The following is a 70,696-nucleotide window of genomic DNA, read 5'->3' on the forward strand; positions in this document are numbered from 1 at the left end:
TTTTTTTGTCTCAGAGACTTGAAGACACAGAGACAGAGACAGAGAGGGCAGAGGGATGGATGGAGAGAGGGAGGGGGAAGAAAAGAGGAAGAGAGAGAGACAGAGAGAGGAGAGGAAGGGATGGAGAGAGGGAGAGAGGGACAAAATGGGGGAGAGAGAGAGATTTCAATCTCAAGAAAATTGCACACAATGGTGGAGGCTTGAGTCAGGGTTGGGAACACAATCCAGGCTTTCCACATAGGTGGTTATTTAAGGCACCATTGCTGCCTCCTAGGGTCTGCATTGGCCGAAAGCTGGAGTCAGGAGCCAGAGCTGGTTCTTGAGTCAAAGCGCACTGATGTGGGCTGCAGTCATCCTCCTAGGCCAAGTGCATGCCCCCTAGATGCATTTTGACTTAAGATCTTTTCAATTTATGATGAGTTTGTGGGGATATAGCTGCATCCCAAGTTGAGGAACATCTGCAGATACAGAAAAAGTTGATTACAGTAAAAAAAAGCAATGTTAGGTATTCCAGATATTTAGTTTAAATGGATGTCTTACACAGCTGTACTTTTATAAACATGTGAAACATGTTTATTTTAATAAACAAGTGAAACATTCCACTTCAGAAGTGCATTTATTAGTTAAACGTCAGATGCAGTTAGAATTTTCTTTTTCTGGAATACTCACTATCATGCATGCATTCAGAACTTTGTAGCTCTTCTCAGCAACCCAGAAACAATAGTCACCTTGACCACCGATTCATTTGTATGGAAAAACACAACAGTATTTTCTTAATATATTTGGTATTTTCCATCTACTTAGTACCTCGGGGTGGGTTGTTTATAAACAGAAAACAATAAGGGACATGTTAAATATCTCCAGCAGTATTCTCTGCATATAATTAGGATTAGGAATAAGGAAAATGGTTTGCATTTTAAGCAGTAAGCCAACTACCTACTAAACTGTCATTAAGTACAAGGAAACCAGCTAGAATAACCTGTTATCCCTGCAAAATAATTCTGTCTGCAGCTTCATACCCTGGAGAAATTAATGACTGCTTTTAGCATCAATCAGAAATGTGTATAGAGGGCAATATGGAAATAGACACTATAATTTTGCTTTCAATGTTAATAAAAATAATATTACTAAAAGTATTTCACCCTTTGTGTTAAATGTGTCAATTATGCCCATCTCCCACCTTGCAACACACTCCCAATTTAGTACAAGTATGATTTACTGGGATCAATACAGAAATCAGCCACCCATCAGGAAGCATCCGGCTCAAGGGACCTGTAATGGGTTGCGAGTATCTGATGTTTCACACCAGGATGAGGTTGCCATCTGGTGGTGACTAACGCCGGTAACATTCATAGACATAAGCAAAACAGGTGGGAAAAGCCTGCACATTTTAGTAATCATAAAGTCATTTTTATATGTTTATTGTCCATTTTATGATTCTTTTTGAATGGGTTTCTGTTCTTTGTAAATGAAGTATGAGAAAAAAAAACAGAAAAGTCAGTATACTAGTTTCATATTTAAAAGATAACATATTGAGTACTTTAAAATGTTTATCAAGTTTTTGCTAAATTAACATTTGTTACATAAATATTAAAAATATCTAGAGGGGCTGGTGTTGTGGTGCAGTGTATGAAGCTGCTGCCTGAAATACCTGTATCCCATATCAGAGTGCTGATTTGACTCTGGTTGCTCTACATTCAATCCAGCTCCCTGCTGATGTGGCTGGGAAAATAGCAGAAGACAGCCCAAGTGCTTGGGCCCCTGTCACCCATGTGGGAGACCTAAATGGAGTTTCAGGCTCCTGGCTTTGGCCTAGACAAGCTCTAGCAATTGTAGTCATTTGGAGAGTAAAACAGTGGATTGAAGAGCATTCTCTGTGTGTCTCTCTGTCTCTTGCTATCACTCTGCCTTTCAAATAAAATAAAATAAAATAAATTTTAAAAAGTAAAAATATCTAAAAGTCTATGACATCACATTGGTTCTGTGTTAAATGTTAAATTAGTTTTTGTATATCTTTACCTGATGGCTTTGTCGTGGGGATTCAGGATGAAATATATGCAAGTAGCACAAATGGTTCAACCTCTAATCTACTGTAATGCAGAATGACTAATGATTCACATATCACCATCCACATTTTCCAGTTTGTTTATGTTTTTGGCTTCACACTGTCTTCCTTATCCTTTTGGATACGAGCCATTATCCTCATGGATAATTTTTTTGTTTTTGTTTTTCATTCATCAACAGCAGCACATTTGACAGAGTATAACCTAAGATAGAAAAACATCTCACTTCTTAAATTTCATTCCAGTTTGTACCAGCCAAAACCCACAAATGAAAAGTTGGTCCACAAAGGGAAAGAAAGTTTTTAAGTGAGAATATAATTTTACTCATGGGCATTGTCTACCTTAGAAAAACTACTACAGAACATGCCTGTGACTATAGACTTGTAGTTCAGGCCACCGAAGATTAGAGATGGGACACGGGCACTCCCTTGACTTGCATCCTCTGGTCTGCTTTAACAAAAATCAGGAGGAAAAGAAAGCTAGGCATCAGAAGCAATGGGTGGCAGGCCTATTAATGGCTGATCTGTACAGTGATCTGCCCTCAAGGAGACCCAACAGGCCAGTCTACTGCAGTGGCTTTCAATGTGGTAAGCCTGGGCTTCAGCAGAAGTCAACTTGTGAAGAGCCCTGGCAGCTCTGCCAAGAGTTGGATCACTGGAAATGGACCTGCCCTGGAGTCGAAGGATGCCCAGGTCAGAGCCACAGATCTTACTGGCTCTAAGCTGAAAAGCCCTTCACTCGGCCCAGCTTCCAAAGTGACCACTGCAGCTGAGGGGACGGCCAAGTAGCGTCAGCAACATTGCAGGCAGAACTGTAAATTTCTTGTTAGAGATGCCACCTGCCTTTACCTGGCCAGCTCTCCTCCCAGACCAGCTAAGTAATGAAAGTCAACAGAGTGCCTTCCCCTAGGAGGTTCACACCTCCCTTAGGATGTACCCCATGTGAAGAGATAGATAGGTCTGGGCCTCTTAACTTACAAGGCCTAAAGCCCAACAGATTATTATCAAGCCCCTTCTGTCAGGTTCTATTTGCCTCTCAATCAGAAAACTTAATTGTAGCTCAGACAGCACCTTTCTTAGCTCCTCTAATAATGACTCTGTCCTTTGTTCTAGACCCTATCTAGTGCACTTGGGCCTCATTCATTCGTAATCATAACCTCTACTCTACCTCCAATGGCTCTACTCTCAACCTGTGTGTACTGATGGTCCTCTTCCCCACTTAATGCTGTATCATTGTTCAGACCTGGTTAATGCCACTCTTAGGATCACTGGTTACTATCCTCACCCTGTCTTTTATGACCTTGTCTAAATATGATCAGAGTCGGCGAATTTGGAAGGCTTCCATAGCCTTGGCAACTCATGACGAGAGTCTAGGGTGGTTACTGGCACCATAAACTAGAGTGTCAATTTGTTGGGTCACCAACAGGAGTCACTGTGCACTTGCTCCTCATGTGGGATCTCTGTCCTGAATGTGCTGTACATTTTGATTTAATGCTATAATTAGTACTCAAACAGTATGTTTCACTTTGTGTTTCTATGTGGGTGCAAACTATTGAAATCTTTACTTAATATATACTAAATTGATCTTCTGTATATAAAGAGAATTGAAAATGAATCTTGATGTGAATGGAAGGGGAAAGGGAGCGGGAGAGGGGAGGGTTGCAGGTGGGAGGGAAGTTATGGGAGGGGGAAGCCATTCTAATCCATAAGCTGTACATTGGAAATTTATATTCATTAAATAAAAGTTAAAAAAATTTCAAAAAACTTTTAAAAATTTTAAAAAAAGAATAAAACACTGAAAAGCAAAAAAAAAATAACAAGAATACCAAAGATTCTTCCAAAACCATGAACTTGCACAAAGGCCACCATAATCTTGCACACACAAATCCTTCTATCGAGATTTAGCAGGATTCATGTTTCAAGACACCTAGACCTCTTAACAGGAAGTAGGCTTCTTTTATGCCAACATAAGGCCCACAAGGAATTTCTTATCCAAAATCCTGAGCCCTGAACAAAGGCTTATATATGGGTTTAGCCTCTTTGTCTCCCTTATGTGTGTCACCTGCATACATTTGATTGATATTCTAATGATACATGGTGGCCACAGGCTTGATGCAATACTACATGTGCAAATGTAGATACAGAAGACTTTTTTTTTACACACATGCTGAGCCCTAAGCTGACTGGCAAGGGTTAACATTATTGCTCTGTGCTAACAAGCAGAACCTGACATGCTTTACATAGAAGCAGATAGTAACTACAGTTGAAGCATCATAGGCAAACAGATAACAACTACATTTCATGCCCAGAACAGATTCTTCCCTTTTTCTTCTTCTGACCTTGAGAAGCCTCTACCACAACTTTAATCATGTCAGTTAGAAATAATTTAATTAAAAGACAAAGGCACCTTACCCTGCCTGTTCAACCTTGGGTGAACCATCTTTGTAAACCAAGGATGCTTGATTCAACAACTTACGTAACCTTGCTCATTTTATCCTGTAAAAACTCCTGCCTCCTTTGCCTCACTGGATATCCCTATGGTCTACCACTGCACACATATCCAATTGCAAGCCTCTGTAATTCCAAATAAGATCTTCGGAGAGCCAGTCTCTCTGCTATGTATGTTAGATTGATGAGAGTCACCAATTTAACCCTATTCAGGCCAGTTCTCCAAAACAATTTTGTAACACAGATACAGAGAATGGAGTAGATGCAGGGGTAACCAAGAGTATAGGGTTTAAGAGTGTGGGGCGGAGGGGGAGTGTCAAGGAGAGAAGCACAAGAACAGGGATGGAGAATCAAAGTTCCCTCCCCTGAGCTTGTTTTTCAGATGTTCCAGAAGAGCTTATCTTGAAACATTGTATTCAGAGGGGATTAGACCACCACACATAAGAAAAGCTGCAAGAAACCAGTGTGAGTCAGATTTTTTTTAATATACAAGGTATAAAGATGTATGCTGCTTGAACAGGAAGGGTCCACCTGCACCCCTCCCCCCTTTTCTTAATCCTGGCAGTACACTGCCAGAGGAAGGACCTGTTGTACCTGAGGGAGAGCAGAAGAGCACCATAAATTGATACAATTTGACAAAATTTGACCTTCATCCAGGGGCCAGCGCTGTGGCATAGTGGGTTAACACCCAGGCCTGAAGCACTGGCATCCTATATGGGCACTGGTTCGAGACCCAGCTGCTCCACTTCCGATCCAGCTCTCTGCTATGGCCTGGGAAAGCAGTAGAGGATGGCCCAAGTCCTTAGGCCCCTGCACCCACATGGGAGACCTGGAAGAAGCTCCTGGTTCCTGGCTTCGGATCGGCGCAGCTCCAGCTGTTGCGGCCAACTGGTGAGTGAACCAGCAGATAGAAGACCTCTCTCTCTCTCTCTCTCTGCTTCTCCTCTCTCTGTGTAACTCTGACTTTCAAATATATAAATAAATCTTTAAAAAAAACTCTCCACCTCAAAGCTCAAAGCAACAGGGTTTATAAAGGCAAAACCACAAGGAACAGAGGGAGAATACATGGTTGCTAGGATCAGGGGGACTACTTGGTTATGCAAGACTAGTATCAATTACAATCTTGGCAATGCCAATGGCAATCTTAACAATTCCAATTATAATTGTAACATGAATCCAGGTGCAGCCTACCTGCTTTAAGCTTGAGCAATCATGCTAGAGAGTTTCTATGCTCTGCCAAGTGGGAACCAGTTATTGTTATTGTCTAAGTTTTAAAACATAGTTTCAGAACAGAGTCTCATGGTGGAGGGTGCTTTCTCAAGATGGAGTCTCAGGTGATCTAAAATGGAGCCTCTACTAACAAGGTGTTACTTCAGACCCTCCCTCTTCCCCTTTCCTACATCCTGGATGCTCCCCTAATCCTTGCTATTAAAGAAAAAGAAAAAAAAAACTGCTTCCCAAGGAGGCAGTTTCAGAAATTATGCTTTCCCAATATCTGTTTAATTTACCACAATAAAGCTTCCCTCTGAATAACTCCCACTTGAGGTTGATTATTTGGTGACACCCCAAATAAACATACCTTTGTGTCCACTAACACAGGTACAGGGTCAAAGGAGCAAGGTAGGAGGTTTCTCAATCATTTGAAGAATTGGCCATTCAACAAATCTGATGTTGACATTGGTACCTGCTTTCAGTGACAGACAACCCAGAATCTACAAGTTGGGCACAAGGTCCTGTTAGAAAGGAGATAGAAAGGTGGTACACGTGAAATAAAGGGTGGTGGGGCTGTGCTGTGGCATAGCGGGTAAAGCCACCGCCTGCAGTGCCACCATCCCATATGGGCGCTGGTTCCAGTCCCGGCTGCTCCACTTTTGATCCAGCTCTCTGCTACGGTCTGGGAAAGCAGTAGAAGATGGCCCAAGTCCTTGAGCCACTGCACCCGTGTTGGAGACCCAGAGGAAGCTCCTGGCTCCTGGCTCCAGATTGGTGGCGTAGCTCCATGAGTGAAATAAGTAAATAAATATTTAAATAAATAAATAAAGGGGTGTCTTTCTTGGATGAGGTTACTCCATTTTTATAATTTGAAGCTTAAGAAATTTTAAAGTTGAGAGTTCCTGGGACTAGGGTGAGATCTGGGAGAAGGGACCAACAAGAAGATGGGAAAACAGGACTTACCACGAGGTGGCGATAAGCCATTGAACTTGAAGTTTGTCTTTCCTCTTCAGGTCTTGGTTGGGTATGTCACACACAGGCTGATCTCATGTCAAAGGCGTGGGTGTGGTAGCCCGGCTTTCTGGAAAAGTGAGCAAACTGCAGAGCCAGCCTCAGGCCACACCAGAGCAGCGTTGCTACAACACTGGGGCAGCTTTCCTCGATTACTCGAGGGGAAGAGGGCTCTCTGGTGCCTGATCACTGGACTGAGGTTCCAAGCTCAGAGCAGGGTTTTCTCATCGCGGGACCCCTGCTTCCTGTGCCCCTCCAAGCTTCCATTTGGCAGAGACTTAGCCTCAGGGGTCCCCCTTCTCTGAGCCGTTCTAACAGGGGCTCCTTCTTCAGACAGGCGAAGGAGGCTCCTCGTGCACTCTCCCTGGAGTGCACCATCCTCCCACGGCTTCCTCCCCTTCATTCAAACGTTTATTCGAGGCCTTCTACATGCCAGCAACGACTCTACGGTTACTGTAATCAACAAAACAGGCACACAAAATAGAACACGGGTCAATTGTTAAATTAACAATAACACAGGTTAACGTGCAAGAACAAAACATGTAACACAAATCAAGGTGTTGTAACAAAATATGGTCGCACACAGGTTAACGAAGTGGTGAGCCAGGGCGCGGGGTGACAGATCTGAGGATGCGCTGGAGTACTGCAGCCTCTCCGGCCCCTACTACGCCCGGACCCCGCACAGACGGGCCAGCAGCCCCCGGGCCCCTGTCCTCTCCAGGTCCTGTTTACTTGACTCTGGCCTGTGGAAGGAACAGGTCCCCTTTTATCCGACAATCCCCACCTGACACCTGCCTAGAACACTCTCAGTAAATGTTGGGGATGCCAGAATAAAAGGAAGAATGGATGATGAAGACACGCGGGCTTACACACCCGCAAGCAGCACCCCGCGGATCACGGAACAGGTTCCCTAATGCAGCTTCTGGGGGCTCGGGGTCGGGGCTAGGGGGCAGGGGGCGGAGTCGAAGCGCCGGACCGCCCCACCTCCATTCTCGGCTGGTGCCGCGAATCCTTCTGGGAAGGGCACACCGCGCTTGCGCAGTCACAGCTGCCGAAGTCCCGGGCTCCGGGCGGAAGCGGGACCACCCCTCCAGGGATGCGAAGCGCTGGGGGCGGGCTCGGCGAGGTTCGGGGCGGGTCCGGCTGCGCCTCCCCTGCCCCTCCCTTGAGGCCAGAGCTCCCTAACCCGCCCTCCCCGCGCCGAGCCGGGCCACCGCCGCTGGGTGTCCCGGCGCAGCCTGCGGGCTTGGAGCGGGCGAAGGCGTCTGGGCCCGCACCGGAAACTGGGTCAGCCGAAGAGCCTCCGGGAGACTGAGTCCCGCCATGGCGCGCCAGGTAAGGCGAGCCGGGGAGGTCGCGCTGATGGAAGGACGCCTCGACCCGTCTGATCTGCGCAGTGCGGCCCCCTGGGACGACGGGGGCGGGAAAGAGCCGGGACCCACCAACTCTGGGATCCGCTGTGCCCAGCCAGGCCGGGCTGATGCTTTGGGCTTGGTACTAAGAAGTCCAGTCCTCGGGCCACCCCCTCCCCCACTGCCCGCTTTCCCCGCCCCCTCCCAGGACACGCAGACCTCGAGTGCCCCCTTCCCACCGGGGAAACGCCTTCCTTTGGGTTAAGGATCGCTCCGTCTCTGTGTGTCCTCTTCCTTACAAGTTTTCCTGAGAGACTTGTGCAAGAGGCCTCAGGAGAAGGGGTAAATCGACTACTTTTATTCATGGTCAGAACCTGGATCCGAGGGAAACCGACGTGGAAATGGGGAGAAATAGAAGCTAAAACAGGTCCAGCTTTGGTCCTGGTGAGGTGTGTACATCTGAATGCTAGAGGGAGAGCCCATCTGCTGTCATAGCCTGGGCACAGTGTGCGCTGAGTTGTGTGTGGGCTGTGAAGATGCCAGGAATACTGGTGATGGTGCCCACCGGCAGCTGCTGTGTGTTCTGAGTGGGCACCTGGAGCCAGTTCTCCAGCTGTGGTGTGTGTGAACTTTGGCCAGCCTCAGGCATCTGTGGATGCTCTGGCTGGTGGGCAGTGTGTGGCCAGGCAGAGCAGACATTGTGACAGAACCTTGGAGTCGTGAGTGCCCCACAGGCATCCTGGGAGAAGGCAGAAACCAGGATAGCTGGATGTTGCTGGGCAGAGACAGTCACCTTTGCAGCTCCAGTTGTACAGCCAAGCAACCCAGGGACACCCTGCTCAGATATGCCCACTGGCCCCATCCTAAGACCTGCTTATACCATGGCTTCCTGTTCTGTAACCAAGGGGACTGCCCACCCCCCATCTGCCAGATGTGACCCTCAGAGATGGCTGCATCCTCACACCATGTAGCTTCATGGTGGCCAGGAGTGGCAAAGCAGTCAGATGGAGAGGAGCAGAGAGGATCTCCATTCCACTGTCACTGTGACGCCTGGCAGCCTGCAGGTGAGGGCAGCATGCTGCACTGGGAGTGTGGGTCTAGACTTGGAGGACCCTGAGAGATGGATGGGCCTGTGGTCACTGAGTGTTTTAGGAGGCTGCCAGGCTAGAATAGTCTTGGGGCAGTCCAGAAAGCTTGTCTCCTGTTGATTGGAGGTAGCAAGGCCAAGGAAAGCCTGAGAAGGATGGTGGGTGTGAATGGTGAGTCGTTGCTTACTTTCCTCCTCCTAAGGATAGATGCTTGCACACTCACACTTGGTGCTACACACCCTCACACACACACACTCACTCTCCCTGCACCTTTTCTGGTAGAGGAGGCCACTGACAGAAGCATTTACCCTGGCCAATCATTGCCCATTGGCATTTCATGAGAACTTTGTCACAGAAAAGTTTGTCTGCAGGCTGAGATGGTGAGAGGCCTAGAAAGCATCTCTTCCAGATGTCTAAAAGAGCTGGATATATTTAGCCTGGAGATAAAGAGGCCCTGGGGGCCAGGAGCACTGTGTGTGTGTGTGGGGGGGGGTCTTTTAAGAGCTAGCTGGCTGGGGTGATACTAAGCATAGCCATTTTATACGTCCCAGCATTGGTTCCAAGCCCTTTTTCTGTATTAATTCATTTCACCTTCACAACATTCCTGTGAAGTTGGTTGTTAGGATCCCAACACTGTTGCTCAGGTCCGAGTAGGTTGAGTAGTTTGGTCCCATAACTAATATGAAACAAAACTGAGGTTAGAATTCTGGCCACCTGGCACCTGAGTTGAAGCCATAAACCACCAGTGCTGCAACCCCATCTGTGTGTCCGGGGCATCTTAACTGCTGTGGTGGTAGCAGTCATTGTGCTCTTCCCTAGAGGACCTTCCTTTTCTACCCTGTGCTAAGCTGCCAGGAGGCAAGGGAGAGATGAGCCTGCAGTGCCCGCCTGGTGTGTGTCATCTTACTGGTCTCGTTGGGGTGTGTTTGGGGTGGAACTCTTATAGGTATAGTGCCTGATGTTGACTAGTGCACCCCTAGGTTATGGTTCTCGGGGTATCAGCTGATACTAACCAAACTCATAGAGATAGCAATAGATGAAATCAGAATGCTGTGTTTGAATGTGTTCCCCAAACACAATGCGTTGGAAACTTAATTCCCAAAGTCAAGTGTCAGTGATATTTGAAAGGTAGAACCTTTGAGAGGCGATTCAGTCATGAGGGTTGTACCCTTAGAATGGACTCATGAATTCATGGGTTACCAAGGGCATGGTCTTGTTTTAAAACTGAGCATTTCCCATTGTGTATTATTATATGTTACAGAATTCTAGAAGTTTGGAATATGTTTCAGAATATGTTAATAAAATTACTCATGCTGGCCGGTGCTGTGGCTTAACAGGCTAATCCTCCGCCTTGCAGCGCCAGCACACCGGGTTCTAGTCCTGGTTGGGGCGCCAGATTCTGTCCCAGTTGCCCCTCTCCAGGCCAGCTCTCTGCTATGGCCCGGGAAGGCAGTGGAGGATGGCCCAAGTGCCGCATGGGAGACCAGGAGAAGCACCTGGCTCCTGGCTTCGGATCAGCATGATGCGCCGGCTACAGCAGCCATTGGAGGGTGAACCAACGGCAAAAAGGAGGACCTTTCTCTCTGTCTCTCTCACTATCCATTCTGCCTGTCAAAAAAAAAAAAAAATTACTCATGCTTATAGCACAAAAAAAATTTTTTAATTAAAAAAAAAAAAAAAACCACCTGAGCTCTCTGGGACTTTCTTGGTGTGTCTCACCATGTGGTCTCTATGATGCCTCAGGATGAGGCCCTTAGTCTTGGATTTCCCAGCCTCTGGAATTGTAAGAAGTCTGTTTTCTATATAAGTTCTCCAGTTCCAGGTATTCTATTGTAGCAACAGAAAACCGACTAAGACACAGAATAAGCCACTTGGTTACTTTACAGTGAAAAAATACATCTGACAGTAAGGCTGGAAATATATGGTGATTGATTAAGTCGTGTTTGTTGTGTGCTGGTTAATTTATAAAGAACAGAGATTTAGTTCTTGTAGTTCTAGAGGCTAGGAGGTTCAAGATCAAGGTGCCAGCATTTGGCAGGGATCTTCTTGCTGTGTCATTCCCTTGTGGAAGATGGAAAAACAAGAGAGTATGCCCAAGAGAGGGAACAGAAGGACCCAACTCATCCTTTTATTAGGAACCCACTCCCTTGATAGGCAGCACTAAGCCGTTCATGAGGGCCCAGCCCCCATGACCTAATCACCTCTCACTGGTGATTAAGTGTCCAGCATGGGAACTTTGGGGGACACAGTCAAACTACAGCACCTATAGAACCTAAATGCTTGCACTAATGGGAAGCTGCCTGGTGAGCGTGGACATTTGCTGGCCGAACTTGACACCTGGCAAAGTGGAGCCCCATGGTGAGCACAGAGCACTCACAATCAAAGCTAGGACACCAGTGCCCTTCTCTGGACTTGGTTTGCAAAACGGTGCCTTTGCATTTGGCACTCCCTTTCTTTGGGCAGACTCTGGTGCTATTGATCTGGTTCCAGCCCTTCAGGCTGCCTCAGCTACCCTACTAGGTCAGCATGACAGGCGGGGTTGGGTTGTACATTTCTGTGCCTTTGCCCAGGTCAATCACTGTAGTCGGGGGGGTGGGGAGGTTGACTTATTTCCAGGACGCTGAGGCTCTGCCAACCTGGGGTCATTTCCTGTTCTGCCAGTCCCTGTGGTTCCCAAGCCTCAGTGCCGGTGGGGAGATGACTACAGAAGGGAAAAAAGGAAAAAGGGATAGCGGAGAGTACCAGAGGATGGTGTGAGGGGCAGGAAGCCATAGACCCCAAGGGAGGGATGGAGTAACCAGCATGGCGGGGGGACTGAGATGGCCCTGTGTCAAGGCCCCAGTACCATCCAGGATTTAGAGATTCACTAGGGACTCGAAGCACACAATGGGTAGTTGTGTTCCTGGCTAAGGTTTATCACAGTGAGAGGATACACAGCAAATTCAGCAAAGGGACAAGGTATGGAGGGTGGAGAGCAGCGTCTAAGGAAACCATGGGCAAGTTTTCTAGGGTCTCATAGATCCTTTTAATTCTTCCAAAATGGGATTGTGGCAACAGGAGTACCATGTTCATCTACTGGGGAAGCTCACTGAGACTCAGTGCTCAGGATTGTTCCTGGGGGATAGTCACACAGGCACCCTCTGCTTAGCACGTGCTGACATTCTAGACTCCCAGGAAACAAACCAGACACGGTGACTGTCTCATCTAGAGAAGTGTGGAAAGCCTCTGGAAATCCATGCTCCCAGATGCCAGTCTTGGCCCCACCTTGAGAGTGGGACTTTCCAGGAGAGCAGTCTCAGATGTGCCCTCCTAGATCTTTGGCATAGACTCTGCTGTTGGCTGCATGGATCTGTCCAAGGCGAGGAAGAAGGGTAGAAGGCTCTCAGAGCATTGTAGAGGGTATCTGAGACCGTTCTTGACAGAGGGACACTGGGCTGCCTGCCCAGATGTGGAGGTGGTGGGGAGTGCACCTGCCTGCCCATGGCCTTTTGACCTCTGGACAACAAGCAGGCCCCTAGCAGGGTGTGTTGATGGGTTCGGAGCCCTTCAGAAGGAGAGCAGAGTGCAAGTGGGTGTGACTGCGTGGTGCAACTGTCAGCTGTCACAGGGTGGCAGGCAGAGAACGTGGCAGTGAGTGGGTGACAAGGCTGCCATCTAGTAGCAGTGACAGTTTTTAAAATCAGTGGCTTGAGTAGATAAAACAAGGCAGTAGATTAGGAATGTTTTCTTTTTCTATAATAATTCTGTCTTACAAATAAGGGGATTAGCATTTATTACTAAACCAGAAAGCCCCTTCCCATAATTCACATTCTCTTTGCTTAATTCACACAAAGTTAATTCTGGCCGTAATTTGAAATTCATACCTGTCAGATGCTGATAATTTTTAGGATCCTGTGATTGTTTTAAAGTCCCCGTATAATGTTTTTAAAGAATCTTAGGGCTGGGGTTGGCACTGTGGCACAGTGGCACAGTAGGTTAAAGCCCCGGCCTGCAGTGCCATTATCCAATATGGGAATTGGTTCAAGTCCCAGCTGCTCCACTTCTGATCCAGCTCCTTGCTAATGTGCCTGGGAAAGCAGCGGAGGATGGCCCAAGTCCTTGGGCCTCTGCACCCACATGGAAGACCCAGAAGTTTCTGGCTCTTGGCTTCGGATGGGCTCAGCTCCAGCTCTTCAGCCATTTGGGGAGTGTACCAGCATCTGATGGAAGATCTCTCTCTGTCTGTACCTCTCTATAACTCTTTCAAATAAATTAAATAAATTTTTAAAAAAAGAATCTTAGGGGGCTGGCATTGTGGCATAACAGGTAAAGCCACCACCTGCAACGCCAGCATCTCATATGCTTGCCAGTTCATGTCCTTGCTGCTCCACTTCCCATCCAGCTCCCTGCTAATAGCCTGGGAAACACAGTGGAAGATGGCCCAAGTGCTTGGGTCCCTGCACCCACATGGGAGACCAGGATGAAGCTGCTGGCTTTGGCCTGGCCTTGCCCCAGCCACTGTGGCCACATGGGGAGTAAACCAGCAGATGAAAGATCTCCCTCTCTCTCTCCTTCTTTATCTCTCTCCCTCTCTCCCTTTCTCTCTCTCCCCTTCTCTTTCTGTAACTCTGCCTTTCAAATAAAAAATTAATTTTTAAAAAGAAAAAAAAAGAATCTTAGACAAAAATGTTGCTTTTTTTCTTGAAAAACTGTGAGTTAGTTAGTTTAGAAGATAGGAGTCCAGGGCATGGAAGAATCAGCTTTCCAATGCTTTCTTCTGAGCACTTCTCTGAGACATTCACAGCTCCAAGCAGCAAGGGGCAAGGGGCGAGGAGTGAGGGGGCGAGTAGCATGGTGATGTGGCAAGGTAGGAAAGGCAGGGCTGGGGCCAGAATGACTTCAGTAGTGTCACCTCCCATTGTGCTTAGTGCTCACGTGCTGCAGGGTCTCTGAGGGGAAGTGCCACAGGAGTCTGATGATGATGCCACAGGTCATGGCAGTGGAGATGACTGTAGCTGGCCCTGGTGAGGTGACTCGGAACAGGTGGAGCTTCTAAGGCAGGCAAGACCTGGGTGCAGATGAGCCCAGCCCAGCAAAAGCCTGAGAGCTAGCCAGCCATTCAGCCAGCCAGGGGCCTATGGAAGAGCTGTGACCGTAGAAATGGAATCTGAGGATCAAGCAAACATGGGCCAGAGGGACAGGCCTGGGATTCCTGCTTGTTTACCATCTACCTGTCTGTCCCAGTGAAGGAGAACTTGAATTCCCTAGACGTGCAAGGCTCTTTGAGATTTTTATTGCTTCTCTGGACAGTACGTGGAAGAACAATATAAACATTTGATTTGTTTGATTCCTATTGTATCATCCATGTTAAAATATATATGTGTGTGTGTGTGTGTGTGTATATATATATATATATATATATATATACATGGGCCGGTGTCATGGCTCACTTGGTTAATCTTCCGCCTGCGGTACCAGCATCCCATAGGGGTGCTGGGTTCTAGTCCTGGTTGCTCCTTTTCCAGTCCAGCTCTCTGCTGTGGCCTGGGAAGGCAGTGGAGGATGGCCCAAGTGCTTGGGCTCCTGTACCCGCATGCATGGTAGACCAGGAGGAAGCACCTGGCTCCTGGCTTTGGATCGGTGTAGCTCCGGCCTTAGCAGCCATTTGGGGGCGAACCAACAGAAGCAAGACCTTTCTCTCTGTCCCTCTCTCTAACTGTCTAACTCTATCTGTCGAATAAATAAAAAAGTATATATACATACATATATACTCATATATATACGTATATATATATATATATGTGCGTGTGTGTGTGTGTGTGTGTATAGTGTTTGTTTTTTTCTTTGTTATACAGGCTGAGCATCCCCAATCCAAAAATCTGAAATCCAAATTTTTTCAAAATTTTCTGAGTGCCCTTTTATAAACCTGACCTCATGTGCTGGGTCACAGTCAAAACACAGGGTGCATTAAAAATACTATAAGAAATTACTTTCAGGCTGTGTGTGTATGGTATCTATAAAACATAAATGAATTTCATGAATATACGTGGGTTCCCTCCCCCAGATTTCTCATGATGTATATACAGATATTCCAGAATTTAGAACATTCCTGTTCCCAAGCATTTCCAGTAAAGAATACTCAACCTAACACTGGTTTTATTGGTAAGGCATTTTTTCTTTTGTTTCCTTTAATGCCACATTGCTAGGATCCCAGGGATTCAAAGGGAAGTTTGCTTTTATTAACTCTCTAACATGGTAAATAGGGCTTGCTGGGATTGACTTTTGCTTGAGCTCAGTGATCATGGGCATGAGGCTGTCACATTAGTTTCCTGTGGCTGCCATAACACACTACCACAAACCAGGTGATTAAAAGACAGCATAAATTGATTCTCCCATGGTTCTGGAGGCCAGACGTTCAAAATCAAGGTATTGGCCGCACTCATGCTGAAGGCTTGAGGGCAGGACCCTTGCCTCTTCCGACTTCTGGTAGTGTTGCTCCCGTCTCTGCCTCCCTCTTCCTGTGTTTCCATCTCTGTGTCTCTTTTCATAAAGGCCCTGGTCACCTGAATAAAGGGGCCACACTACTTAGAACTGTGACCTCATCTTAACTACATCTGCCATGGCCTGTTTTCCAAATAGGGTTACATTCACATGACCAGGGTTTAGAACCTCAGCATGTCTTTCTGGGGCACCCAGCTCATCCCCAACGCTATCCCTGGGACCCATTCCTGCTGCTCCTGTGTGTCAGGCCTCCACCTGTGTTCACTGCTCTGCCACCCGCCAGTATCTGCTGGGAAACACGGCAGGCCAACAAGCTGAGGGACAGCTGGGCTGGGCCTCACCGGCATGGGGCCAGCCAACCCCCCTGGAGACTGTACCCACAGGTGACCATCACCTTCAAGGACTTGGCCGTGAGGTTCTCTGAGGAGGAGTGGCGGCTCCTGGAGGAGAGGCAGAGGGAGTTCTACCGAGAGGTGATGCGTGAGAACTACGAGACTCTGGTATCTGTGGGTAAGGAACTGCTGGGCCTCCCCTGGGACAGGAGGCAGCAGCCAGGGGTGGATGTGGGAGGGAGGGAGACCAGAGCCCCATCCCAAGGTGCTGAGCCCCCATGGGATCCCAGGACTCACTGGACCTTAGTCTTGTCAACTGTGAGATGGACAGTGCCAGAGACTGTCAGAGAGCTCGGGACTGGGCATGGCAGTGCAGTTTCTCATGATGTACATCATGATGTATATGTACAGTGTACCCCTGCAGGGTTTTGGGTACAGTCCTGTGGGCATGCATAGTGGCCTCTGAGGGTCTTTTGAGTTTGGGTGACCATACAAACATGCACATAAAGATGTGACTGTGGGAGGGCAGAGTCCCCTCCAGTCCCAGGGAGACTGTCCCCTCTTTTCTTCTCAGGGACAGCCGAGCTGCTCCCCCTCTCTGCTTTCCTGTCACCTATGGAGCCTGGAAGAGCAATGGGGGGAGGGGAACATGCTGATAAAGGACAAGAGCCTCTTGCTAGGGGAGGCCCTCAGGGTAAGTCCTTAGCAGCTTTAGGCCTTCTCTCCTACTTAGTCCTCAGCCCTGGGGCAAGATTCCTGTGACCTTAACCTGTTTGTCCAATGCCCTCCCCCACTCTTGTGCTTCCCCAGCCCAATACTCCCTGATTCTTACCCCTCACCCCTCTGGCCTCAAAGCCTCTTACATAGAGAAATGCTCTGAAGAAACCTGGGGTCACCCTGGAAAGCACTCCCCACCCCTAGCCACCACTTGAATCCTCATCTGAACACCTCTACAGAGCCAGCCAGCAGCTCCCAAATGTCCACAGGACCAAGACCAGGCAAAGCCCAGAAGTTATGGGGTAAAGGGAAGACCAAAGGCCAGATGGAGGATGTGGAGACAGCCCTCATTGACGTTCCCTTGAAGGAGAGGCGAGGGCAGTGTTGCTGGAGTTCATCAGAGTCCGGTTGCCAAAGCAAAGTTAGAGTTTATCCAAAAGTCTTAGGGCATATGCCCACAGGGAGGCTAAGCAGGCTGCCTCACGAGCTTATAGTCATTATTACAAGCTTTATACATTTTTTTTACAAGTGGGTGTGTGCTTTGAGTCTGGTTTAAACAAGGCAACTTTATTTCATACATCAGAAATCAAAGGAGGATATATGTGGTGGTAGTTAAGTTTTGGTTATTGAAGGAAGAGTCCACTACATTCCCACACTCCTGTTATCCCTGAGAAGAGCATATTATGGGGTTGTCAATCACTCATGACTAGTCATCAGTCTTCTTATAATGGCCCTAAGACATCAAGCTTACACCTTTTGTCCTGTTGACTCCTTAACGTACTTGCTGAAATCTGGAATTCCTGGCTTCCTTACAACTCAGAGACTGTCCCAGCCTAGTCAGGACTCTACAGTCACTGTTCCACTCTCACATCCACAAAAGGAGGAGACATAAGCAATAGCAGAGCATAGAAGAAGCACATTACCCACCCTCATTATAACAGATGTCCTCTGTATCTCATGGGACATGGGCTGCCCCTGGCAGCTGCTGAGGCTGGGAGGAGTGTGTGAGATGCAGAGCACACAAACCCTGCTGAGCAGACGCAGGGCACAGGACTCACTATGACTTCTCCGTAGGAGGAAAACCCCAGCATAGCTTGCACCTTACAGCCCTGGTGCAGCTGGTGAAGGAGATTCCAGAGTTCTTGTTCAGAGAAGTCAAGGGTACTGTGGACAGCCCTGAAAGCCGAGGAGCCAGCCTGGATGGGGATGGAGCAAGTTCTGAAGGTACGTTAGCCAGGACAGCATCTGCACTGCACAGGTGAAGTTCCAGTCCACAGCACTATGCTTGTGGCCCCTCCCAGATCCCAGGCATGTGTAGGGAGGCAGAGTTACCAGCAGTTCCTGATGCCTGGCTGTGTGCCTGTCCCTTGAGCATCTGGGGTACAGCAGGTGAGAAGGAAGCTCTGACTTGCCCACAGTGGTTTCCACATAGATCCAGCTACCCCTGGTGACCCCACCCTGTCTCCTTGTGCCCTGCATGGCAGGTGAGGGCCGTGTGTATGAGTCCCTGTTTCATAGATGAGGAAGAAAGAGAAGCCATGCCTTGTGTGAGTGGCTAGTAAGGACCTAGTCTCCTCCCAGCCCTGTATGCTTCCTACCTCACTGACTGTTCTTTTCGCAAGTCCCTGCTCATTCCATGCTCCTGGCTCTCTCTCTAGCCCCACTCAGTTGATGGTGAATGAAATAGAAAGTGTTGGCAGAGGCACAGCCTGGTGGACATGTGGCTGGAGAGCTGCTGCTTTCTGTTTTGTGATTTGGCTATAAATCTGTTTCAGTGCTCACTGGTGATAGTGCACATATTACTGACATTTTGATCATAGTTAGAGCAATGTGGCAAGGAAGGGTCCACATTGTGGCAGTTCCAGGGACATCTTACCAGTCTTTGGTGTCTACCTTTTCCAGCAGCAGCTGTGGCAGTAGATAACTGTCCTCTCCAAAGCCAGCTCAGCTGCCTTCCTGACAGCCCCAGCGATTGGCAGAGCCTGGCCACCACACCCAGTGGCAGCTCATCCTCCAGTGGCCTCCTCGGAGACAGGGGGCAGGGAAGCCCCCTCCCCATCCGTGAGTCTTACCCAGCAAGGACAGAGAAAACCAACATTTCTAGGGCCTTGAGTAGAAGGACTTGGAGCCTATAGCCTCTTCATTTTCTCTAGGACTCGGTTTGCTCCATTACTAAATAAAGACAGAGCTCTTCAGGGAGCAGGACAGCAAGCTCAGTGTCTGGTCTGTGGACCAGGGAGACATGGTATGGGGCTTGGTTCCCACCCACCTTGCAGCCAGCCCCAGTCCCTGAGTTCTGTGCACCTGGGTGAGCATCCTACAGGCCCCTGGCAGGTAACTACCTGTGTCCACCTGGACTGCTTCCCAGACCTTGTCTTCAGAGCAACCCTAATAGCAGACCACAGGGGTCTCATTTGTTTAAATTGTTTTTGCAGATTTTACATTCATCAGTGTTTTTATTTAAAATATTTTGAGTTATTATGAAGTATAATTGGCATTCCTGTGATTTAAGATATCACCTGGCATTCTTTGGCCTTCGACAAAAGGTATGAGTGTGAGATTGGACTGTAGATGCTATGGCTGTCAGCATCACCTGCTTAGCCAAATTCAAAGACAGCATCTGTTCAGATGAGCAGTTTTGGTGTTGCCAGTTAAACCAGAAGGGAACCGGGGAAGGCCCTCAGCCCTCTGGAATAAGTCCCTCTAGAAGCTGGCCCCACCACGACTCCAAGTTCTTAAAACTTGGCTGCCCTGCAGAGACTTGGGGAGCTAGAGAAGCCTGCCCTCTGTGGGAACCAGATATGAGTGAACCCACAGTCTGGAGCCAGGACTACAAAGACTTTGTCCTCTCCTGCAGCAGAAATTGTCAATAAACCATGGTCTACAGGGAAGGCAAGCCCAGGATCTCCAACTGGGGAGCCCAGCCCTCCTACCTGTAGCCCCAGCAGGAGGAAGAGCCACAGAGGCACCGCAGGGGCAGGTGAGAGGCTGGAGTTCCTGAGACAGGGCGCGATGGGGAGGTGTGTGATGGGGTGGTATGTTTAGCTTGTGCGAGGAGGTTGTGTCACTTCTCCATACTGGCCCTGTGACACCCTCAAGATAGTCCTTACCTGTTCTCATGGTCACAAATCTCAGCCTCCCTGAAACCTGAGATGCTGTTGCAAGTCTCACAGCTGACCTCGGCAACCTTGCGTGTACTACAGGAACCTCTCCTGGGAGCAGCCCCTTACAGGGCCTCATCAGCAGTCAGAAAGAAATCCCTGTGCCCAGGCCCCAGCACCCTGAGGTGGCACCAAAACCACTACCTCCTCCCCCAAGCCTGGTCTCCTCGAAGCTGACTAAAGTGGAGCTGGGACCTGCCAGCCTGCCCTGGCCAGGTGAGCACTGGGCATCGGGTCTTGGAAGCCCTGGGCAGCCTGCATTGCTGTCTTGTGGCCCCAAATTTGTTTCCCTTAAGGATGGCGCAAGGGTCATGTTTTGAAGCCAGGTGGCTGTCTTGAGGGCAGTACTTGGTCACCGAGAGAGAAAACCAGAAACAGACTTGGCCCTACTTCCCTTTGTGGTGTATGCCCTTCCTAAAGGGAACAGTGGGCAGAGGAGATGTGGCATGCAAGTGTCATCTGTGCCAATACTTGGTGAGGCACTCAAAATGGACTCTGGATCGGGGCCGGGGATGGGGGCAGGGATGTGCAAGGCTGCCCCAATCCCAATTTTCTCACCTGAAAAGGAGATAATTGTTCCCACCTCAGGGTCATAGTGAGCTTACCCAGAATACCATGCTCCTTGTGTGTGTGTGTGTGAGAGAGCGAGCGAGCGAGCAAGCGTGAAAGCCCTGTGCTCCCCAAATGTAAGTTCTGCTCAAGACCCTAGGAACCATGTGCCAGTCCAGCCTGCAGGTCCCTTCCTTCCCCCTCTGCTTGCCTCAAGGACACTAGCGCTCTGTCTCTCCTTCAGCCTTCCAGTTCTGGGAGTACAGACAGGCACTTTTCAACAGGGCATGAGACCACCCCCATCCCTGTTTTTCTGGCTCTAAATCCTCTTAACTGCCCACAAGGGTTGTCCCCTCTTTGTCATGAAGACTGAGAATACAGAGTCAAACAGAAACATGTTCCTTTTTTCCTTTAGTAAAAACAGAGGCAGCATCAGGGGACTGTCCCCTCCAGGGCCTGCTGAACTGCCTAAAGGAGATCCCAGAGGCCCGGGGCAGGCATTCCAACCCCTCTCGAGCAAGGGACCCACAGCCGCAAGAGGAGCCAGGGGCCTGGAAAAGGACTTCCGGAGGTAAAGGCCACTCACTGCGCTGGGAGAGCCCCCACACCGCACCCATCCCCTACGTACCCATTCCTTCTCCCTGCTCGAAGCCCAGCATCAGTGGCTGGTCAGGAACCAAAGGCTGGTGGTCACCATTGTGTAGATGGAGCAAGGCGTTTAGGAAATGGCCAATCACTACTTGACAGTTTTCCCAGATGGCTTTTAGAGTAGGAACTGAAGCTTCCATAAGGAAGGAAGAGATGGTGATGGGATAGCAGGGGAGACCAGGGAATAGGAGGGAGTCTAGCCTAGGGCATAACTGTGACTTGGGCATTCTTGTGTTTGGGCTTGGTACCATTTCCATGCATGTCAGCTTCTCAGAACCAAATAAAGAGAAAGTGAGTTGACCCAGGTTGACCTAGTGCTGGCCATGAGAAAGATCAGAACTGGTGCTCACTGGGGCAGACTAAGTGCCTCAGTGGATCTTCAGGAGGCACCCAGAGGGGCCTGGGCAGCAGGAAGAGTGTGATTTGGTTCTGTGCTGCTGCGAGAGAAGTGACTGTACCTTAAGCTGGTGACTGCCACGGAGGCAGAGGCGTCTGGAAAGCCCTTCCTAACCCTTTATAAAGGTCCCACAAGACTGAAGCTGAGATCAGGCCTGAAACCTGGCCTTCCTGGTGGCCACCTTCCCACAGGGCCTGGACATCACCAGACACCGCCTCCCCGCCCTGGTCCTGGCTCTGGAAGCATGCTCGCTGTGGTGAAGATGGAAGACAGTTGGACCCAGAGTCCGCCAGTGCCCACATCCTGCCAGCTTACCATGCAGATTCCCAGCCCCTCTACCTCCAGAGACACCAGAGGGGTCCGAGCACCCTACTGGGGCCCCGTGGCTCAAGGTGAGTCATGAGTCATCTGCTCCTCTCTTGTAGGATTCAGACCCTGGATAAGGCTGTGCCATCCCATCAGGAAGAGGTGCCTGCCTGTCCGGGAGGCTGTCCCTGACCTTTCTTGCCAAGCAGTGACACCCCCCTGAGTCCACCTGCTCCTCAATCTAGGTCCTTACCCAGGCATCCTTCTGTTTTAGAGACTGTGAACACGTGATTCTTCCCACCCTCTCCTTGGGGCTAGGGACATCTTTCTTCATTCATTCCAGAGGAGCAGAGAGCAGACCAGAAATCCCCCAAAGGAGGGTTTCCTGCCTGGCAGATTCCCTAGAGCCTGGTGCATGCTCGTCATGCTGACAAAAGGCAGGCTAAAGGAGCTGAGAGGCATGGCTTGGGCATGCGAGAGATGGTAACAGGGTGGTCTCTCCTGTCCCAGCTGGCAGGGCCTCAAGCTCACCTCTGGAAGCCCTGGAGGCCTGTCTGAAGGGCATTCCCCCAAGTGTGTCGTCCCTTCCCCAGCCACTGGCCGCCTCTTGGTCCCAGAGCCCCCAACCAGGAGACCCTGGGTCTCGGAAGCCCGAGCTGCGTCCTCACGGATCACACAGTGAAGGTAAATATCCACGGGCGTGGGGTGGTGTTTGTTTGTCCCTGCGTACAACAGCAGTGGTTCAGGGGGCTGCTGAGGACAATGCTAAGTCATCTTCCTTCCAGCCTCTCCTTCATGCCCACCCCCTAACAATTCCCCAAATTTACTGAAAACCATTCAGCATCTTCCTGCCCTAGTCCCCTCTCAGAATTCTCTGGCCATAGGGTACTGACCATGGGGAATGTGGGTTGATACACTGTGGGCTTATAATCCATGCCCTGGGAAACCTCAGTAGATGACGCCTGGGGCAGGACCTCTTGGTGCCTGTCCATTCCAGGGCTCCTGGGCCTCTTCCTCAGAGGGCTATCCTCTGACTCCAGCTGTGCTGTTCCTTGCAGAGGTGACCAAGGAACCTCTTCTGCATCTGGCCCCGCGGGGCTGTGTGAGAGAAGGCCCTGCCCGGCCCTCAGGCCCCCGAGGCACCCCCACCGGCTTCTCCTCCGCCAGCAGCACTGATGGGGACCTGGATTTTGGAAGCCCTGTGGGAAACCAGGGACAGTGGCCCAGGAAAGGTGAGTGAGCCCACCTGTGTTGGAGTCCAGCAGGGAAAGAATGTGAGGCCTCCTGCCCACCAAGTCTCGGGCCTGAGTCAGTGTCATGCCTGTGCCAGAAGCTGCTCTGGGATTGCTGAAACCAGAGCTGATGAGGTACCTTGTGTTAGGTGGGCTTGAGGGATCCATTTTAGTGACTGGGCTCAGAAGGGACAGGACAGTATCTAAGATCTCTTTAAAATTCCTTTCGCACAAAAAGAGAAAAGTGGAGTCTGCCTCTGTCCCTGCCCTCCAGCTCCGCTTGTGCTCCCACCACTGGGAGTTCATTCACCTTGCAGGGCATGCGCAGGGCCAGGCTTCTCTGTCCCCACATGGCCAGCAGTACTCTAGATGCATCCTCTCCACCTTGCTTCGTGTCTTTCTACATCTTGTCTTCATGTTCCTCCAACATGAGTACCACTTCATCCCTTTCAGCAGCATGTGGTAGTCAGAGGCTCACTTCCTTCTACTGTGTTCTGTGGTGATAGACTCGTATTCCAAGTCACCCAGATGGTAGTAGCCTTCGTATTGCCTTGCAGAAGCATGAGAATATGGCAGGGGTGTCCTGTGGTTTACCCTCTGCCATGCAGCCCCATGAGGAGCTGGATTCTCTTGGGCTGCTCTCTTGCCAGCCTCTGCCTGGGCCAGGAATCAGCCACACTTTTGGGAATGAATCTGGCCAGAGGCCTCCTGGGAAGGCTTTTCCTTCTCTGGAATTTCAGCTCATCTAGTTCCTGTTGCTTACACAGCTGTCACTAGCAATAGGATCCTTGCCTTGTATCTGTTTTTTTCCTCATTGAAACTGCATGAGAGCTAGCCTGCCATGGCCCAGCACCAGACCCAAAGAAGAGGGAGCCATGTTGCCCTTCTTTGAGCAGTGAAAGAAGCCTGCTGCCCACTTAGTCATTAGGGCCAGCTTGAGAGGTAGGCAGGCAGCCTTATCCCTCTCCATGGTGGTAGCTACGTGTGCTGAGGGAGCCTAGGACCCATACCTGTGGCCAGATTCCCTCAGCACAGTCCCTGTGCCCAGCTTCTGTGGCAGCCTGAGTAGGGCCACCCCAGAGCCAAGGCTGACAGATGTTTCTACTCAATCTCCATCCCAGGCCCTGAGGTACCAAAACAAATCCAGGCTCTGTGTTTCCCGTGGCCTCTGCCACCCTGGACATGGTACAAGAGGCGTGGCTCCTGGGGTTTGCAGAGCCCAAGCTACAGCCATCCAAGAATGCAAATGTTTGATCTTTGCAGGAAGCCCACTGGGAAGCTCCCCACTCCAGGGTCTAGAGAACTGTCTCAAAGAAATACCTGTGCCCAGGCCACAGCCTGCCTGGCCCTGCTCCTCAGCAGCAGACAGGGGACCAAGGAGAATGGAACTCAGGAACTGGGCAGCAGACAAGGAAGGTAACACAGTGGTCACTGCGGGTGTCAGGGACTAGGACAAAGCAGCTGGCAGCCCAAAAGGCAGATCCACACTTGAGCTCAGAAGATGCTCTGGAAACAGGCGAGGGCAGAGACTCATCTGAGGCCAGAAAGCCAGCTGATCCGCTCAGCACAGGTGCAGGCTGGCTGGTGTGGGAGTGATAGGTCAAGTCTGGGGTGGGGCTGCCCCAGTGCCTCCATCTGTGCTCCAGGGTCCAAGTGTCAGCTGAGCATCTTCACCCTGGCCTTGGCAGCTCCATACAGCTGTGGGGCTCCCAGGAGACCATGTAGCTAGGTGTGCGAATAAAGAGATCCTGGAGGATTTGGGCAGGCTCCTGGGAAAATATCTGGGCAGGTGATTCCCATACCATAACTTTTGTGCGTAAGACCCCCAATTGTGTCAGTACTGTGCTAGCACAAGATCCAGGGGCTAACAGGCCTTTTGGCTTCTCATTGAAACAGGACTGAGGGGCGAGGCCTGTGAGCCAGCCCATCCCGGGCAGGGTGGGGGAGAAGTACCCGCCAGGAGCCTCCATCTGGCCAGCCCACAGGCCTTCTCTTCCAGCTGCATCCCTGCCTGCCACCAGCGAGGGCTCAAAGACCACAGGACCGCCAGGCCAGGACCTGAGAGGTGGCTCCAAGATGGTGAGCTGACCTCCACTCTCAGTATTTACTGGCATATTTTCATTGCAGTTAAAGTTTTTGATAGAGAAATAGATTTCTCTCTCTCTGGTCTTCTGTTCCTTCCCTGTCTCACATCCCTTCCCCAGAGGATGGAAGCTGAGGTGTGCTAAAGAGGAAGATAAAGTGACCCAGAGTACTGACAAGGAGGGAATGGGAAGAAGACTGTGCACCATTGGGTTTCTCCAGTGGCCATCCTCCCTGTGGTTGAGGGGGTCTCCCTCTTTGCGCAGCTGCCTCATAGGTAACTGCAGCAGAGTTCCTGGGTCAGCCACTGGGGGCTGGGAGGATGACCTAGTTGTGAGTGGTTATCCTCACCTTCCCACCAGGCTCAGCCTGGCCATCCCTGAAATGGGGAGGGGTTCCTGGCTTGTAAGACCCAAGGCCTGGCTGAAACCTGACCACTAGTGGCTTCCAGGGTCTTCAGCCCTCTGGAAAGTATTTTTCCAGGCACCCAGGGACCTGGCCACATCCTGGCCACGCTCCAGCTTCGCTTCTTCCCACCTCTAAGGGCAGAAAGTAATTGTTCAGGGCATTCTAGTGACCATGGGGGCTGTAGGCTGAGCAGAAAGGAACCTGTTCTGTATACCCTGCTCACTAAAGCTGAGTCCTCCTGGCTGTTATCGGCTGGACAGTGGGCTCCCTCATTATTGTTTGCACAGGGGCACCCACCAGACCCTCCCCACTGCACTGCCTGGAGACCTCTCTGCGGGAGATCTTGCCAGTGAGGCCCTTGCGCTTTGCCTGCTTGGCTGGCCCTGGCCCCAGCCCCAGCCCCAGCTCCAGCTCCAGCCTGAGCAGCTCTGACGGAGAAGACCTGAGGCTGGAGCCTGAGGTCTGGCAGCAGCCCCTGCAGGGTGAGCCAGGGTGAGGCTGGGGGTGGCCAGAAGAGGGTGCTAAGCTCCAGGGTTCCTACCGGTCATAGTTCTGATGCCAGCTTTCTTTACGATGCCAGAGAGGGACCGCCTTCCCAGCTGTAGGCATCCTGTCCCTTTGTCCCCAAGCCCTGGTAGGGCCCCTGCTGGCAGCAGTGGCAGCAGTCCTGGTGAAGCCCCCGGGAGAACAGAGCCCCACAACTGCAGCAACGTCAGTGCAGGTGAGCCTGGGATCTCTTAGGAGCGGGGACCCCAGTGAGCCAGGACTGCAGGCTGATTCTCTGCATCCCACTCTTCGCTTTGCCTGGCTCTCCCCAGAATGTCCTCTGCGTTTGTTGGACTTTGGGTCCCTGCAATATCAGCTATGTCCAAGAGAAAAAGCAGAGCCCTGGAACATGACCGGGGTGGGGGGGTCCTCTTGGTACATATGTTGTATATACCCTTAATGATACATACATATACACATATGCAAACACATATGTAAGTATAGGTATACTAATGTATATGTTAAAAACTTGGCAATCAGTAACAACAAAACAAAATCAGAAGTGAAAGTTCCCTACCTGGGAGAATTTTTCTGGTGGCTGTCCCATAAAGAAATGCTGCCTGCAGCCCCAAGCCTCACTTCTCCATCCAAGCTATGACCCAGCATTTGCTCCTAGGAGGAAGAGCAGAAGAGGTGACAGAAGGCAGGTCCCAGTTGCCAGAGAGAGAAGACAGCAACTGCCAGCCGGGTGCTCCCAGCAGTGCCAGAGAAGGAAGAGTCGGAAGTAAGGACTGAGCTGGGGAAACTGTCCAGGGAGGGAACATCCCCCCTGCTCCCAAAACAATCCTGCCACTGGTTCCTTCATAGGCCTTGGCCTCTGCCTTGGGAAGGCCCTGACTGTCCCATGTCTCTCACTGCCCAGTGGATCTACTGAAAGATAGCAGAGTGGACTGAGCACACATGGGATGCCCCAGCACATCCTTAGGGGAGTCTTGCTGTGGGTGTTCCTCAGCTGCCACCTCCCCGTGGATCCTGCGGCATATTGCTGTGCTGCAGAAGGCTCTCAGGCTGCAGTGCACCTCTCCTGCAGGTGCAGCAAGCACACCCTCGCCACACAGGCCATTCCACTGGAGGCAGGCTCCCTGACCAGCCAAGTGGCCATCTTACATGTCATTAACCATTTAAAAGTTGACAGTTTCATGTTTCTTGAGGCCACATCTGAAGACCCCCATGTCAGAATGACTGACAAAAGGATGTTTGACAAAAAGTACTGTGTGCCCTTTCTGCAGGAGCAGCTGAGAGTCCCTGCCCTGCCCCAAGGCTAGAGAAAAGGCCCAGGCCTGAGGCTGGTGAAGAACCCAGGGGCCTGGAGCCTGAGCACAGAAGGCCCAGTGTTACAGGTGAGCTGGTGGCTTCCCCATCCTCTCTGCATAGACCAGGACCAGGGCCCAACTTGGGGAAGCACTTCTGAGTCCACTGTTTGGGTCATGGGTTAGAAGGGTAGGAGAAATCTTAACATTTTGTGCTGTTCAGGTGGCATATTTAATTTTAGTGCTTTATTAAGGAAGTAACTGGGACTTTCATAAAAGCACACAGACACACCTTTTAGAAGCAAAAATTAAGAAATGTCCCAGAACCAAAGTTTGGGGTTTGAGGGGACTTTAGAAAACAAATGAGAAAAGACGCAGTGCTGTTGAGTTCCCTGCCTGGCCCAGGTCATCCAGAGTTGTGGCTCTGTGTCACATCTCCTCGCTCTGAGGAACCACGGTGGAGGCAGGTGGGAGGGCGTGACACCCCATGCCCTGGTCATACTGGGGCAGCCTCACCCCAAGAACCTGAAGTGTGGCCTACGATGATGATTCCATGGCTGGCTGGGAGCTGGGAGCTGGGGCCCCTCCCTCAGATGGAGCTGCCAGGCCCAGCATCTCCAGGCTCACCCTAGATCCTCACTTAGCCTCAGCACTCAGGTGTGGGCCACTCCGGCCTTTATTCTGACTTCCATTTGAAGCCCCAGAGTTAGTGACAGGAGATGGGAAGAGCCACAGCTGGGGCTCAGAGGAACAGGGGAAGAGCAGCGGATCCCTGTGTCCTTTCCGAGGCTGAGCCAGTTCACAGTGGCAGGTACTGGGGCCAAGACTCCCTGGTGAGCGCTGCTTGGAGTCAAGGCCAGTCCTGGGAAATTTGGGCTGAAGAATCAGGTGACTTTGAAAAAGTAATTAAATTTTTAAAATCCTTCTGAACAGAGTGTCAGAGCAGGAAAAGTACGAAGCCCCATGGTTTGCTTATGACCCAGAGCACTGGGAGCTGAGTGGCTCTGGGAACCCCTGCTGGCCCTTGGCTGAGTAGCCCTCCTGACCCTTTCTCCAGTGCCCCCCATGGCCTTGGCCTTGCGTTGGTGGACTGCTGTGGGCCTTCTCACTGACCCCTGGGACAAGGTAGGTGCCATGGCACACTGTTTTGTCCCAGCAGCAGTACAAGGACCCAGTGATTGTTTCCTAGAAAGTGGGAGACCACTGTCAAGACCTGCCATCAACTTGGGGCACAGCCAGGAGACAGCCAGTTTTGATGTAATAACAGGCTCATGCTCAACTCGCCTTCTTGCCCTTCTAGAAGCCAGGCCTTAGAGGGGGAGGATGCCTAACACACTAGTTCAGGGGACCTCTGGAGGGAGGGGGAAGGTCCTTACATCTCAAGACCCCTTACCTGGTCCTTGCTCTAGTTTCAGCCAGGACCCAAGGGAGGCTGCTCCCCAGGGGCCAGCCCAAGCCGGACAGTGAGTCTCCCCAGCCGGAGCTGCCCCCTCTGGCAGCCGTCTCCCCTGCATTGCCAGATGCATGCCACTGTGGGAAGCCCCTGCAGCAGGAGCTGCACAACCTCGGTGCCGCCCTCGAAGAGAAGCTGGATCGGCTTGCTACGGCCCTGGCAGGCCTGGCTCAGGAAGTGGCCAACATGAGGACCCAAGTGGATCGGCTGGGGAGGCGCCCACGGGGCCCTGGGTCAAAGGGCCAGGCTCCATGGCCATGGACCCTCCCCCAGGGACCACGCTGGGGCCATGGCCTTGGTCGCAGACATACACCCTATTGGAGACAGAAAGGCCCCACTAGGCCTAAACCAAAGATCCTCCGGGTGCAGACAGAAGGCTGCAGGGCTGGCGATTCCCCAGGACTCCCCCGTGGGAGGGTACGTCTGGCGCCTCAGCTACCTTCGGATGCTTCTCCTGCAGAGCCTTCTGGGCCCAACCACAGCCCGCCCCAGCAGCCTGTCTCCTCAGCACCCAGCTGCTATGCTGCGCTGACTGGGCACCCTCCCCTCAGACATACTGGGGGCCACCAGGTGCCCCCTCCCCCTTTAGTGCCTGTTGCCTTACCTCCCCAGGTGGCTTCTCCTGCCACCAGTGCAGATGCAGAACCAACCAGGATCTCAAGCCAGCCCAAGGAGGTGAACGGCCTACTGGGGGGTGTGCAGAGAGCCCTCCAGGAGGAGCTGTGGGGTGGTGAGCATAGGGACCCACGGTGGGGAGCTCATTAACTGTGTTCTTCCCTAGCCATGCTTTCCCTGGGGACATGTCTCCCTCACCACCTGCTCCCCTGGCCCTTCCAATGCTGGAGACTCACCTGGTGTCCTGACTGTGCTGGGCCCTGGGTGGTATCTGCTCAGGAGGGGAGGGGGTGCATTCCTCAGCCACTGAGTGGCTATCTTGGCTCAGGTTCAATCGGATGTTGCTTCCCCCAAATGGCCAGCTTCACGGGTGTGTTATGTGTACACATGCACAGGGTATCCCCTGTTGCTGTGGGGCAGCTAAGCGGGCACTCTTCACTACCTGCCATCCCTGGTCTCAGAAGTAAATACTGGCACAAATCTCATTTTGGAAATACTTTGCCCCTTGGTCCCAGCTGGATTTACCCCTGTAGATTCTAAAATTAAAGAGTTAGTTGCTAAGGAAAGGCCCTTGGCTCCTAAAAACATACACTCTGTGGGCCTACGGTGGGGTGCAGTTGACTGAGTTTTGCCAGTAGAACAGTGGGGATGGGTCAGCCAATGGTGTCTCCCCTCGGACACATTCGAGAGAATTCAGCAACATGTTGCTAAGGCTCAGGGCTAAGCTAAGGCTCAGCTAAGGCTGGGGAAAGCTTTCCCAAACAACTCCCTGGGAAAATGCACATGCTGAGGAATCCAACAACGACGATGTTTTCTTTTGTCAGTTCTGGAGGCCAGAAATCCAAAATCAAGGTGTTGTCAGGGTTGATTTTGTGGCTGGGAGGGAGGGATCTCCCTGGGCCTGTCCTCTCGGCTGTAGCTGGCCATCTTTGTGTTCACAGGCATCTGCTACATGTGTCACCTCACAGCCCCTTTGTACTGGGACACCAGTTGTCCTGAATTAGGGTTCACCCTCATGCATTCACTGTTACTTGATTACCTGTAGAAAGACCCTATCAAGTCAGGTCATGTTCTGAGGTTCTGGGCCTAGGACTCCAATATATGAAGTGGGGGTGGGAGTATGGCTCAGCCCATGACACACGTAAGCACTGGGCAGGTCTTGAGGTCATCTTGTAAAAGCTGTGACTGGTGTCACTGGGCCTGCTTCTGTGCTGTCCACTCCCAGCAATTGACCATGTACTGGAGCAGGTTGTCTGCCATTCACTCCTCCCCTACCTCAGGCTGAGTCCAACCTGAGTTCCATATTTAATCTGAGAGATCTTTAAGGAACTGAGCGGTCTTATCACGTGGGCCTGGGAAAGCCTGCTTAGCTATGGGCTGGCACATTTAGCTCTGCCATCAGGGCTCTGGGAAATCCAGTGTGCTATTGTGGAAGCCTAGGACAGTGGGCCACTGCTTGCCCTGGTATGGCTCTAAAATCCGGCCTTTGGAGATACACAAAGGCCTGTGCTCCCCCTCCCTCGTGAGTGAGGGCCAGGTAGCCTTGCCTGGGGCTCCAGAACTGAAGCTGAACTGGAGCAACACAGAGGTCTCCACAGAGCAGAGGGGAGAGGGGGCCAGAGCAGACGGGTGATAACAGGAGGTCAGAGTGTTTCAGGACTAGATCAAGGGCCAAGGTGATGGAAGCAGCACTACTGAGGTCAGGTGGGTAGGGTGTTTGGAGTGAACAGTCTCACAGCCACATCTGATGCAGAGAACAGAAGTGCCCTGAAGAACTCAGGAGGATGAGCCCAGCTCCCTTACAGAATATGCAGGAAGCAACATGGGGCACATTTCAGAGCCAATAGAAAGAGGTAGGACTCGGTCATGGAGCACAGTCGAGAAGACCTCCCTGTGGCCCCTCCCACTCCCCTCTCCATTTCCCTTACGGAGGTGTTGGGAGGGGTCTACCATACACCTGTGTGATAGGTGAAGGATAGTTTTGCCTTGTGGCTGTGATGCCAGCCATGCAGCATGCAGAGGAAAAGGAGTTTGGTGTGGTTTGGGACCTTGTTCCTGCTGCACAGCTTTTCACTGTATGGCTGGGAAGAGAGTCTTCCTCCTCACCACTGCTACCCAGCACCCAGCAGTGCCCTCCCCCACTGAGCACAACTCCTTACCACCTGTGCCTGCTGTCACAGGTGAGGATATTCAGGAGTGAGTCCAGCCTGCTGGTCCAGATCCAATTAGGCTGTATAATAAGTTCAGGAGACATAACGCAAAATAGAATAGAAAGAAGTTGCCTGAGCTGTGGCTATCTACATTACTCAGGAAGTGGGTCCCTGGGTCTCAGTCCTCTCCACTGCCACAATTATTCACTTTTGAAAAGCCTTCTGGAATTGTTCATGTGAAAACAGTATGAAGTTTAGATTATTTGTATTGCACCCATCTCCTGCTACTGTGTAGGGTTGTTTTTGAAGGGAGTCACTGAAAGAATTCACTGAACTCAAGGGAGATCCAGGGGTTTGGAGGAGCGGGAAGAGAAGGCTCTGGTGCTGCCTGCTGCCATCCTAGGAAGTGGCCAGCAGGATGGCTCCTAACTGACCTACCTGTGGGGCTTCCCTTTTTCCCCCAAGCTCTCACTAATGAGAGCCCTAAGGGTCCTCTAAGAACTCACATACCCTCTACCCACTCTGCTCCCTCTAGAAGCAGAGAAGGAGCTTGCGTTGTGGTGCAGCAAGTTAGGCTACTGCAATGCCAGTATCCCACATCACAATGCACGCTTAGGTCCTGGCTGCTCTGCTTCTGATGTAACATCTTTGCTGATGTGTCTGAGAAGGCAGGGGAACATGGCCCAAATACTTGGGCCCCTGCCACCTAGTGGGAGATCAGCATGGAGTCCTTGGCTTTGGCCTGGCCTAAACGTGGCTGTTGTGGGCATTCGGGGAGTGAACCAGTAGATGGAAGATCTCTGTTGCTCTGACTTCCAAATAAATAAATCTTGGGAAAAAAAAAAAAGTGAAGTGCCACAGTCCCACTGCTGCTTCACACTTTTGCCCACCCCCACCCCCATGTCTCCAGGCCACCACTGAGGGGTCTGAGGGAAGGGAAGCTGGAATAGGGGTGGTGCCAGGGCCACAGCTGGCTGCCTGTGATGTCCTGTGATCCTTGCTCCCTCTTAACAGAGGCATGGCACTCGGGCAGGCCAGACTTGCCGTGCCCTTTGTGTGTCTTTGCATCTTAGATGTGGCTCCGGTGAACAGCCCGCAGCTGGGTCTGGTCTTGTAATGTGTTTGGACAAATGTCCATCTGTACTTGGAGCCCATGAACCATTTAAGTGTGTTATTGCTACTGTGTTTGGGTTTGAACATCCACCTTATGGTGTGGTCCCTCTTGAGAGTTGTATTGCTTTTGTTTCTGTTTGCTTTTTTAATCTTCATTCCTGCCTTCATATTTACAATGTTGTGAGCTTTTTCTTCTTTGAAATTCATTCCATTTTTCCCTCCACTAGCCTCAACATTTAAAGAACTTAAAGGAGAAATGTCCAAATTCACAATCATATTGGGACGAGTTTAGCTGTGTTTCTCAGAGTTTGATAGAACAAATCATGAAAGGCAGAGAAATCAGAACAAGTTAATAAATTTATGATCATACACAACACTGCACTGTATATACATTCTTTTCAAACATGTGCAAAATACTTCAGATAATTGGCTACATACTAAGCCAAGAGCAAGTTAAGCAAATTTAAAAGTATTGAAATTACATGGAGTATGTTGTTAAAATTCTTTATGCTAGAATTAAATAACAAGACATAACCAGAAATTCTTAATCAAAAGAGAAGCATTAAGCTGCTAAAATGACAACGAAGACATTATAATGGAAATTAGAAACATCTTGAACTTTATCACATATGGAAACTTCCAAGAAAAAGCTAAATCTATCCTTAGAAATTTAAAGGCATAAATGAGTATGTGAAAAGAAGGCTGAGAATTCAGAGGTACAAATAGAAAAATAAAACTCAAAAAAAAAAAAAAGTAAAATCATACTCTTGCTCCAAAGTAAGGATAAAAGCAGAAATAAACAAACAAAAAGACGTCCTCAAGCCCAAAATTGTTTGTTAACAAAATAATAAAACTGACTACCCACTGGTGAAATTGATCCATGGAAAAGCACAAATAGCCAGTCTTAGGAGTGGCAAAAGGTGTCATGAGTACAGATGCTGCCAGCTACAGAAAGGGATGATGTAACTTTTGCCAAAAGTGTGAATATGAAACTCCCAGTGCCAGCACTGGCATCCCATATGGGCACCAGTTTGAGTCCCAGCTGCTCCATTTCCAAACCAGCTCCCTGCTTATGTACCCGGGAAAGCAGCAGAAGATGGCCCAAGTACTTGGACCACTGCACCCACATGGAAGACCCAGAAGAAGCTCCTGGCTTTGGCCTGCCTCAGCAGATGGATCTCTCACTTTGTCTCTTGCCTTTGCCCCTGCCCCTTCCTCTGCTTCTCCGTAACTCTGCCTTTCAAATAAATCAATCTTGAAAAAAAATGAAACTCCCATAGGGACGCAACTTGAAACAGATCCAAGAAGAAATAGCCCCATATCATTGAAAATGCATCAGTAATCAAACACCTTCCCACAAAAGAAGCTGCAGGCTCAGAAGGCCTCACTGGTAGGTTCAATATCACGTTTACAGAGGAAAATACCTCAATAATAGACTTTTCCAGAGAACAGAATAACATGGAACACTGAGACTAGCATAATCTCACAATCAAAACCTCAAAACCTCTCCCTCTGTCACTGCCTTTCAAAAAAAAAAACCCTAGAAAAGGATTTGCTTAAAGTTGTAGCCAGTGGCTGATCAGGTGAACTCGAGTCAAGGTTTTCTGGTTTTCAAACAGAGAGAGGACTTAGACACATGGAGCCAGAGTTGCAACAAGAACCAGACTTTCAAACTAGATTTGATGGGGTCTCAGGCAATTTGGGAAGGAATAAAAAAGCAGATTATTTTGAAAATGACTACCTGCAACACTATTTGTATTATCTGTTGAGCGTCTGCTTCCCTGCTCCTCACCCCCCATCATAAGCTCTGTGCCCAGAGGCAGATACTTACTGTATTTCTAGCACTTACTGTGCCAGCTACAATAGTGAGGGTTCAATAAATATAAGTGGAATATCTGAGCAATGCTTTTGTTTAGCTTTAACACACTGGGGAGTGAGGATGCTGGAATAAATTCATTGAAATTATCCAAGTGTTTGTTGAACCTTTGGATTCTTACTATTTGAGAGGCAAAGAGACCAAGAGAAAAACTCTCATCCAGTGATTCACTTCCCAAATGCCAGTACTAGTCTGTGCTAGGTGGAAGCTGGATCCAGGAACTCAGTCCTGGTCTCTCACATGGATGGCAGGGATTCAACTGCGTAAGCCATCTGCTGCTGCCTCCCAAGGTGTGCATTAGCAGGAAGCGGGATTCAGGAGCTGGAGACAGGACTTGAATTCTGATACAGCACACAAGCATCTTAGTTGTACCACTAGACCAAATGCCCACCTCTGAACTTTTGTATCCTAACTGAAACTGAGCTTGTCCTATCAGCACCTGGAGCTCAGTGCTGTGACTGCTGCTTCTGCTATGTGACAGCCTGGTCTCTGCCTTCTCACAGCAGACAGACAAGTATTCTTGCCTTGCCTTGATCATTTCTGCTGACTGATGTACATCCTCAGACACTCCTCCATCCTATACACTTCAACTTTTTTTTAAAAAAGATTTATTTGAAAGAGGCGAGACAGAGAGATCTTCAATGCACGGGTTCACTCCCCCAAATGGCTGTGATGCCAATGCTGAGCCAGTCTGGAGCCAGGAGCTCCATCAGGTCTCCCACCTGGGTGCAGGGGCCCAAGGAATTCAGCCACTTTGTCCTGCTTCCCCAGGTGTATTAACAGAGAGCTGTATTAGCACAGCAGCTGGGACTCAAACCAGCACCCATTTGAGATGCTAGCACAGCAGACCATGGCCTAATTCGCTATAGCACAGCACCAACCCCTCTACTTTTTTTTTTTTTAAGATTTATTTGAAAGAGATTTTCCATCCACTGGCTCACCCTACAGATGGCCACAATGGCTAGGGTTGGGCCACCCAGAACCAAGCTTTGGCCTAGCTCAGCCCTGGGTGTTGCAACCATTTGAAGAGTGAACCAGTGGGTGGAAGATTGTGTGTGTGTGTGTGTGTGTGTCCCTCTCCCTCTCTGTAACTGCATTTCAAACAAATCTTTTGAAAAAAACCTGCCTTTGGCTTCTGACTCCAGCTTCCTGCTAATACAGACCAGGGGAGGCAGCAGTGATCAGGATCTCTGCATCCATGTGAGAGACCTGGGGTGAATTCCAGCTCCTGCCTTTGGAGTCATTTGGGGACTGAAAGAGGAGCAGGAGCTCTACCTGTATCATTTTCCCTGTCTCTGTGCCTCTCATATTTAAAAACAAGTTGGGGCCCCAGTTACAGAGTAATTCAGTTGGCTTGCAGTATAGTCTGGTTGTTCTACCATCTGAGTATCTAGTTATGTGTGTGTAGATTCTATTAAAAAATAATAAATATCAGGGCCAGCTCTGTGACCTGGTGGGTAAAGCTCCACCTGCAGTGCCAGCATCACACTTGTTCAAGTGCTAGCTGCCCCACTTCTGATCCAGCTCTCTGCTGTGGCCTGGGAAAGCAGTGGAAGGTGGCCCCAAGTCCTCGGGCTCCTGCACCCACGTGGGAGACCCAGAAGAACTCCTGGCTCCTGGCTTAGGATCAGCCCAGCTCTGGCCATTGCAGCCACTTGGAGAGAACCAGCAGATGGAAGACTGCTCGCTCGCTCGCTCACTCGCTCGCTCTCTGCTTCTCTGTAACTCTGCTTTTCAAATGAATAAATAAGTCTTTAAAAATAAAAGACATGACAAAGATAATAAATATACAGAAAAGTGCACATCTCATTGGTATATTTCTCAGAGTCCAGCAGATTGTAATGTGCAGCCAGTGCGGAGAAGCAAGCTTATGGCAAAACTGCAGAACAACGGCCATCAGTGGTCAGGGCGTTTCCGTTTCCTCCCTGCGAGCCACAGAGCTCTCCCCACATCCCCCCACAGCAGGCCGCATCCCCTGTGTCCCTCTCCTACCGCAGACTTCAGAATGCTGCTCCTGCGTCAAGAACCCCTGGCGCACTGGCCGGAGCTCCAGGCAGGTCTGCGGCGCTTGATGAGGACGTGAAGGCGGCCCAGGAAGAGGTACCACAGACCCCAGAAGACAGGCGGGCGGTGATCTCAGGGGGAGGCGGGCCTGGTGGTGTGCGAGCCCCCCCCCCCCCCCAACACACACACACATGCTGAGCGTCGCCGTCCCCAGCTGGGAATCGTCTTACCAGACTTCCCCTCGCCTCCTCTTCGCCACCCCGTAATGAAATGTATCTGCTCTGAGTCTCAATTCCATGGGAAATTCCCAACTAGGGGGCTAATAAAATTAATCCATTCTATTGCCCCCTACCAGGAAATACCTGCATTTATCAGAAATTCCCAATCCACTTTCAGCTTATTGTGAGCAAGGAAAGGGGGCTCTTCTGAGTCTGGGCCGCCTCTCACCAGCCGTCCGGTCACACTACGTCCACTTCCTCAGACACACTAGGGCCCAGCGGGGCGCACCTGCGTTTCCAGAGCTCCCACGTAGGAGGGGAGGAGCTGGTCGAAAGGGGCTTCAGTGCCAACTCCTTGGCGCCCTCTGCAGGCATGGAGGAGCACTTACAAATCAAGGTTGCATTCCCTGTATGCGAAGCCATCTGGTGTATGCCTCCGGATATGGGATGACTATATGCCGTCCTTTCCCCAGATCGCTCTTCCTAAAGCCGACCTTGACCCTGGGACGCGCTCACCCTCGCACGTCCCACCGGCCTCGGAATCAAGTCCCAGCCTGACCCTAGCCCTGGAAGCCTCGGCTTGGGCGGGCCGTCTCACCGCTGGCCGCTTGTACTTCCGCCTGTCGCCCTTCCGCATGCACACCCCAGCCCTGCTGTTCTCCCTCCCACAAGCACCCCCCCCCCCAAATACCCGCTGTAAGTTGACAAAGCCAACTGGGTTTCCACCACCAGTGTGACTTCAGCAGTCAGAGAGGTCACAGTGACAGCCAGGATGGCTAAGGTTCGTTAAGCACCTGCCTCACAGGGAACAGTGCTAAGGGCCTGGAAGGCACTGGGTCCTTGCGGCCATCTAGTGAGGTAAAATCTGTTCTCGTTGCACGGGTTCAAAACCTGGCCATCAGAACAGTGCAGTAGCCTGTCCCAAACCACACATGTAAGAAACAGCGGAGGGGTCGGCGCCGTGGCTCACTTGGTTAATCCTCCGCCTGAGGCGCAGGGTTCTAGTCCTGGTTGCTCCTCTTCCAGTCCAGCTCTCTGCTGTGGCCCAGGAGGGCAGTGAAGGATGGCCCAAGTGCTTGGGCTCCTACACCCGCGTGGGAGACCGGGAGGAAGCTCCTGGCTCCTGGCTTCGGATCGGCGCAGCAGCATCCGTGGCAGCCATTTGGGGAGTGAACCAATGGAAGGGAGACCTTTCTCTCTGTGTGTCTCTCTGTCACTGTCTATTACTCTACCTGTGAAAGGAAGGAAGGAAGGAAGGAAGGAAGGAAGGAAGGAAGGAAGGAAGGAAGGAAGGAAGGAAGGAAGGAGCACAGGTTAAAACCGGGGTTGGACGCCAAAGCCATTATTCTCGATCACTGTCTACTGCTCCGTCATGTTCCGTCAACCTCAGGGCAGAATTCTGAGCCACCATTGCTTCACGTGGATCGTCCAAATTGCCACACAATAGTCCATGTAACTGATGGGCCATACCCTAGATATTTGGTCTTTTTTTAAAAAAAAAATATTTATTTGAGAAGCAGTTACAGAGAGAGGGAGAGACAGAGAGAGAGGTCTTCCATCTGCTGGTTCACTCCCCAAATGGCCACAATAGCCAGATCTGGGCAGATCCAAAGCTAGGAGCCAGGAGCTTCATCCAAGTCTCCCACATGGATGCAGGGACCCAAGGACTTGGGCCATCCTCCACTGCTTTCTCAGGCCATTAGCAGGGAGCTGGATGGGAAGTGGAGCAACCAGGACTGAAACTGGCACCCATATGGGATGCTGGTGCTGCAGGCAGAGGCTTAACCGAGTACGCCACAACACCAGAGATCTTTCATGCACTGGTGCACTCCCCAAAAGGCTGCAACAGCCAGGGCTGGGCCAGGCCTATCTGGGTCTCCCACATAGATGGCAGAGACCAAGCATCTGGACCATCTTTTGCTGCCTTCTCAGGCACATGAGCAAGGAGCTGGATCAGAAGTGGAGCAGCCAGGAACCAGCACTCATCTGGGATGACAGAGTCACAGGCTGTGGCTTAGCCAGCTATGCCAGAACGCCAGTCCAGTCAGAGATCTTTTCATTGTTCACATTTGGCTTGCCTGAACATCTCTGAGTTCAAATGTTTTTTCTCTGTTTTGAAATCTCCAGAAATAGGATTAGAGTATGTACATCTTAGGAATCTAGAGAGGGAAAGTAAAATTGCTTCCCAAAATAATCTTGTCATTAGCAATATATAGCTGTATGAATTTTACAAATTATATCATATAATGGAATTGATAATTTTTAATTCAAATGTACAAAAATGTACAGAAGGAACAGAACAATGAACACATCACCTACAATTCAGCTGTTGCATTTGGCTAGTTTCTTTCAGTCTATAATTGTTTCTTTTGTGCTGAACCACTTGTAAGTAGATTTTAGAAATCATGACACTTGCTGCTGTGTATGCTTCATCACATAAATCCCAATCTTGGGATTCGCCATTGATGTACGAACATTGCATAGTGCACCACCTATATTCACACTTCCCTGATTGTCCTAAGTGTAACTTTATAATTTTTTTCTGTCTCACTTCCAACTATGGATTAGGCATTGCATTGGGTTGGGGGTGACCTTTCCAAATTCTTTCATCTAGAATCATCCCCTAGCTCTTTCTTTCATGACGTTGACAACTCAGCAGGTCAGAGCAGTTGTCTTGTACAGCATCCTCTTATCTGGATTTATGTAGTTCTTTCTTGGTGATTGGATTCAAGTTAGGTATGTTTAGCAAGGCTGCTACATAAGTAATTACTGAGTGCTTCCTCTTGATTCATATTAGCAAGTATATGCTGTCAACTCATCTTGTTATAGGTAATGATCACCATAATTGTACCCACAGGCCTGTACCCTGTAAGATGCCTTTTCTCCTTGTAATTTTTTAAAGATTTATTTATCTATTTGAAAGAGAGTTACAGAGTGGCAGAAACAGAGGCAAAGACAGGTCTTCCATCTGCTGGTTCACTCCCCAAATGGTTTCAATGGCCAGAGCTGGGCCAATATGAATCCAGGAGCTTCTTCTGGGTCTCCCACTTGGGTGCAGGGGCCCAAGCACTTGGGCCATCTTTCGTTGCTTTCCCAAGCATTAGCAGGGAGCTGTATAGGAAGTAGAGCAGCCAGGACTGGAACTGGCACCCATGTGGGATGCCGGCACTGAGGCAACAGTAGCAGCCCTTCTCTTTGTAAATTCTTGTTTTCAGTTTGGTGGTGCTGTGGACTGTGACTGTCGTGTTCCTCAGCAACTTTCACTCAGTAGTTCTAGCATCCATAGATAACTGTTGCCTAAATGAATAATTGCACTGGTGATGACAAAATAGGGTTTAAAAATTCTATCGTTCCTTCTATATATGTTAGATTTCCTCTTCTGGAAAAAATTTCCCTGACCATCCGCCTCTTTTAGTACCACGAGAGCTCAACAGCTCGTTTTACACTGTTTTCATGCTTTTGAATGCTCAAATTGTCCACAACTTGGCCAGTTGGATGCTAAGCTGGTTCCTGTGTTCTACCACTCTGAGGGAGGAAAATGCTTTCTGGCACAGAAAGAAGCCAGGTTTTCTTGTGCTTTCCCTGACCAGACTTAAAAGCAGCAACTTCCATGAAGTTTTGTTTTGTTTCAGAGAGAATGGTAATTAGTAGCCAAAAATCAAATGTTAGGTGTGCTGACTTAACTGGTGTATCATTGCTTCTGAGAGATATTTGCATCCTCTAAGTCTTGGGTTTGATATCTTAGATCTTAGTCATAATGAATTTCTGGAGCCTAGATAGCCGTGCCACGGTAACCCATGAGTAACCCATGATACCCACCAGTTCTCCTTAAGCCATTCATTGATGTTTTTATTCTTTGCTGAGGAAAGTGGATATTTGTTCAATATTATGTAAAGAGTGAGGGAAATCATCTTCACAAGGATTTGCTATTTTTACTCATTTATTCTACTGACACTTGTCACCCCTCAACTTAAGTGTCATCTTCTTGGTAAACCTTCCCTGATCACCCTATTGAAACTACAGTGCAAGGCTAGCATTCTGGCACAGCAGGCTTTAAACCACAGCCTGTGACACTGGCTTCCCATGTGAGCATTGGTTGGTGTCCTGGCTGCTCCTGTTAATGTGCCTGGAAAAGCAGTGGAAGATGGCCCAAGTGCTTAGGCCCCTGCACCCTTGTGGGAGACCCAGAAGAAGCTCCTGGCTCCTGGCTTTGGCCTGGCCCAGTCCTGGCCATTGCAGCCATTTTAGAAATGAACCAGTGGATGGAAGATATCTCTCTTTCTCTTTTCTTTCTCTTTCTCTTTTTCTTTCTCTCTCTCTCTCTCTCTCTCTCTCTCTCTCTCCTCTCTCTCTCTCTCTCTCTCCCTCCCTCCCTGCTTCCCTCCCTTCCTCTCTCTCCATTTCTCTGTAACTCTACCTTCAAATAAATAAATTTGAAAATAAAACTGCAATGCCTCACGATGACCCTCCCTATCACCCATACCTGCTTTACTTTCTCAGCAGTATTAACTAACAAGCCACTGACTCACTGACTTATTTTGCATGTTCTTTGCATATTCATTACAGAATAGAAAACCCCCGGAAGTCAAAAATTTGTGGCCCTTTTGTCCATCACTGCTCCCTTAGCTCCAACAACAGTGCCTAACACATAGCATATACTCAGTAAAAATCCTTAATAAATTGAATACACCCAAATAAAAAGATAAGCAAATAAATCTCTTGCTTTATAAAAACCAGAAAGGTGCCCCCAGGGCCTGGAACAGAGCACATTAGGGAAGCTAGATGAATTTACATGAGGGAAGCCATGGGAACATTCCCTGGCAGGGAAGAAGCTGTGAGGAGCTGGAACCTGTGACCCCTGGGGAAGGCAAGGTCGTCAAAGCAGCAAGGGTCCCAGAAAGGGCAAATACTGGAGGGCTTCTCATTAAGAGATTCGATTTGGGAGGCTGAGCCTTTGGTAGATCTGCTGAGAACTTCATTTCCTCAGGACCCATCTTTAAGCCCTGCAGCTCTGTCTTCTCTTCTTTGTAAAAGATTATTGGAGCTGGCACTGGGGCACAGAGGGTGAATGCCCTGGCCTGAAGCACTGGCATCCCATATGGTTTTAGTCCTGGCTGCTCCTCTTCTGATTCAGCTCTCTGCTATATTCTGGGAAAGCAGTGGAAGATGGCCCAAGTCCTTGGGCCTCTGCACCCACGTGAGAGACCCAGAGGAGGATCCTGGCTCCTGGTTTCGGATTGGCTCAGCTCCGGCTGTTGTAGCCAATTGGGGAGTGAACCAGCGGATGGAAGACCTCTCTCTCTCTCTCTCTCTCTCTCTCTCTCTCTGCCTCTCCTCTCTCTGTGTAACTCTGACTTTCAAATAAATAAATAAATCTTTAAAAAAAAAAGATGTATTATTTGGGGGCCCACTACACTGTGACGTAGTAGGTTAAGCCACCGTCTGTAGCAGTGGCATTCCATATGGGCGCCAGTTCAAGTCTCAGCTGCTCCACTTCTGATCCAGCTCTCTGCTAATGCACCTGGAAAGCAGCAGAAGATGGCTCAAGTGCTTGGGCCACTGCACCAGCGTGGAAGACCCAGAGGAAGCTCCTGGCTCCTGGCTTCAGCCTGGTCCAGGCCTCGCCACTATGGCCATTTGGGGGAGTGAACCAGCAGATGCAAGATCTCATTCTCTTTCTCTCTCCCTGTATCTCTCTCTCTCTCTCTCTCTCTCTCTCTCTCTCTCTCTCTCTCATTCTGACTTTCAAATAAATAAATAAATAATCTTTAAAAAAATTATTATTTGAAAGTTAGAGTTAGAGAGAGGCCAAGAAGAAGCCAGGAGCCAGGAGCTTCCTCCCAGTCTCCCACTTGGGTGCAGTGGCCCTAACACTTGGACCCTCTTCTGCTGCTTTCCCAGTTGCATTAGCGGGGAGCTGGATCTGAAGTGCAGCAGCAGCTAGGACTTGAACCAGTATCCATATGGCAGGTCATAGGCAGCAGTTTAATCCTCTGTGCTACAACACCAGCCTCTTTCTGTAGTTCTTAGGGAACTGAAATCCTCAGGAGCCTCAGCCATCACAGACAGTGAGCATCCCCCTGCCCAGGGACCCTGATGCTCTCCTCTCCCCTACTCTGACCTCACATCTTGTCTGTTCCACACACTCCTTCACCACGCAATGTTCTGTGGTTTCCTCTGCTCCACAACAGCAGAGCCAAGGGCCTTCTTTCTAGGACTCTGCTGGGGTGGAAGGTGGGGCTGGGGTCAGACACAGTCCCTCTGAGAGACTCCCCTAGAAGGGGGCAGTCACGAGACAGCAGTGCAGGGCTTGGGTGAGAACATCCAGCTATCTGTGCTTTGGAGGAGACCCCTACTCTGAGTGAGTCAATGATGACAGCTAAGCAAACTTTAAAATCATACCCCACATAGGATGCTATGTACCTATGTACCTCTTGTCTCTGATGTGAGATGAATTTGTACCTTGAAAATATCTTACTATTAGCAGGGGGCCCAAATAGTATCATGAAAAGATAATTGTAAAATATTCAAGCTTATATAAATATTTGGAGGGAGAGACAGAGAAGTGGCATGGCAGGCCCACAGTATCCTTCCACCCCAGCTCCTGCAGGCGGGACTTCCTGCTGGCCCCTTCTTTCATTACTTCATCGAGCCTCTACTGAACCAACCATGCCACAGCTCACTTGGGGTCTCAAAGTCATAGAAGCCGAGGGCAAGAAGAGATATACACCAGGAACTACAACTCCCAGCTTGCAAGGTGCTCCTCCATCCATGCTGGTGAACGCACCTGCAGAGGAGCCCTCCATATAAAGGACGCTGACCCTCCTCCCTGACCCCAGGAGAAAGGCACAGGGGAGACAAGCAGAGAGGCCAGTGAGGCACCCTGACCCTTTGACCAGAGACCAAGCTGCCACCTGGAGCACAGCCCACTGCTGAGATGGACCCTGCAGCAGAGGAGGCCATGGGTTACTGTCTGAGTTGGCTGTGGCCTGTCCACTGGGTCACTGTCTGAGTTGGCTGTGGCCTGTCCACTGGGCCTCGTGCTACTGTCCCTTATTATGCTTTATGGTGCCACTTAGGAGAATCACTGTCTTCTCAGAGGGCCCTACCTGCCCCCACCAGTCCCCCTCAGAACTGGGCATATGCCAGCCACTATGCCCAAAGCCAACAGGTAAGGGAGGCAGGAGAGCCTCACCTACCACCTTGAGCACTCTTACACCTGAGGCATTGGAGGGAGGAGGGTGGTCTGCCACCCAGAAAGGTGAGGAGCCAGGTTTAGAAAGAGATTGTCAGATATTCTGCTGGGGAAAGTGCAAAAAGGCCTGGAGCAGGTACTTGATGCATGGTTTAAGACACCACATGGGAGGCCCACATCCTGTATTGGAGTGCCTGGACTCAGATCCCAGCTGTTCTGGTTCATATCCAACTTCCTACTAATGCACACTCCAGGAGACTGCAGGTCCCTGCCACCAGGTGGAACTGATCAGCCTGATGGAGTTCCAGATTCCTGGTTTTGGCCTGGCCCAGCCCTGGCTGTTGTGGCCATTTGGGAAGTGAACCAGGAGATGGAAGAACTCTATTTGTTAGTTTATGTCTCTCTGTATTTCAAATAAATAAAAATAAGCAAGTAAAAAATTAATTTATGAAAGGCCTATAGCCTGCTTGTGCCCCCGCAATCACCTCCAAAGTCATATGAGGCTCTAATGCCCATGTGACTGAGGAAGTAGAGTTAGATGAGGTCATGGGGTGGGGGACTTAGGATGAGACGTGTGCCCTTGTAAGAGGTGACACCAGGGATGGTTCACTTATTTTTTTAGAAAACTTTTATTTTATAAATATAAATTTCATAGGTATAGCTTTAGGAATATAGTGGTTCTTCCCTCCATATACACCTTCCCACCCCCACTTTTGTCCCACCTCATACTCCCTCTCCCATCCCATTCTTTGGTAAGATTCATTTTTAATTATCTTTATCTACAGAAGATCAACTTTATATTGAGTAAAGATTTCGGCCAAGGACCTCAATAGACATTTTTCAAAAGAGGAAATCCAAATGGCCAACAGACACATGAAAAAATGTTCAAGATCACTAGCAATCAGGGAAATGCACATCAAAACCACAATGAGGTTTCACCTCACCCTGGTTAGAATGGCTCACATACAGAAATCTACCAACAACAGATGCTGGAGAGGATGTGGGGAAAAAGGGACACTAACCCACTGTTGGTGGGAATGCAAACTGGTTAAGCCACTATGGAAGTCAGTTTGGAGATTCCTCAGAAACCTGAATATAACCCTACCATACAACCCAGCCATCCCACTCCTTGGAATTTACCCAAAGGAAATTAAATTGGCAAACAAAAAAGCCATCTGCACATTAATGTTTATTGCAGCTCAATTCACAATAGCTAAGACCTGGAACCAACCCAAATGCCCATCAACAATAGACTGGATAAAGAAATTATGGGACATGTACTCTATAGAATACTATACAGCAGTCAAAAACAGTGAAATCCGGTCATTTGCAACAAGATGGAGGAACCTGGAAAACATTATGCTGAGTGAATTAAGCCAGTCCCTAAGGGACAAATATCATATGTTCTCCCTGATCGGCGACAATTAACTGAGCACCAAAGGGGAAACCTGTTGAAGTGAAATGGACACTATGAGAAACAGTAACTTGATCAGCTCTTGTGCTGACTGTTGATGTACGATGTAATACTTGATCCATTTTAGTATTTTTTCTTTGTTTTGTTCTAGTACTAGTGGTTGAACTCTGTAATTAACACACAATTATTCTTAGGTGTTTAAATTTTAACTGAAAAGTGATCCCTGTTAAATATAACAGTGGGAATAAGAGAGGGAGAAGATGTACAATTTGGGACATGCTCAATCGGACTTGCCCCAAATGGTGGAGTTAGAAATGTGCCAGGGGATTCCAATATAATCCCATCAAGGTGGCATGTGCCAATGCCATCTCACTAGTCCAAGTGATCAATTTCAGTTCACAATTGATCACACTGATAGGTCTAAGAGTCAAAGGGATCACACAAACAAGACTAGTGTCTGCTAATACTAACTGATAGAATCAAAAAGGGAGAGAACGATCCATCATGGGAAGCGGGATACACAGCAGACTCATAGAATGGCAGATGTCCTAAATAGCACTCTGGCCTCAGAATCAGCCCTTAAGGCATTCGGATCTGGCTAAAGAGCCCATGAGAGTATTGTAGGCATGGAAAGCCAAGACACTCTGGGAAAAAAAAAAAAAAGAAGACCTAAATGAAAGATCTCTGCGAGTGAGATCCCATTGGAAAGAACAGGGCCATCAAAGAAGGAGGTACCTTTCTCTGAAGGGAGGAGAGAACTTCCACTTTGACTATGACTCTGTCAGAATAAGATCGAAGTTGGCGAACTCAAAAGGCTTCCATAGCGTTGGCAACTCATGACTAGAGCCTTGGGAGATTACTGATGCCATAAACAAGAGTGTCAAATTGTTAAGTCAACAACAGGAGTCACTGTGTACTTACATCTCATGTGGGATCTGTCCTTAATGTGAAGTAATGCTATAACTGGTACTGAAACAGTATTTTTACACTTTGTGTTTCTGTGTGGGTACAAACTGATGAAATCTTTACTTAGTATATACTAAATCGATCTTCTGTATATAAAGATAATTGAAAATGAATCTTGATGTGAATGGAATGGGAGAGGGAGCGGAAGATGGGAGGGGTGCAAGTGGGAGGAAAATTATGGGGGGGAAGCCATTGTAATCCATAAACTGTACTTTGGAAATTTATATTTAATAAATAAATAAAAAAGTAAAGATTTCAAAAGTTTGCACCTGCACAGACACACAAAGTATAAAGTACTGTTTGAATACTAGTTTTACTGTTAATTCTCATATTATGACTCATTAAGGACAGAGGTCCTACATGGGGAGGAAGTACACCATGACTCCTGTTGTTGATGTAACAATTGACACTCTTATTTATGATGTCAGTGATCACCTGAGGCTCTTATCATGAGCTGCCAAAGCTATGGAAGCCTCTTGAGTCCACAAATTCTGTCACTATTTAGACAGGGCCATAATCTAAGTTCTCACCTCCCTTCGGAGAAAGTTAACTCCTTCTTTGATGGCCTCTTCTTTCCACTGGGATCTCTCTCACAGAGATTTTTTATGTAGGCCATTTTTTGCCACAGTGTCTTGGCTTTCCATTTCTGAAATGCTCTGATGTTCTTTTTAGCCAGATCCGAATTCCTCCAGGGCTGATTCTGAGGCCAGAGTGCTGTTTAAGACATTTGTCATTCTATGAGTCTGCTGTATATCCCACTTCCCATGTTAGATATTTCTCTCCTTTTTAATTCTATCTATTGTTATTAGCAGACACTTGGTCTTATTTATTTTATCCCTTTGACACTTATTCCTGTTTATGATCAGTTATGCAGTTATGCACTTAAAATGATGGCATCCCAACTTAATGGGATTTGGTGTCCCATGGCAAGTTTAGCTTTACCTTTAGGAGTAAGTCCATGGGAACGTGTGCCAAACTGTACTTCTCCTCCCTCTCTTATTCCCACCTGGTTCACTTATTCCCCGTCCCTCTCCCTTTCCCTTTTCACTCTACCCCTATCTGTGTATCACCCTCTGTCTTTCTCTCTTTAATCTCCCCCACCTTGGGTCTCTGTCTCCATCCCCATCTCCACCATGTGAGGACACAGGAAGAAGGTAGCCCGTCTACAAGCCAGGGGTGGGCCCTCCCCAGGATCAGAACCCCCCCCCCCGCCAGGATCAGATTGAACTTCCCAGTCCCCCCACCAGAAGGGTGAGAAAATCAATCTCTGATGTTAGAGCCACCCAGTCTACGCTATTTTGTCAGGGCAGCCCGAGTACATCTGTTTTCCATTGCTAAGGCAAGGCCTCTGAAGCTGGGTACTCATGAGAAAAGAAATGTATTCGGCTCAGTCTGGAGATCCCAAGTCCAGACAACGTGCTGCCAGCTCTGGCTGCATCACAATGTGTGTATGTGTTGGGGGTGGAGGGACCAAGGAGCAGAGCCTGTGCAGAGGGAGTAGTCACTGGCAAGATAAGAAGCTGGCGGTGGCGGGGGAGGGGATCAGTCTTCTCCTGCCCAGCAACCCCCATAAGGACTGTTCCTGTCTCTGAAGGCAGCAGGTAAGGGCCCTAATGCCTCAGGTCACACCTCTTAAATTCCCCACCCTCCACGCCCCCTTCTTGCCAATTCTACATCACCACCTGGGACACAAGCTTCCACCACTTGAACCCCTTAGGGGACAAACTGCTTTCAAGCCATAGCACAACCCGAGCACACTTAAGACAAGGTCTCAATTTAAATTATTTTTAAATAGTTTTTATTTATTCGAGAGACAGACAGAGTTCCCATCTGTTGTTTCATACCTAGCCCAAGGCTGGGCTAGGAAGAAAGCTAGGAACCAGGAATGCAATTCAGGTCTCCTAACTGGATGTCAAGAACCCAACGGTTTGAGCCATCATTGCTGCCTCCTGGCATCGGCATTGATGGGAAGCTGGAGTCAGGAATCAGATTCGGGCATTCCAATGTAATATGCAGACATCTTAACCTTTGGGCTAAATGCTCATTCCTAAATTTTCAAGAAAATAGAAAATATGAATGCAGCCTTATTTGCCATCCTCAAATATTAGGAGGCAATAGACTTAGCTACAGTAATGTCTTCTGTGTACAGAGGACAGACCAGGTGCTGGGCACTATACTAAGCATTGTACTCATGTTGATTCAGCTGAAGTCCTCACAACCATCCTATGGGGCAGGTGCATTGGTGATGATCTTCATTCTACAGATGGAGGAAAGCCTCTGCTCAGGGTTATATGACCAGCACACACTAGAGCAGGATGTAAACTGAGGCAGCAGCTGTCCAGACTTTCTGAGTCTCAGTTTCTCCTTCTGTAAGCACAGTGATTTCCAACCCAAAGATTTTGCTATTTCATAAGACACTGAGAGTTCCACATGTTGTCTGATATATGCTTATTGCTCCATGAATATTACAAATTACCTTTTACTTATTTTTAAAGAATTGATTTTTTAAAAAATTATTTATTTTCATTTCATTTGAAGGGCAGAGGAACAGAGACAGGGACAAGTTTACTCCCCAGATGCAAGCCACAGCTGGGACTAGGCCAGGTTGAAGCCAGGAGCTAAGAAGTCAATCTGGGTCTCCCACATGGGTGGCATGAACCCAAGGATTTGGGTCATCGCCTGTTTTCTTCTATGGTGTGTGGGTGTGTGTGTGTGTGTGTTAGCACTCCATTATGGGATGTGGGCGGCTCAAGTGGCAGCTTCAGCCCTGCACTAAACACCCACACCCAGGGATTATTATTTAAAAGAAAGCTCCTTCTCTCCCACTCTTGTTCCGACCTTGGTTCTGGAAAGTATCCATCTTGGACGAATGGAAAGGAATCCTTCTGCCGTGGAAGCAGGGATTTAGACTCTGTGCTTACAAGATCTTAGCGACCACTTAGTCTGCTGATGCCAACCTGGCTTCTGGTTCTGGAGCAGGTGCCAGGAACCTACACATCTAGCAGGATCCCCAGATGGGGGTTTCCTGTGGCACTTCCCTCTGCAGGTTGCTCCCCGTCATTTCATTCCCCCATCACTGGAACTCTTCACACACAGAGGGGTCAGCTCCTCTGCTCCCCAGCGTCTAGGGCCTCTGAGGTAGCTTGACTAACCAGACGAAAAGTTTTCCAAATGTAACATTTGAATCCAACTCACTTACAAGTAGGTGCCCTTTGGGACTCAGGCTCGGAGTCATGTCACTTCTACCTGTGAACAGAGATGGGGGCCTGCATAGAAGGTTCCATGCCAGAGCTCCTCAGAAGTCCTGCAAACCTGGGCTGTGATCTACTTTCAGAGGCTCCCCCAAGCCTACGTCCATCTCCCCCACTGGGCAACTCCTCTGAAATCCCTCAACCCTCTTTGGTCCTGCTTCCTTATTCCTAACACCACAGTTCCTTACTTTGGGCCTTTCCACCTGTGCTGTGATTTCTGTTTATGGAGCCAGCCCAGGAATGGAGAGAGAATGTTCTAGAACCCTGATGAAGGCAGCTGCCCCCCTCCCCACTCTGCTCAGCAACACTGATGGCAATGCCTGTAAACTAGTGCTTAAGACAAGCAAAAAGACCCAATGCAAAAGTTCATGTACAACAGAAGAAAGAAAGGAATAGAGAGAGAGAAGAAAGAAGACAGAAAGAAAAAGAAGGAAGGAGGGAAGGGAAGGGGATGGGAGGAAAAAGAGAAAAAGGAAGGAAGGGAGGGAGGGAGGGAGGGAGGAAGAAAGAAAAAAGGAAGGGGAGAGAGAGAGAGAGAGAGAGAGAGAGAGAGAGAACCATCTGTTTGTGATCCACCCACTGTCTCAGCCCTAGGCCAGCCCTTATGGTCTAACCACATCTTCTTTCCAAGGCAACCTCTCAGGGGCATTTCTACTTGCTCCCTGGAGACACAGGTGCCCACAGGGAGTGAGCTCCTGAGGGGTCACTGTGCTTCATATGTTCAGCTCCATTTGCTGCACCCAGCAGCTACTCCCCTACATAAATCCCTGTAAAACACAGGACTGCAGCACTAGAGGATTCCATTTCAGATTTAGAAATTGTGAGTTTAGAACTCTGGCATTTGTTTCAATAAAACCAAACCTACCATGGGGAGTAGACTCAACCCGATAAGCCTATGTCTTGGTGTTTCCTCCTTTGATAAGCTCCTTCCGGTGAGTTGGCCAGCATCTGTGACTTACCTGCATTGGGAGGTTACTCATCACGTCCCAGTGGATAAGACCTGTTTTCCAGCAGGGGTTCTCTTGGCTGCACTGAGGAAATAGCACCATGTTGGTGAAGCCCACATGGCAAAGCCCATGTGGACAAACTCTAGGACCTGAGGGTGACCCCCAGTGGACAGCTGTAAAAAGCCAGAGGTGGGAGGAGTATTGTGGCACAGTGGTTAAAACACTACTCAGGATGCTTGGCTCCACTTCTAATCCAGCTTTCTGCTAGTGCACACCCTAGGAGGCAGCAGGTGATGGCTTAAGCACTTAGGTTCTTGCCACCCATAGGGGAGACTCAGTTTCAGTTACTGGCTCCTGGCTTCAGCCTGGCCCAGTCCCAGTTGTTGCAGGTATTTGGGAAGTGAACCAATGGATAGAAGATCTCTCTCTCTCTCTCTCTCTCTCTCTCTCTCTATATATATATATATATATATATATACACACACACACACATACACACATATTCTCTCTGTCACTCTACCTTTCTTTTTTAAAAAAAAGATTTAATTGTAGAAGCTGGTGCTAGGGCATAGTGGCCTAAGCCTCCACCTGCAGCTCAGGCATCCCATATGGATGCCAGTTTGTGTCCTGGCTGCTCCTCTCCAATCCAGCTCTCTGCTTATGGCCTGGAAAAGCAGTGGAAGATGGCTCAAGTCCATGAGACCCTGCACCCTCTTGAGAGATCCAGAAGAAACTTTTGGTTCCTGGCTTTGGATCAGCCCAGCTCCAGCCATTGCAGCCATTTGGGGAGTGAATCAGCACAAGGAAGACCATTTTCTCTGTCTCTCCCTCTCTGTCTGTAACTCTACCTCTCAAATAAATAAATACAATTATTAAAAAAATAAAGATTTAATTATTTATTTTGAAAGAGGGAGAAATAGAGAGATCTCCCAGAGGCCCAAGGACTTGGATCATCTTCCACTGGTTTCCCAAAGCATTAGCAGGGAGCTGGATCCGAAGTGGAATAGCAAGGCCTTGAACCAGTGTCCATATGGGATGGTGGCATTGCAGGCAGTGGCTTTACCTGCTAGATCACAACATCACCCCATCTACTAAAGAGAGGGAGAGGGAGAAGGGAGAAGGGAAAAGGGAGGGAAAAAGAGAGGAAGGAGGAAGGGAAGAAGGAGGAAGGGAAGGGAGGGGAAAGGAGGGAAGGGAGGAAGGGAGGAAGGGGGAAAGGGGGAAAGGGAGAAGAGAGAAGGCAGGCAGGCAGGCAGGCAGGCAGGCAGGCAGGCAGGGAAAGAAAGAAAGAAAGAAAGAAAGAAAGAAAGAAAAGAAAGGAAAGAAAGAAAGGAAAGAAAGAAAAGAAAGAAAGGAAAGAAAGGAAAGAAAGGAAAGAAAGAAAGAAAGAAAGAAAGAAAGAAAGAAAGAAAGAAAGAAAGAAAGAAAGAAAGAAAGAAAGAAAGAAAGAAAGAAAGAAAGAAAGAAAAACATTTTTAAAAGCCAGAACCCTTGGTCTTGCTGCCAGCTGGAGTAAGGAAATCGGCTTCTGCTAACGCGAGTGAGTTCCTAGTAGATTGCTCCCAGTCAAGCCATCAGTTGACCATGGGTCTTGGCTGACACTTTGATTACAGCCTTGGGACCCTCAGTGGGGGGCCCATCTCAGCCGTGCCTGGTCTCCTGACCCATAGAAATGTCAGAAATAAGCAGGTGTTGTTTAACGCTGCTCAGCCTGTGGCCATTTCACAGCAGTGGGGAACTAACGCACTCACATGAGCTGGCTTCCCCTTCTTTCATCTTCATTTTATTTATGTTCATTTTGATGTGAGAAGAAACACATCATTATAGAAAACACGGGAAAGTACGAAGAGGGTAACAAGTGCCCACACAATCTCGCAGCAGCTGAGTGTTTGCTGTGCGCCGAGCCCTGTTCACTGCTCTTTCTAGAGCTTAAGTCTGTAGCCACGCGACAGGGAGACAAAGGCTGTCTGGGGGCACACCCTGCATGTAGCCTTCTGTTACTGCAAGGAAACACCCCTGGAAGCTGTGTATGCAGGAAAGAGGTTTATTTGGCTCACAGATATGAAGATTCAGGTCCAAGAGCAGGTGACTCTGTGGGTTTGGCCCCTGCCGAGGGTGCCAGTGGAGCACTCGTGGAGGAGGATCACATGGAGAACCAGGAATCAGAGAGGGCAGCTGAGCCCAACTCAGGCATTTACAACCAACCTTTCGAGGAGCACCCACAGGTGCACAGGCCTCCTTCCAGGTGCACTTCCTAAACAGCAGAGGTAGATTAAGTTTCTGGCATCTTAGTACCATTAACTTAAGACTTGGGAGACAAAACTTTTATTGTGGGGGCCTCCAGAGGACATTCAACCTCCAAACTCATATCCAAGCTATAACACCCTTGGAAAAGTGGCAGATATGGGGTACAAACCAATGCCTGCCTGATTTTACAGCCAGAACTGTTGACACAATGTCAGGGATTTTCAGTTTTTTTTTTATTTATTTAAGGCCTGATGACAGACAGGATTTTGATAACACTGTAAGAGTTATTAATCTGAAACACTGTTACTTTGGGTCTTAAAAAAAAAAACTGTAGTGAAGATTGTATGTTAACAATGTTTCTGGAGCATCTCTGAAGATACCTGGCTATTTAGTTGGTGGCCTTTTCCTTCTCTGTTGCTGTTTATATGGAATGATTTTGAGCTAATAGCATGTTCTATTTTAGATTCTTTCAGCTAACTTCATGTATTTTCCAGGAATATTTGGCATTGGCTTGCAAGTTTGCCATATTATCTATTCTCAGCTTGCAGAGAATGGTCCCCTGCTGACTCACTGTGGTACAGCCTTCTCTGTCTTCCAATAACACCAGCTGACACTGAGTAACTACTATACACTAGTCTCAATCATACTGGGTCAGGGCTAGCACTGTGGCATAGCTGGTAATGCTGCCCGCCTGCAGTGCTGGTATCCCATATGGGCGTTGGTTCGAGTCCCAGCTGCTCCACTTCCAATCCAGCTCTCTGCTATGGCCTGGGAAAGTAGTACAATATGGTCCAAATGCTTGGGCCCCTGTACCCACGTGGGAGGCCTAGATGAAGCTCCTGACTCCTGGCGTTGGATCGGTGCAGCTCCAGCCGTTGTGGCCAGCTGGGGCGTGAACCAGTGGAGAGACCTCTCTCCCCGCACCCCACCCCCACCTCTCCTCTCTCTGTGTAACTCTGACTTTCCAATAAATAAATACTGGATCAGGAGGACTGTGTTTGTTGGAAACACTTGAGAACAATCCTGTCCTTGATCAGTTTAATAAGATAAAATTCAATGGGAGTTTGGTTGTTGCTGCCTTCAGTTAACTCTGGCTAAGATTTGCACCCAGAATATGCCAAGCCTTGTGCTATATTATTTTGTTATTGGCATTATTTTATTTCATCCTAGCACCAACCCCAGGAAGAATTATCGTTTTTAAAAAAAGACTTATTTATTTATTTATTTGAAAGGAAGAGTTACAGAGAAGCAGAGGCAGAGAGAGAGAGAGAGAGAGAGAGAGAGAGAGAGGTCTTCCATTCACTGGTTCACTCCCCAGATGGCCGCAATGACTGGAGCTGCGCCGATCTGAAGCCAGGAGCCAGGAGCTTCTTCCTGGTCTCCCACATGGGTGCAGGGGCCCAAGGACTTGGGCCATCCTCCACTGCTTTCTCAGGCCATAGCAGAGAGCTGGATCAGAAGTGGAGCAGCCAGGACTCGAATTGGTGCCAATATGGGAAGCCAGCACTGCAGGCGGTGGCTTTACCCACTACCCACAGAGCCAGCCCCAGAATTATCTTTTTCTTTTCAAATATTTATGTTATTTGTTTGAAAAGCAGAGTGACAGAAAGAGGGAGAGAGCCAAAGAGAAGTCTTCTATCTGCTGGTTCACTCCTCAAATAGCCGCAATGGCCAGGTCTGGGTCAGGCAGAAGCCAGGAGCTTCATCCAGCTCTCCCACGTGGGTACAGAGGCCCAAGCACTTGGATCATCTTCTGCTGCTTTTTCAGGCATATTATCCAGGGAAGTGGATCAGAAGCTGGGCAGCTAGAACTCAAACCGGTGCTCATAGGGGATGCCAGTATTGTAGGCAGCAGCTTTACCCACTGCACCACAATGCTGGGGCTAGGAAGTATTTTACCCATTTCTCAGAAGAGGAAAGTGAAGCTAAGATCATAAGTCAGTTGCTCAGCCTGGTAACTAGAAGAAGTGACAGACACCTCACCCCTGAGTGTATTCATCCCTCCTGCCAGACTCTTAGCTGTAGTACGTGTTTGTTTTCCTTAGCATCTCAGACATTCTTGCACTGTCTGGACTGGTATACTTTGCATGTAAGAATAAACTCCTGAGTTAGAGCAGTAAAAACATTTCTCACTGACCCAATACCTTCCATCATTAAGACTTTTCTATCTCATTGTTTTTCAGCAACACACCATGGATTTTATTGGGCAGAGAGTTATGGTGGAGTTCCTGGGCTGGCTTGTATGCAGGCACTCAGCTGGGACCTCAGTCGCCCTTTGCAGAGCTGGGGGCCAGCAGGGGGCAGGTCCAGGGCCTTCTCAGCCTCCTCCAGTCTCTAGCCACATTCTCTGTCACTGCTAATCTCCTTGGTGTAACTGAGAGCGCCGTGCAACCAGGCACACAGGAGAACTCACATTCTTGTCTGCAGATGCTTCCACCTCCTGCTCTCTGCTTGAATTCACCTCTTAACCATGTTGCCCATCTGACCAGGATTTGTTTGGACACAAAATCTGATGTGAAAGCATGGGAATCAGGGGTAGGGAACAGTAAGTGGGACACAGATCAGAGGGAGCCCCGTCCCCATCTAGGTGCCTATAGTGAAGACACTTCGAGCTGGGCCCCTCAGCCCAGAAGCAGCATGGCCTGCTGTCCTCCCCTCTTCCAGGATCTACAAGCAACATGCAGAAGCACCTGACAACCTCTGTCCCTCATCCACCTGTGCTGGTCCCTAGATGATGATATAAGAAAGTAACTTTGCACTAAAGGATGATTTAGAGAACACCCACTGTTTACCAGGGGCACTAGGCAGAAGGCAGAGTGGGTGAGAGACGGCTGGTTTCTGGCCCTCTGCACTGGTGCTGTGTTCTTTCCCTCCTTGGGTCCCTGACAGGGAGAGTCAAGGACCCAGAAGCTCTTGGGGAGCTCCAGGTGGGGTAGAGACCCACCACTGGGTCTGCTGCTTGCCAAGGCCCAGGGGCAATTTGGTGTGACTTCCTGCCTTGGCACAGGCACACTAGGAGGAGCAGGCTGGCTCCTGGCTGCTGTTCTGGCAGAAGGCACTGCACCAGGGACTGCACAGCTACTTCTGAATATCAAGCATCATTAGAAGTATGGGAAGATCAGAAAGGAACAGAAACCAGTGCTGCCCTGGTTTTCCTGGGGAGCAACTTCCAGCAGGGTCTTGGTGGCAGGCTGGGCAAATGGGCTGCTTCCAGCTTGGTTTGTGCATGAGCTCCAATAGGAGAAATGTGTCTCCATCCATGAACAGATGTCTTCCTGTCACGTGTTCATCTTGAATGCCATCCATGTAGAAATCCCCTGGGATAGTCACGCCAGGAGTCACCACACCCTTCAGGGGTTCCAATCCCAGGGAGTCTCCTTCTCCACTTCTTGCTTGTTGAGTCTGGAGCTCAGCCCACCAGAACTTGTCTTTCCAAGTGAGGAGGGAAGCCTGCCTCACCACCAGCACAGCTCTCCCATGCCTGTCTGTAAATGGCTTCAGGTGACCCAAGAAGAGCCAGATCCCTTGTTACAGGCTTTGGTCCCAGGGTCCCACTGATCACTTCTGCCTCTGTGACATCTCTGCTGCTTTGGTTTGGAGGATGGGTTCTGCAAGGGGAGCTTTGGAGGATGAACTTGACCATAGACAAAACCAGCCAAAAGCCACTCAGATTTGCAACTCACATCTGCAAAAGGCCAATCCCTTTCAGCAATACTAGGTAGATGCTAGGTCTCCTCCTAGTGCGTGAATACCTACAGGATTTCAAATAGGTAACTTGTGCTCCTGGGACTCTTCCCTTGTCCATGGCATTCTTGTCCTTAGGATATCCCATCACAGAGCTGCAGGAAGCTCAGAGACTTCTCTCTAAGCCTGGCCCTCCAGGAGACTGCTGCCACTCAAGGCAGAAGAGAAGCTATGCCTCTGATGGGAACAGAGACAGGAGACAGGGGTGAGCGCTTCCTGCTCTGCTTCCTTCCTTCCTGAAACAAAGCAAGACATTCTGAAGCAAAATGAGGGACAGGAGGCTGTGCTGCTGCAGCTCCAGGATAAATAGCTTCTAGTTAGAATGTGCGACACAGGTGGGGGCAGGGGAGGCAGGGAGATAACTCCCCAGCACACTGAGGGTGCAGAGAGCGGGGCGGGGCTGTGCGGCTTCTGCCTGCACCCAAACAAACACTTATAGATGTGTCTCCCAGTGTCTGGGCTCAGCCAGGCAGGGGTGCCTGGGTCTGAGCTAGGGAACAAAGCAGAAGGACTCCTTTGGGCCAACTGTGTGTCCTGATCCAGTCCCAGACCCAAAGCCTACCTCGGCTATGGCTTTTAATACTCCATTGCCCAAAGCCTGCTGATCAAGAAGAGGGATATTGGGGTGGAGGAGGGGTTCCCTCTGGCTCCACAGATGCTCCCAGTTGCATTTAGGCTCTTCCTGTGGGAGGGGCAGCCCCCAGGTGTGCAAAGTCACAAGGAGAACAGTAGCCTGCTAGCCTGCTGGCCCAGCAAAACATGGAGCCCACTCTTCCTCCCCTCCCACCCTTTGGTTCCCATGGGAGCCTCTTTCCTTCTGCAAACCTCAGTTGTCTTGTGTGTAAGATGAGAGCAGAGGTTCTGCAAACAGCCCATGGATGGACTTAAGGGGAGGGCAGGTCTATGTACTCTCTGAAGTTATACTCAAACTCTGATTTCTAGGCAGGTGACTCTGAGTGAGCTTTAAACATCGTAAGAAAGTGCTTGCTTGCTCCTCATGTGGGATCTCTGTCTTTAATGTACTGTACATTGTGATTTAATGCTATAACTAGTACTCAAATAGTATGTTTCACTTTGTGTTTCTATGTGGGTGCAAACTGTTGAAATCTTTACTTAATATATACTAAATTGATCTTCTGTATATAAAGAGAATTGAAAATGAATCTTGCTGTGACTGGAAGGGGAGAGGGAGTGGGAGAGGGGAGGGTTGCGGGTGGGAGGGAAGTTATGGGAGGGGGAAGCCATTGTAATCCATAAGCTGTACATTGGAAATTTATATTCAGTAAATAAAAGTTTAAAAAAAAAAAGTGCTTGGTGGACCACAAGGGTTCAAAACCACTGATCCAGAAAATTCCTAGGCCCCTCCAATACATACAGTCCTCTCCCAGGTTGTAGCATTCAAGGCTCTGCCCAGTCTGTAGGATTAAGACCTCATTCAACAGGCATACTCTGCGGGTCCAGACTGACAACCAACAGGGCTGACAGATGACAAGGATACCTGAGAAGTTCCCAGTGTCACTGAGAAAAGGCCATGGAAGCTGTGGGATTGGATTCTTGTCTTCAAGCAAGAAAGAATTCAGGCGTGAGACAGAGAGCAAAGTGATAAGGCTTTATTAGGGATAGGGCATCTGTCAGAACGGAAGGGACAGATAGAGAGAGCCCAGTCGCTAGGACTGGGGGAGAGCGAGGTCACATTGTTAAGTGGAGAGAATACACCTGGGCAGGCCAGGCGGGCGGCTCAGCAGAGAGGCAGAGGGCTGAACATGCAGTGTGTTTGGACTCCCTAGGTTTTTAAGGGAGTCTGTTTACCCACCTCCCCCTCTCCTCCAGGACAAAGGATGGGAGTCCTAGCAGGAGGGTTTGTTGGGAGAAAAATAGCAAATTCCTCCCCAGATTTGCTGGCACCTGTGCAGAGTAGGGGGGCTCCCCTTAGGATGTCTGAGAAGGCTTTATTTATTGCTCCATGTTATCAGGCCAGGTAACCCATTTGGTTCTGAGGAGAGAGAATTCTCCTGGGAGCTTTCCTTGGGGAAAGGACTAGGACCACCTGGAAGGTTATCAGGGGCTGGGCAAGACTTCGAAGTGCAACATGCTGGGCTTCTGGAGCTTCCACAGTGGGTGCTGTTCTTCAGGCCCTTCTCACATACACATAGGCTAAATTTCTGACTTCCTACATAACACTAGGGCTGGACATTTAGCCTAGCAGTTAAGGTACCAGGCAAGACACCCACATCCTAAATCAGAGAACCTAGGTTTCATACCCTCCTCTGGCTCCTGACTCAGCTCTCTGCTATTGCACACCCTGCGAGGCAATACTGGCCACATGCAAGACCTGGATTGAGTTGCCAGCTTTGAGCTGACCCAGTCCCAGCCTTTGCAGGCTGAGAAAACTAGGAATACCCACTTGCTCTCTCTTTTTTCACTCTGCCTCTCAAATAACTTTTAAAAGTTTGTGGGAAAGTAGAATCAAAAGATACATTTATTTTATACAAAAAAACTTTGAAACCCATGCATACCAGGGGTTTTAAAAAGTTTGTGAAAATGCCTATTATGAAAAAATTATGCATGGACTTTAAAAATTTTTCGCACCAAAATAAACATCTTTCACTCATTTTCCCATGAACTTTTTTTTTTAAGATTTATTAATTTTTTGAGAGGCAGAGTTACGATCAGAGAAAGGTGGAGACAGAGAGAGAGAGATCTTCCATTTGTTGGTTCACTCCCCAAATGACTGCAGTCACGAGAGCTGAGCCAATCCGAAGCCAGGAACTAGGAGCTTCATCTGGGTCTCCCACGAAGGTGCATGGACCCAAGGACTTGGACCATCTTCCACTGCTTTCCCAGGCCACAGCAGAGAGCTGGATTAGAAGTGGAGCAGCTGGGACATGAACCAGCGCTCATATGGGATGCCTGCACTGCCTCTCCCATGAACTTTTGAAGTGCGCTTGTACAAAGAGGTTGTGACTGGGATATGTTTGTGAAATCACACCTCACATCTAATTCATATCATCGCTTTGGGCAGGACACTTAGCTGTAGGCCCAAAGTCAAGTCGGGGGGAAAAATGACTCGCTGAATTAACTGCAGGATTTGTGTTTTGCTTTCATCGTGGCTTAGCCCAAGGCTGCAACTCTGGAAAGTGTATTTCAGGCATTAAGATTGCCTCATGGAGTAAGGTTTTGAGATGAGTAGGCCTTCTACAGGCTCTTCTTCCCGTTACACAATCCCACAGCCTGTGGTGAGCCCCCGTGTGCCAGATCCTGAGAATGCAAAGCAGGAAGACACAACTTCTGCCCTGACAATGCTCCCAGTGGGCCTGAGAGATGTGGCTGTCACTCCTACAAGGATTTGACCTAAGCCCCGGTTTCCTTCTGTAAAATGAGCAGAGCATCCTCATTCTAATAGGGACTTGGGAGAATCGAGTGGGAACCTTGTTCACAGTGGGCACTCAGCAAGGTTTAGGTCTATGTAGATACCAACAGCTGGAGGGACTGTCTGACAATGTGGCAAACAGTAGGCCCAGGAGAGCTTAAAGAGGAGATACAAGGCCAACGTTGTAGTGAAGCAGGTTAAGCTGCCTGCCATGCCGGCATCCCAAATGAGCACCAGTTCAAGTCCCAGCTGCTCCACTTCCAATCCACCTTCCTGCTAATGTGCCCAGGAGGGCAGCAGAAGCTAGCCAGAGTGCTTTGGCCCCCACACCCTATGTGAGAAGCCCAGATGTATTATGTAGAAAGTTAGAAATTAACCTATGTGTGTGAGGGCCCCAGGAGAACAAAGTTTCTTGGGAAAAGAATGCAACAGCCTCAGAAGCAGCCCCGTATTTACACTACAAAGGCCTGCCCAGACCCTGATAATTTTCCAGGTGGAAATGGGTTACCTGGCCTGATAACACGGAGCAATAAAACCTTCACAGCCTTCCTCCTTCCTTCCAGGCAAGCACCCTAGGGGAAGCTCTCCCTAGTCTGATAATACTGAATAGTAAACCTGGGGAAGAATTTTCCTAACTTAAACCAAGCAAACTCTTTGTCCTGGAGGAGAAAGGGGAAGAATTAGACCTATTCCCTTAAAAAAAACAGCAGTCTGAACAAAGGCTGCATGCTCAGCTCTCCACTGAGCTGCATGCCTGGCCTGCCAGGTGTATTCTCTCCATTTAACCATGTAACCTTGCTTTCCCCCAGTCTGAGTGACTGGGCACTCTCCCTCTATGTGCCTTTCATTCTGACGGATGCCCTGTCCCCAATAAATCTAGCTACTTTGCTCACTGTCTCACGCCTGAGTTCTTTCTTGCATGAAGACAAGAACCACTAACAGAGTTCTAGGCTTCTGGCTTCAGCCCCAGCTGTTGTGGCCATTAGGGTAGTGAACCAGCAGATTCAGACCTGTGTGTGTGCATGTGTGTGTGTGTGTGTAACCTTGCCTTTCAAATAAATAAAGATAAATCTCCCCCCCCCCAAAAAATAGAAGGAGATCTTGGTGGCTGGGGGTGTCAGGAAAGGCCACCATGGAGGAGGTGGCCTCCATCTGGGCTTGAAGAAGAGTTAAACGGAAGCCAAAGTGGGCAGTTACTGAGGAAGCCAAGGCAAGCCACAGGTGGAGGTGGGACTGCAGCATGCTTAGGAGAGAAAGACCCCTCAATGACAGCGGGAGTTTGTAGACAAGAGGTATGGAAAAAGCTTGTGGGAGCCAATTGCACAGAGCTGGCAAGGCAATGGCTGTGTGCTCCGTGCAAGGAAGTTTGTCATCCCCAGAGGCAGACAGACACAACCGCAGCATAACAGCGCCTGGTGTGTCTGTTAGGTAGGAAGTCAGAAATTGAGCTTATGTGTGTGTGAGAAGGGCCTGAAGACCAGCACCTACTGCAGAAGCTCCAGAAGCCCAGCAACTTGTACTTCAAAGCCCTGCCCAGACCCTGATAACCTCCTAGGTGGGCCCAGCCCTTCCGCTAAGGAAAGCTCCCAGGAGAATTCTCTCTCCTCAGGACCAAAGAGGTTACCTGATAACATGGGGCAATAAAATCTTCTCAGACTCCCCAAGGGAAGCCCCCTTACTCTTCCCCAGGTGCCAGCAAATACCCTTCCACCAGGACTCCCATCCTTTGTCCTGGAGGAGAGGGGGAGGTGGGTAAACAGACTCCCTTAAAAACCTAGGGAGTCCAAACACACCGCATGTTCAGCCCTCTGCCTCTCTGCTGAGCCGCCCGCCTGGCCTGCCCAGGTGTATTCTCTCCACTTAACAATGTGACCTCGCTCTCCCCCAGTCCTAGCGACTGGGCTCTCTCTATCTGTCCCTTCCGTTCTGACAGATGCCCTATCCCTAATAAAGCCTTATCACTTTGCTCTCTGTCTCACGCCTGAATTCTTTCTTGCTTGAAGACAAGAACCCCATGGCTTCCATGGCCTTCCCTCCGGTAACATGTAACATGTCGACCACCCTAACACCTGGATGGTCAAGAGGGGAGAGTTTCCAAGCCGGGGAATAACCACCGAGGAAAGCCAGCCTGACACCTGCAGAAGCTGGGAGTCAAGCGCTGGGAGGAGAAGCAGGAGGCAGAGCCTGGATGGGAGAGGGGACAAGCAGTTCAGGTCATCCATGAGCCTGGACTTGGTGCATGGTGAGGACCAGCATCCGAAAAGGACAGGTAGCTTACAGAGTGAGGTTCACTGTTTTGGGGAGGAGGGTTCTGGAGAATCCAGCCTGCTCTAGAGAGAGATACCCTCATCCCCCCAAATCCAGCCCTTCTGGGAAGGAGCTGAGAGGCGGAAGGGGATGTCTCCAAGGGACTCCTGAGAGTCTCCAGTGAACTTGGAGGGGAGAAATCCCAGCGAGGGAAAGGGCTGCAGCCCACGGGAATTCTGTCTGGCTGTGCTGGAGGGGAGCCCCCCGGTCTGGCTCCCAGAGAGCTTGAAATAGAATCGAATTTGCAATGCCCCTAATGATGTTACATAATGACATTACATAAGCCCATTACATAAATCATAGCCCTGCTAGTGACCAAGATGTCCCTTGGCCAGAGGCTGACCCAGTCCTACGCCCGAAGGCTCTGACCTTTGTGGGGACAGTTGGATAAATCTGCTTCGGACAGCCCGTCTGAGCCCAGCATCGCTGCTGGTGGGCTCCCTGGCACCTCTGCCTTCTTCCTCGCTGCTGCTTTTGGACTCTGTGAAGCCCCGCATGGTGCTCAGTGGGCCCTAGATCTCTGCTGCCAGGCAAGGACAGGAGGCCTCTCCATTACAGCAGGGGTGGGGTGTGACCTGAGAGCCCCAAACCCACCACCAGCCCTCTTCAGGCCCTGTCACCCCTCAGCAGTGACCTCAGCCTGTGCAGCTGTCCCGCCCTTGGTCCGATGTCTCTTTGTGAACAAACCCTAGCACACACATTCACAGGCATACACACACACTCACACACACACACACGCGCAGTTTACAGAAACACCCAAGCCAGCAGCGATGTTTGGTGGAAAGTGCACCGGGCTTGGATGCATGAAAAGTCACTTGCAGAGTAAAGTAATGCAAGGCAAATGTTTTGAGTGATGATGCCTCTGCAGGGATAACCGCTCAGCTCAATGCAGGTGTAACAGGTCCAGGGGTGGGGGTAAGCTGCCTACAGGTTCCTGGTGCACCCCTGCTGATCACAGCCCAGCTACCCCAGCCCCTCCCAGCCCCAGGGAGCTCGTGTCAGTCTCTCTCTCTCTCCAGCTTTGCCTCACTAGCTCAGGCAAGCCCTCTACTGTGGATTGACCTGTGTCCCCTATGCAGCCCCCGCCTGCGAAGGTGACCTATTTAGAAACTATTTAGAGTCTCTGCAGAAGGAGTCAAGATGGGGTCCAGATGGTGGGCCCCAATCCAGTGGGACCAGTGTCCTTAGAAGAGAAGAGACATAAAGACAGAGCCGCAGAGAGGGAAGGCACAAGGAGACTGGCACAGCAGCACAGGCAGGGACTGGAGTGATGCTTCTTTAGGTCAAGGCGTGCCAGCAGAAAGGCCTGGAGCACAGCCTCCCCAGAGCCTTCATGGAGCATGGCCCAGGCTTAGCACAGTGAGACAATAGATTTCTATTGCTTTCAGCTGCACAGTTTGTGACACTATGTTGAGCAGGCCCCAGGAAGCTGATACAGCACCTGTGGTGAAACAGCGGGAGCCACATGGCACAGCCTCCCCTCTATGTGTGTGTGCAGCAGGGTGGTGAGCTTGGGACACAAGGCAGGCGGGACGATTTCCAGGAATTCCTGAATCTGGGGCCTGCAGTTGGGCCCGGTTGGTGGTGTCACAAGTCTGTGATACCCACGCTGTCTTCCCAGGTTCCTACCCATCTAGCCCATGAACAAACACTCAGATTCCTTCCTCCACCTACCACCCCTCCCTTTCCTGCCTTGTGCTGTATCAAGATCTCCCTGGTGCATCACCTGCTGAGCTGCCAGTCACCTGCCCCAGTGCCTCTGTTCTAGATGTCATTTTGCTTGGAAACTGAGCTTCATCCTGCCTGACAATCCCTAAATATTTGAAGTCACACTGACACTCATCCCTCAGCACAGACTCCAGCGCTGCACCTTAGGGGGACTCCACAGCTTACAAACAGAAACTCCTGGCAAGGAGCATTCTGCCGCAGATACCCACACCCACCTTCGTGGGCCCCATGCTTTCTCTTAGGTCTCTGCACTCAGCATTGTGGCTCCTTGCCTTGAGCCTGGCGGTGAGCATGCCCCAGAGGGAGTGAGATTCGGGGTGAATGGAATCAGATTTCCTAGCCAGCTGGGAGGCCTCTTCCCAAGGAGCTTCATGGCAGGTGCAGTCCAGTTCTCTTGCTCTTTGGCCCATGATCCTTTGCACATGTTTGCACCCTCTTTACATGTTGCCCTGCCACATCCCACCTGTGAGTCTGTGAGCTCACTGAAGACCAGATTTGGGAAGGTCCTTTTTGCAAGAGGGCAGCAGGGCCTGGTGTTTAGAAGCCCAGACCCTGGGGCAGCCATTTAGTACAGTAGTTCAGATGCTGCTTGGGCTGCCCACATCTCTTATTGGTGCACCTCGGTTTAAGTCCCAGTTCTGCTTCCATTTCCCACTTCCGGCCAATGCACACCCTAGGAAACAGCAGGTGACGGCTCAAGTGCTTGGATACCTGCCTCCCACATGGAAGACCTGGATTTACTTCTTGGCTCCTGGCTTCAGCCTGGCCTAGCCCTGGCTATTGTGGACATTTAGGGAGAGGACTAGCAGATGGGAAATCTCAACATCTCTCTCTCTCTTTCAAATAAAGTAAATTAAAAACAATGTAGATTTTTTTTAAAGTCTAGGCCCCAGGGAAATATAACTCCAAACCACTATAAGATACTAGCCCACACTCATCAGGATAGCCACTATAAGAAAAAAAAAATTTAAAAACCAGGAAATAGCAAACGCCAATGAGGATTGGAGTAATTGGAACCCTTGCACACTGTCGATGGGAGTGCACAATGATGCGCCCACTGTGGAAGACAGTGCAGCAGTCCTCAGAAAGGTAACAGCAGGGCTCCTATATGATCCAGCAACTCCACTTCTGTATATGTCCCCCAGAGAACTGACAGCAGGGACTCGGCAGGGGCGTGCCCACCCCTGTTCCCAGCAGCATGACCCACAGCAGCCATAAGCTGGAAGCTACTGAGCGTCAGTCAGGAGACTAATGGAGCAACAGAATGGAGGACAGACACATAGCCACAGCTGCAACTGGGATGAAACCGAGGGCGTTTTGCCAAATGACACAAGCCAGATACAAAGATAACACGAATGTTAGTCAAATTCATAGAGACAGAAAGAAAGCAAAATGGGATTGGCCAGGGCGGGGGGAGGGGGGAACATGGGAGTTATGGGAGTTATTTTTGGTGAGTACAGTTGCAGTATTTTTTTCTTTTTTTTAAAATTTATTTGACAGATAGAGTTAGACAGTGAGAGAGACAGACAGAGAGAAGGGTCTTCCTTCTGTTGGTTCACTCCCTAAATGGCCGCAATGTCCGGAGTTGCGCAGATCCAAAGCCAGGAGCTTCTTCTGTGTCTCCCACATGAATGCAGGGGTCCAAAGACTTGGGCCATCTTCTACCACTTTCCCAGGCCACAACAGAGAGCTGGGTAGAAAGAGGAGCAGCCGGGACTAGAACTGGCACCCATATGTGGTGCCTGCATCGCAGGCGGAGGATTAACCCACTGCACCACTGCGCTGGGCCCCTACAGTTGCAGTATTGTAAGATGCATTACTTGGGGTTCTCCAGAGAAACTGAAGCAATAGGATGGGTATAGAGATGTTTTAAGGAATTGGCTTGTTCAACTACAGAGGAGGACAAGTCCAAAATCCATAGGTCAAGCAGAGGCCTGGGAAGAGCCAGTGCTGGCTGAGCTCCTTCCTGCTCAGTGGTGGGGCTGGGTGCAGCCTTTGTTCTACTCAAGCCTTCACCTGATTAGGTGAGGCCCACCAACACCAAGGAAGGCGATCTGTTTTCCTCAAAGTGCACTGGCTCAACTACCCTCACACAAACCTCCAGGATAATGTGTACATGTGTACATGCGGACACAAGGCCCAGCCACGTGAACACACAGCATTAGCCACTACACAGACGCAGCCAGTTCTGGGGAGGTTTGGTAGTGATGGCTGCATAACGTGGATGTACTTAACACCCCCGAACTGTGCACTTCAGCATGGTTGAGACACGATGTGTACTTTTGCCACAATTAAAAATAATTCTTTTAAATAGCACAGGCTCCATGACCTGATGACTGTGTAGCTTTCATCACACACAGCCTGTGTCTGTGTTGTTGAGACCCTCTGAGCCCCCTTCACCTCAATCAGAGAAAATGGACCAAGGACCACGATGCCCACTGCCAAACTAGGCATTGGATTTATTTTAGATGATTACTAACACTATCATTACTATTCCCAGCATCTAACAATGCCAGTCACTCAGGGCATACTTGTTGAATAAGTGAATGAATGAATGACTATTCCAGTGACTTAATTGCTCTGTGCCTCAGCTTCTTCATCTATGTAATGGGGGTGATAATGGTCGTTATTGTGAAGCTCATGTGGATGTGTGTGTATGTGTGTGTAAAGACCTCAGATCAGCCTCTGGCACAGCAATTGTTAAATAAATAATAGCTACCATTATTATCAGGGTAATAATGGCAAAAGCTTTGCCTGCCCCAAGGTAGTTCCAGGGAGCAGCCGGCAGAGGGAGATGTAGCACGGGGACCTGCTCAACGAAGAGGCCAAGAGGGAAGAACTCCCATTATTTCCTGCCGCAGTAGCAGAGGCCCTGGGGTAGGGGGCGCTGCAGAGGGGAGTCTCTCCTCCCCAACTTATTCTTGCTTTAGCATGAATTGCACAGGACTTTCATTGAACCCTGGTCTCTCTGTCCCCTCTCTGTCCATTCCAGTGCTAATGCCCTTAAACAATCACCCAGGACCCTTGGCCAGCCCTGACTGCCACAGCCCAAGCCCTGCCCCTTCTCTACCCTCCTCCAGCACTCAGAAGAGGATACCATCCTGAGTGCATCCAACCACACCTGACGGTGTAGGCATAGCACAAAACTGTGGCTTCTCTCCCAGTTGAGGTCTACTCCTGTGAGTCAGGAGCCTTGTTACTTCCCCGGAGTCTGCCAAAGCACCCAACAATCCTGCTCCGTGAGGGACTCACAGCTTATCTCACGTCTGAGCTGACAACTCCAGGGGGACAAGTGCTTTGCACTGTTCCCTACAGTGTTGGTACAGGCTGAAAGCTCAGCCGGTGTCTATGGGCAGTGGATCAAATCCAGCTTGAGACTCTGGCAGTCTGCAATGTCCTAACCCTGCAGATGGAGAGGGAGCAGGTGCAGGGGGTGGAGCCACACCAAGATTCTGTGTTCCTAATCATGTCATGGGCAGGTTTTCACAAAAGCCTAGATTTAGCATCATCAAAGTTTACTACCTCACTTCCCTCAAATCTTACCCTTGCCAAACAACCTCTAGATTATGAATCTGGTTCCCCAAGCATGGGTCTGAGGAACATTTCGGGCATCTTCCAGTAGGAAGCAAGATACTGGCCACGTGGTTTCTTTAAAACACACCACACTTGGGGCCGGCACTGTGGCATAGCGGGTAAAGCCGCCACCTGCAGTGCCCTCATCCCATATGGGCGCCGGTTCAAGTCCTGGCTGCTCCACTTCCAATCCAGCTCTCTGCTGTGGCCTGGGAAAGCAGTGGAAGATGGTCCAGATCCTTGGGCCCCTGCACCCATGTGGGAGACCTGGAAGAAGCTCCTGGCTCCTGGCTTTGGATCGGGGCAGCTCTGGCCATCAAGGCTAACTGGGGAGTGAGCCAGGGGATGGAAGACCTCTCGCTCACTCTCTCTCTGCCTCTCCTCTCTCTGTCTGTAACTCTAACTTTCAAATGAATAAATAAATCTTTTAAAAAACACACAAACACACCACACTGGCTTGCTCACTGGCCATCTTCCTGCCTCCCCCAAAGGAAAAGGCAACATTAACTTGGGAGGGGAGTACTTGGATTCACCGGGTGCCCATTAGTTGTTCACGCTTCTAAGAGCCAGCCCAGCTTGGGGATGGGCTTCAAGTCTGAAGCAAGCAAGAGCCACTGTCCTCTCTGCTTACTGGGGTTCGCTCCAACACTTGGGCTCCCAGCCTGTCACACAGGAGGGCAGCACTGGTCTGTGTCTCTCTCCATCTCTGCCAGCAGGTGGGGGTGGATGCACCCAGGGATGATATCCTCTTCTGAGTGCGAGGGGATGACCATACTGGCTGTGAGCTGGGTTCCACTGAAGACTTCCCAGGTACCAGGTGTCTAGATCAGAGCTTAGAGGACTGGGGGAGGTTAGCAGTGTAGGGAGGAGGTGGAAACCCAGGGCTACCAGAAAGACGTAGTGCATGGCCGACATGAGTGAGTCCTTTGCTCTTACACATAAAGAGCGCCTGAGTCTATGACCTTTGAAAATTCTGGGATATGATAGCAGTGAGATAGCTGTCCCACAGCTCACCTTTTTGAAATATGGTGCAGGTGGGTGCAGTGATTTGAATAAGGTTTGTCCCTTCTAGAGTTCATGTTGAAATCTTTTTTTTTTTTTAAGATGCATTTATTTATTTGAAAGGAAGAGTTACAGAGAAGCAGAGGCAGAGAGAGAGAGGTCTTCCATCCGCTGGGTCATTCCCAGATGGCCACAACGGCCGGAGCTGTGCTGATCCAAAGCCAGGAGCCAGGAGTTTCCTCCAGGTCTCCCATGCGTTTGCAGGGGCCCAAGGACCTGGGCCATCCTCCACTGCTTTTTCAGGCCATAGCAGAGAGCTGGATCGGAAGTGGAGCAGCCGGGACTCGAACTGGTGCCTATGTGGGATGCTGGCACTGCAGGCAGTGGCTTTACCAGCTATGCCACAGCGCCAGCCCCACATGTTGAAATCTGATCACTATTCTATCATTGTTTGCAGGTAGGGGCTTTAAGAGGTACAGGCATTTGGGAAGTGAATCAACAGATAGAAGATCTCTCTTCCTCCCCGCTTCATTGTCAAATCAAATGGAAATAAATAAAATTTAAAATGCTACAAAGAGGCCATTAGATTGTTAAGAGGGATTAAGGAAGGCGTCTTCCAGGCCTGGGCTCAATGCTTGCAGTAGTGAGTCTGAATTAGTTACCATGATAGCAATTATCACAGGTGAGGTCACCCCTCTTGCCTGACCATCTTTGCATGTGTCCCCCTGCATTCTGGATTTCACCATTGGAAGCATGAGGCCCTCAGCAGATGTGGCTACCTGAGCTTGGATTTCCCAGCCTCCAGAAGAGTGAGTCAAAATGAACCTTTATAAATTAGTCTCAGGCAGTCTGTTAGAGCGACAGAAAATGGACTAAGATAGTGGGATACAGAGAACTGAGAACTCTAATGAAAGCTAAGCCATGAAGAAAGACTTCAGTGTCACTAGGTTGATGCCTAGAGGCATCAGTCCTCCATTATGTGTCCTCTCCCTCTCTTTCCTTTGAAAAGCGGAGAGAACCACATAAAGAATGAGGGAGTTTCCATCCACTGATTTACTCCACCAAAGTCAACGAGAGCCGGAGTTGGGCAGGTCTTAAGCCAAGAACTGGGAATGCAATCTAGGTCTCCCACCTGGGTGGCAGGAACTCAAGTACTTGAGCCAGAACTACTGCCTCCCAGGGTCTGCGTTAGCAAGAAGCTGGAACCGGGGGTGAATATCAAACTCATACACTGGGATGTGGGATGCAGACACTTTAACTAGCATCTTAAGCACCAGGCCAAATGCCTACCCCTCTTGTCTCTATTAAACTATCACAGTCCAGAGCAATGGGTCCAATTCTATCATTCTGGTGTTGGATGGACCTGACCCCCATCTCCCTCACATGTGAGAGCTGGGGAGGAATGAAGTTTTCTCACCTGTCAGTTGTCAGAGTCTGGATGAGTTATGCCAAGAGCAATTGTTACAGACAAGGTCCCCCTCAAGCCTGACTATTTTTGCACATTATCTACTTACCCTTCTGGATTCCACCACGTGATGAAGCAGCATGAAGCCCTCCCCAGATGGAGCCACCCAAGCCTTCAGAACCATAAGTTACCCACACTGGGTACTCTATACCCATTAGTCATAATAAGCCTTTTTTGCCAAAACAAGGTTGGTGAAAAGTACATGTCAGCTAATTATTAAAACCTTTCTTTCCTCTCTCTATATATATAATAGTCAATTTGTGTGAAACTTCTGGGAGTACTTTCATATACAGGCATGTGAGAAGTTTAATGTTTTGCTAAGACTCATGCCTGGGCGCCTACCCCTGGAGCAACGCGTGGGGCTTACATGTTGATCTCTGTGAAACCACGGCTTTCTGAGCCCAGAACCCCTCCTTGGGGACAGCCTTTGGAAGCTCCAGACTTTCGTGGCAGAGAGACTGCATTTTTTGAGCCCATGTTTTCTGTTTTGATTACCACCGGGCTTGATACTAAATGACTTTAGACTATTTGCAAACAAGCTCAGAGGACAAGGATATGCCTTGTAGGGACTCTTCCAAGAGAATGTGAATTCTTAGAAAACAGAGTCTGGCACACAGCAGGGCTCAGCAAATATGCTGCAGTATCGAAAAGCTGTTCCTACACAAGAATCCCAGAATGTTTACAGAAAGCAAAGCATTGGTATAACCAACACAAACACAGTTTTCATGTGTTTAATTGTAGAAGTTGAAGAGATTTACTTTTCTAGCTGGAATTACA

At 49.5% G+C, this 70,696-nt stretch overlaps 1 protein-coding gene across 21 annotated transcripts; it reads left to right on the plus strand.

Annotated features, from left to right (window-relative positions):
• The first annotated feature begins 7,958 nt into the window (after positions 1-7,958).
• KRBA1 (KRAB-A domain containing 1) lies at positions 7,959-37,356 on the plus strand. 21 transcript variants are annotated; one of them, XM_062192805.1, is made up of 19 exons: positions 7,959-8,068; positions 15,217-15,314; positions 16,024-16,163; positions 16,560-16,679; positions 17,777-17,926; positions 18,605-18,763; positions 19,560-19,682; positions 19,906-20,079; positions 20,828-20,983; positions 21,583-21,849; positions 22,274-22,447; positions 22,822-22,995; positions 24,259-24,411; positions 24,892-25,074; positions 25,773-25,967; positions 26,066-26,206; positions 26,648-26,755; positions 27,261-27,371; positions 28,691-37,356. In XM_062192805.1, the coding sequence occupies exons 3-19, from the start codon at positions 16,130-16,132 to the stop codon at positions 29,497-29,499; spliced, it is 3,231 nt and encodes a 1,076-aa protein (XP_062048789.1). In that variant the 5' UTR covers positions 7,959-8,068; positions 15,217-15,314; positions 16,024-16,129; the 3' UTR covers positions 29,500-37,356. The 21 variants fall into 21 exon arrangements, with proteins under 21 accessions (XP_062048789.1, XP_062048787.1, XP_062048799.1 ...); XM_062192803.1 differs by having other exon boundaries at positions 16,037-16,163; XM_062192815.1 differs by lacking the exon at positions 15,217-15,314 and adding an exon at positions 28,339-28,406 and having other exon boundaries at positions 16,037-16,163; positions 28,691-29,005.
• Positions 37,357-70,696: the final 33,340 nt, after the last annotated feature.

Source organism: Lepus europaeus, chromosome 5, assembly GCF_033115175.1.
Source record: "Lepus europaeus isolate LE1 chromosome 5, mLepTim1.pri, whole genome shotgun sequence".
Taxonomy (NCBI): Eukaryota; Metazoa; Chordata; class Mammalia; order Lagomorpha; family Leporidae; genus Lepus; species Lepus europaeus.

Excerpts from the sequence above, each read along its gene's own strand:
- KRBA1 (XM_062192796.1), top strand. Across the intron at positions 21,850-22,273 it reads CTGGGGCCCCGTGGCTCAAG|CTGGCAGGGCCTCAAGCTCA; the intron begins GTGAGTCATGAG and ends CTCCTGTCCCAG. Across the intron at positions 26,756-27,260 it reads CAGAGAAGGAAGAGTCGGAA|GAGCAGCTGAGAGTCCCTGC; the intron begins GTAAGGACTGAG and ends CCCTTTCTGCAG.